At 55.1% G+C, this 69,697-nt stretch overlaps 2 protein-coding genes across 2 annotated transcripts; both read right to left on the bottom strand.

Moving 5' to 3' along the window:
- Positions 1–4,794: 4,794 nt before the first annotated feature.
- On the bottom strand, positions 4,795–45,651 carry NTN3 (netrin 3). Its single transcript, XM_088523029.1, has 7 exons — positions 45,210–45,651; positions 34,155–35,150; positions 24,922–25,110; positions 15,340–15,489; positions 14,303–14,356; positions 7,016–7,090; positions 4,795–6,196 (listed from the first exon to the last, which is right to left on the bottom strand). The coding sequence occupies exons 2-7, from the start codon at positions 35,119–35,121 to the stop codon at positions 5,868–5,870; spliced, it is 1,764 nt and encodes a 587-aa protein (XP_088379155.1). The 5' UTR covers positions 35,122–35,150; positions 45,210–45,651; the 3' UTR covers positions 4,795–5,867.
- A 21,973-nt stretch (positions 45,652–67,624) lies between these two features.
- On the bottom strand, positions 67,625–68,290 carry LOC104578725 (noggin-2-like). Its single transcript, XM_010226289.2, has one exon. The coding sequence runs from the start codon at positions 68,265–68,267 to the stop codon at positions 67,638–67,640; it is 630 nt and encodes a 209-aa protein (XP_010224591.2). The 5' UTR covers positions 68,268–68,290; the 3' UTR covers positions 67,625–67,637.
- Positions 68,291–69,697: the final 1,407 nt, after the last annotated feature.

Below are 69,697 nucleotides of genomic sequence, written 5' to 3' on the forward strand. Positions count from 1 at the left end.
AGAGCCAGGTCTTTGTCACAGAGCTGCACCCACTGCTGAGTACTTTTTCCTTTCCAGAGTATCCCCTGGGATTGCCAAAAGCAGAAGCCATTTCCCAGCACAGTGCACTCTTCAGTGGGGAAAGGGACCAAGAAGTGGTCTTGCCCCCACTTAGAGGTCCAACACCTCACCAAATGTGTGTTCCTAGAGCCCCACACCGAGACATGCTCCTTTAGCTGAGCAAAACCCTTTGCTTTACTGAAACGGCCATTTCTTAATCCAAGGGAAGGGTTTCCTTAGAGGATTCAGAACTATTTTTATGTATATAGACTTCAGGTTACCAAGAACAAAGTAATGGGAAATAATCTCTAAATCCCTCTGTCTGTCCATCCATCCGCCTGTATACTAAGGTTGGGGTTCAGCTGTCCAAACTCTAGAGCTCTCTTGTGACTGGAGCTGGCTGGAAAACATGGAAAAAGAGCAGATTTTCTGAAGCATTCCCACGCTTGCGACTTTCCTTGGCCAAACTTCGTGTTTCCATGAAAAATGTCTATCAGCATTTTGAAATGAGAAAAATTTCAATCAGCTGCAAAATTCAGTCCCAAAGCAGGGGGAAGTTTGCAAATTTGGCCTCTCTTCCAAAGTTTTATTTTCAATGGGTGATATTTTTCCCCGGCTAACTAAGGAATACCACAGGAAGTCTGAAAAAAAAAAAAATCTCACAGAAGGTGCTTAGTTGTTTGGGCATTTCCCACAAGGGAAAATGAGTCCCCAGAGGGACTTGTTCTAAACATATATATGATTTCTGAAAACTGCTGCTGTTGCTGTGTTAGCTAAATCTTTAATTTAGAGTATACTGGAGTATTTACAGCACACTTGCAGTAATATTTCTTTTCCCTTTTTCTTAATATTTTCCTTATCTCTTAAAATGATTTTTCCTTTTCTTTGCTTTAGAAGCTATGTGTCTTTATTCTAGCATGGCATGTTTGCCCTGCGGTACCTCTGGCCCTCGCAATGCCATGGTGTTTGAAGTCCTCCAGCTGCTGGGCCTGGGCCCAGCAAGGGCCCTGGGGTCCCAGCAAGGACCTCAGGATGTCCCATGCTGCTACCAAAGCCCCTCTGACTGCAGTGTCACGCGCTGACCCTGGCAGCACTCCACGGTGGCATGAAATCCCCACCACCAAACAAGAAGGTATCTGAAAGACCTGTGCCCATGCAGTGCGGGAGGGTTAGTAAGTCAAGAGGGTGTTTTTTTCCTAGTTATTTCCCCAGAGCTGCTCTGGTGTCCCTTGGGTGGCCAGGGTCACCACGGCACCTTCTGGGAGTCGGTTCACTTGCATCTGCAGAGGCAGGAAGGCTTGACTTCTGCTTGACTTGACTGCTCGTTGTCCTTTTTTTCCTCCCTGAAACTGTCTTTAAAAGAACTTAAACCTACTGGAAATTTGGCTTGATTGCTCTTTGTTTTAATTGTGCCTTTGTTTATATGTTTGTATTATGAATAGCAATAAAATAATAACATAAACCATTAATAATTATATAAAAACAATACCTAAATAAAATAAACAGGAAGTAATATCATTACTATTCCTGCTTTTTTCAATTATAACTCTTGCAATAAGAGTTGTGATGGGAAGAAAGAACAGTGTGTGGAGCTTTCCAAAGACTTAAGCTGAAAGTAGCATTTTTTTCCCCAGCTGTTTAACCTCTGTGGATATAATGCCCTACAGGTTTTGAGTAATTCCAGATGCTCGAGGTGCCTGCGAAGCAGAGGTAGATGGGGGCTGGGGAGGGCCCCCTGGTTGCCTGGTGAATCCAATGAGAACAAATAAGCCTACTGTGGGCAGTAGTGGGTGGCCCAGCCCTGGAGAGTTGGGGGACCTTTCTGAAGTCCATAGTGTCTGCTGCCCCAAGACTGGCCAGGCAGCTGAAGGGGCCATGCCCACGTCACGCTTTGAGGTGATGCTGCCATGTCCGCCCAGACATTTGGACAATCACAGAGGAAAATCTATGGGGTATGGAGCACCTGGCCACCAAGGCCTGTGCCACTGCCGTAAGTTTTTCACCGGAGATCTTCCTAGTTCATCAGGCAGCGCTTCGAGCTGGCCCTACAGCATCCCTGAGGCTCCTGAACCCCTTGGCCTGCTTCAGCCAAGAAATAAAGGTGTGATAAAGTTCCTACAAGACTTGTGAAAACCTTGTGAGCCAGCAAAGCCCCAACTCGCAGACCTGGGGTCACAACCCAGGTCCTTGTGACGGAGGGGTCACAAAGCTCTTGACTTCTCAGACCATGAGCAAACTTCATGTGCACGCAAAGAAAACACAGAATGAGGCAGACAGTACTTATGAGATTTGTGTTATTAAAAATAATAATAATAAAATATTAAAACCCCCAAACATACGTATCTTATATATGTTACATTATGGTCCATAACATTTGCTGGCTTTTCTTTTTACATATTCAACAAGGATTTCACAGAGGCTTCCTATAGCCCCCACTTTTCAGGGCCCTGGTGCCTCTGCATGACGCCCTTGGGAGGGTATTTACACATAACAGGTCTCAGAAGCTGGGCCTGGGGTAGCCCAGAGTGCAGGCAGGGCACATCATGCACTAGTGCACTAGTGTCCTGGACCTGCCCCGTCTGATCGCACGCTCAGTCATAAAGTAAACAGAAAGAGAAGACCAAAAGCATGTGGTGGGATGTGGGGGGTTAAATATGCATCTTCAGGTGGCTCTCTATCCAAATCCCCTGGAAAGCATTGCTTCTCCCCCAGTACACACTGAGCCTGCACGGGCAACTGGATTAAGGTATAACTTCTCAGGCTGGACTGCCTGGTTTTGTCCCTCCTGGATCTGGGGTGGTTTCAGTTGCATCCGGTACCAGTTACCACTGCAACTCAACACTGATGCAAGAGAATTACAGCTGTGCCGATCTGCTCAGGCTCAGGGGCCAGGGCAAGGTGGGATGAGATGTTTCTGTCCTCAGAAACACCACTTTTCTCCAGAGCTCAAATGGCAAACGGGTGCATTGTCCCGGGGGAAAGAGCATCCCGCAGCCTCTCTGCACACCCACGCGATGTTCACACCACTGCTCCTCGCCCCCAGGGCGCCGCTCAGCAGCAGCCCAGCCCTGGTGGATTAATGACTCGGTAGGGAATTTCTAGCCAGCTGCATCCGGGAAAGGCTTGTGCCCTTTCATGGAAACCTAAGCAGCTTCCTGGGAACTCATCTGGTGGGAAGAGCTCATTAGTCAGTCAATCAGGGCAAAATAAGAGGGAAAAATAAGATGAATTCTTGCTTTGGCTTTTGAAGTGACACTTTGCTTTGGCCAGGATTTCTAAGACTTTTTTTAACCAAAGAGGAGAAGCTCCTCTTCTCACTGGCATCTCACTGGGTCCTTGCTTGTCCTCTCTGTGTGTCTCTGATGTCAGTGCTGATATACACACACAGGGCAAGCAGGACAAGCACTTCTGCTAGAAGACACCAGCTGGGAGACATCTCTTTTAATCCCCGCTTCCAGCTCAAGGCAGCCAAGCTGGAATCAAAAGGGAAGGATAAATCTCAGTTAGCCTAGATGAATTTTAAAGGTCCCTTCCAACCTCAGCTGTCTGTGATTCTGCGGAATCAAGCACAGTAACCACCACCACCTAAGTCCTCAAAGTGTTTTAGGTACCGAGGTTCCAGTCAAAGAGGAATCAGGTGCCAGAGGGACCTGAGAGCATCTTGCTCCAGCCAGCAGTGCAGAGCGGAGCTCAGGGAGCAGGCACTTTCTGTCTCTCCCAAAGGCTGTATGTCCTTGCAGACAGCACGTGTCTTCTTCAGCCCTGCCTCGGAGTGCCTGGTTCTGCAGAGGAATAGTGCCACTTCTCTTCTTCCTTGTGCTTCAGTCTATGAGAAGAGTTGGCAAAACATTAGCATCCAGCAGGGCAATGCTGAGCAGGCTCCTAACACTGGGACCCTAATGGGAGTCCCCTCTATGCGATGGAGCAGGCCCATCACAACCCAGTCAAGACGTGTCACTCCTCTGAGGTGAACTGAAACAGGGAAGAAGGCTCTCTGTCAGGAGCATGACATTGGATCAGCTCATCCAAACCATTTCCATCACACCTCAGCCTCAGTCCCAGGCACCTTTTGCCACTTTGCTTCTGGCCTCCCCTCAGCTCTTTCCAGGCCCTGTGGAAGCACTCCAGCATTCACAGGGCCTGCAAGGTGGCACTCCTGGCCTCAAGTATCTCCAATAAGCTGCTTCCAGCACCTCAAGCAACTCTACCAGTACAACTAATTCTTGGGCTGGGACCTCTGCGTGTTCCACAGACATTCCCCTGTGCCCAGGTTCGCACTGGCCAAACTCCCCTGTCCTGAATGACCGCAGTACTCTGGCAGTCTTTTCATTGCAGACCACAGCACCACCCACCCCTACCAGTCTGGACACGGAAGCACCAGGCCACCCATGGGATGGAGAGGCTGTCATTGGCTCAAAAGGCAAAGCTATCATCCTAATGAAATGGAAGATTGTAAGGTAGGCTACGATAGCTCACCAAGCCATCTGATGTTCCTAAGGCAAGTTCTGTAGGGGAAGGACTATCTTTTATCATATAAAGTCTTATTTCTACTTGTATTTATTATGCTAAGACAGTTACTACCTCAACACGGGAAGATACTTCTGCTGTCTGTTTGAACTGCAGGCTAAAACATTATGAGAAGAAATAAAAGAGGATGCCCATGCAGGCTGGTCAATAAAAATTACTCTCTCTTCCTGCCAACTCTGCCTTGTGTCCTACCTCCTAAGGCAACCTTGGCCATAGCAATACTTTCCAGGAAGGCATGGAATCAGGCCAGCTCTGAGTGATGCACATCAAGTCAGACAGTCACTGGGTATCAACTCAACAGAAATCATTGGAATTCTGCTAGTCATTACCAGCTGAGGATACAGGCCCACACACATGCAAGATAATACAAGATTGCTTAGGTCAGCCTCTCCACTCTACCCCAGGTCCTGGATACCGGTGGGGCCAACTATAGCCTTTATGGAGATGGAGATGGAAAAAGGGGGTCTCCAGGTCTTTCCTGTTGAGTCATGTGGGTCACACAGTAGGACAGGTAAAGGCAAGGGGGTTGTGCAGTATGTCCCTTTCTTACTGGAGAACACATCTCTGCTTGGCAGTGGTCACCAGCCCATTGCCAGGGCCTGACTCCTCACCATGATTCTTCAGCAGCACAGTGGTTCTACCCCAGACTAGGGCATGGCGTCCAGGTAAAGCTGAGGTCACCAGTGAATCAAGTTTTGCAAATGTTCATTTGGTTCTTCCTAGTGGAGCTCCTGGGGCTCATCTCCCTCCAGTACTGGATGGCTTCCATTGAGCTGGTCCACATGCACATTGGGATGAAGAGAAGAATCTGACCTCGTATTTCTATTTGGCAAGAAAAAGGGCCATAGCGAACTAATGACAGCCCACTTTCAGCGAGTATGGAAGAAGCAGGCCCTGGATGCTGGAAAAGGAGAGCTGTGAATTCAGACATTAACACTGGGCAGAAAAAAAGACTCTGTTGAAGAGCACAAAAAGACTAGAAAATGAGAGCTATGAACGGCATATCTGGAGCAGGAAACCAACCCTCTTTGAGCTCCTTTAGGCAACAGGCACCAAGAGGGTCTCTCTCCACTTTGCTCCTCATTAAAGGTTTGTCATTACTGCGTTATTTTTAATACACATTAAGATAAAAAAGACCCACACGCACACTCACACGTGTAGACACACACAAAAGGAAAATAATTGCCAAAATATACACTATAGACAGAAGAGTCTGTTCATACTATGTATATATACAGAGTCTCTGGGAGCAGTCTAGGCAGCGCGCACAGGCAGGGCTGAGGGCTTAGATATGAAACTCCTCATGGTTTCATGCACTTCCCTTTCTTCTCCCGCCGTTGCAGTTTCCGAAGGCGACGAGTCCAAGCATCCCTCCACTGAATGACCAGGCTATTCTTATCGGCCATCAGTCCTGGCCGATCAGTGGAGTTTTCACTGATGCCCATGACCAAGTACTTCTTGCTGATCTGGATCTTGGGACACTTGCAGGACAGGTCTTTCATGTGAATCCACAGGAAGTTGTCACCACGCTTGACCCGCTCATCACGGCACTTGTAGACAGACAGGATATTGATGGTGAACTTGGCCCAGTTGGCCACTGTCTCCATTTCTAAGATGTTCACTTGAACCACTAAGGGAAAAGAAAGAGAGATACAATGACTGAGGGTGCAGTTGATGGGGAGACACTCTGCCTTGCTCCTTTGAGGAAATTCTGGTGGCAGACAGGTTGCCTTGGCCAGGCTTGCCACAGCAATACTTCCCAGGAGAGCATGGAGTCAGGCCAACTTTGCCATATGGGACTGGACTGGCAGCCCTGGGAGTGCCTTTCTCTCCTGGCGGTGGATGGTTGGCACAGTAAGGACAGTGATGGCCTAGCTGTCCTCAGGACCTCCTTCTGCAAGCAGCCTGCAAGCAGAGGTGGGCTTGGTGATTGAGGGAGCCCGCCTCTGAATCTTCTTTTGGTAAGCTCCATGTGACTGGGAAATTTGGTACCCCTGCAGGGAGGAAAAGGCATCTCTCTGGGGATGGAGGCCTATCTCCCTGCCGGCACATGCAGAGTAGACCTCTAGAGCAAGGTGACTTAGCCTCCCATTCAGCCCCCCTGAAGAGAAGGACTCTCATTCCTAACATGTGGCATTGATCTGGGGCAGAAGCATAGTCCTGGAGGTGCTGCAACCCAGAGGCCACGGGGAGTGGGGCTGAGGCCACTGTGAGCATGGAAGGTCATCAGAGAAGTCAAAAGGCCAGGCCTGTGTCTGACACACAGAGTGGGGGTTCCTCATGTGCTCTTCTGGCGATGGGAGCATGCCCATGGCCATGCTCCATGGTATGAGCCCATGGAGACCTTCATCAGGACCTTCAGCCATGGTCAAACTGAAGCTGGCCCTTGGCCCCAGAGCTCCCTCCTCAGCAAAGCTGAGCTTGATGTAGTAAGGAAGAAGGCTCTTACCATAGTCCTTCTTGCAGTACTTTTTCATATTAATCTTGTAGTTGCCTTTGGCTGGCTTGCAGTACGAGTCACAGTCTGTAGAGAAGGAAGAAAGGGTTGAGTCCTGAATGATTTGAAGTGAGCAATGTCAGTTTAATACTGTCCCAGGCAGAAGGGGAAGGGGAGAAAGGAACAGGAGGAGGTAGATACGGTGGAGGAGAGATCAGGAAAACCCAGCTTCTGCAGAAGATGGCATATGCACCAAATCCAAATGCCCTCCAGGAGGTTTCTTAGTCAAAACCTTAACTGTTAGGAATTGACACAGTTACTTTGTGCTAAGGTGAGCCCTGGCAGCTCACACGAGTTGTGGGTTGGCCATGCTGTGAACACTCCGGCTGCACTACTAATAGGAAAGCCTCAGTAGCTGGGAAGAGAAACTAAGTGGCAGCACTTCTGGGCCTATCATACAGGCTGCATCTACTCCTGTACTGAGCAAGTCTTAATGGTCTCCTAGGGAGTCTGCTGGATAAATCATAATAAGAATGTCTGAGAGAGCCTGAGGGTCCTCCTTTTGGGGCTCAGAGGAAATGGATGGAGGGAAAAGCAGATATCCCACTTGCTCCATCCGCAGGATAACAGAGGGTCACCTGCAAGGCCTGAGGGGTCTCGTCTCACTCTGGACAGATTGGGCAGTGGAGACCACGAAGATCACACAAGAGCATGGCAAAGGAGAATCAAGAGGAAAGATGCAGTCCTGTAAACATGGAAGGTGAAGGAAAGAGAGCACTCAGCATCAACCCTACTAACCTCAACTGTCTGGGCCAGAGACCCAAAGTAAGGCCTGAATCCAGTCCAACGGCAAGGAGTTAGGTATAAACACATTTCAGGTCACTCCAAATAAGGGATATAGTCATTCTTAGACTCATACTCTTCAGAAGCCGTTCAGGGTCTCAGGGTCCAGAGGAGCAAGGAACTTCTCCCTTGGGACTAGCCCTCCAAAGACCTCCTAGGGTGCCAAAAGGTCATCAAAGCTGGACAAGACAACTCTGGACCCTGGAGAGCAGACAGGCTAGCAAAGAAGCTCTCCTGCAATGCAGGTTGCTGTCAACCGCCTGCGCATCACTCTGCTCACCCTGGCAGGAACGGTCCGCATGCCACCCTCTGCGGGCATGCAGCGTCTCTGCCCAGCTTCCCTCAGGCTCCTGGCCTCCACCCACCCCCGGGGAAAAGCTCATGTCCTCAAGGGTGGTGTTTTTTTTTTTTTTTCCTGTGCATTTCTAAAGGCCCCAGATTTGCATCTCAAGCGGAGTGAGGGCAGGCCGGGAATGCCTCTTTCCTTCTCCCCAAAGGCTTTGATCCCAACAATTGCCTGGAGCAGCCCAGTTCTCTGCCTTTCTTTGCCCCTGCCATCCTCTTTTGAAATCTCAATTTGTCTCCTTCCAAGTGGCATGTTTTTTTCTAAGCACATCTTTCTTCCTTTCTTCCCATCGCTCAGGTTCTCTGTCCAGCTTGGCAGAGCTGAATCCACTTCCCCCGGGACAGAGCGAGCAGTCAGTGAAGTTGTCTTTGTTTGCAGGTTGCCACAGCGATCGTTGGGGACGGAGGCAGGGAGGGAGCGAAGGTTTGGGGGAAGAGATGGGAATAGCAGCTGCCCTGTGTGAAGAGGAGGAAGAAAAAAGAAGGAAGAAAGGATCCCAGAAACGCAAGCTTGTCCTGGGCTCTCCTGCTTTCTCCTTTCCTGCCTGACTCCCTTTCATGGGGGACTTTGGGACGCCTGTTCCGAATTTGTCGTTAATAGAAACGGCTCAGCACAGGGCTGATTCCTGGACCCAGGGGCTGAGCCTTGCTCAGGCTCCCTGCACCCACCTCGCTGCCCCTCTGCGGGGGCCCACGTTGGTGGCACGTGCCCAGGGGCTGGTGGTAGCCCTGGTGCACGGCAGGACGCAGGGGCCGGCTCTGGCCTCCTGTCCTGCTGGTGGGGCCTGTGGCACTGGACCCCTCATCTCGGCTCACAGGACACATCCAGGGCGCCTGAGGGAGAAACCCAGGAGCGAGCAGTCTGGAGGCATGGGCAGAATTTGCTTCTGGGACATGTTCTGGGCTGGCAGAACTTGTGTCAGCAGATCCCTCACAGCCCTGGGGGCAACTCTCCTGATTGCCCCCAGCCAAGTCCACCAAAATGTGCTATTTTCTACACAAGTCCACCAGAGACAGAAGTGGAATCACCCTTTTCTTCCTCAAGGATAGTGGGAAGAGGTTGTCCACCCACCCATGTCACCCTTCAGGCCACCCCAGGTGCTCCCGGGCATCTCCCTTGCTACAAGATGCTGCCCCGGATGAAGGTCAGGATGACATGAGGGTGCCTGTGCCAGGAGGCACGGGGGGCCCAGGCCCACAAGGGCTGCACGCAGGGCTGCTGGCAACTCCCCGAGGAGCAGGGACAGGGACAGGGCAGAGATGGCAGCAGCAGGAGACACCTTTGTGGAGGAGGGAGCTAAAGGTGAAGAGCACTGCCCGGGACGGAGCCCCGGAGAGCTGCCCGCGGCGCGGAGCCTTGCTGCCTAGGAATGATTTGTAAGTGCCACAAGCTGTAAAGCGATCTGCAAGGGTCAGAAAACACCTTTCCAGGACTGGAGTGATTTCTCTTGACGAAACTGGAGGAGTGTCAGAGCAAAAATAGGAGGGAAAAAAGGAAACAAAAAAAAAGAACCAGAAATGAATACCAGCAGGATTCTTGCAGCTCGAAAGCCTGCCCAGCGTTTCAGCAGCCCGTGAGCCCTGCTCCATCCCAGCCTCCGCACGCATGATCGGATGCTGACGCACAAGCTGGGGGACACAGGGAAGGGCTGGGGACGGGCACAAGAGGCAGCTGCAGGGGCAGGGATGGGAGGGGAGCAGCACTGGGCACAGGGACAGCGTGGGGATGGCCTGGGGCAGCCCAGGTGCCACCAGCACCCGGTGACGATGCCAGGCTGGGGCTGTGGGCACGAGGAGATGCCACTGCTGCCGATGTCCCTTCGCTGCCAGCCCTCTTTGTGCGCGTTCATTAGCAGAAGAAAGGGAACGAAGAAGAAAGAAAAACAATAACCGCCCTGGGCTCCTGCTTGCGATTAACATAATAAAACTACGATGCCCAAAGAGGCAGAAATGGTGCATGGAATTAACAATTTGGGATTAGCTGGGGGCCTTTCAACCTCCACTTCATGCCCGGGAACAATCCTCAAATATAAAATCCACTGCTGCCTCAATTTATGTAAGAAACAGGAAAAAAGAGAGAGCCTGAGTGATGCAAGGCATGTTTCCCTGCCCGCACGTGGTGCTACATGCGCTGCAGGGTTGGGAAGGAGGCCCGGGGAAGCACCGGGGGCTCCCAGCCCTCATCCCGGCTGCATGGGTAGGTGCCAGCCTGTGCCCTGGCCACCGTCCCACCTTGTCCCTGCCCGCGTCTGTCTCCCACCTGCCCAGCTCCTGCTGGACTCGCCCCCGTCCCCACACGTGCCAGCAGGGCGTCCCCTGGGACACCGCTGCACACGCTGCCATTCCAGCCCCAAGTCGCCCCTGTCCCCGCTCCAGCACATGCCCCCGCGTCGCCCCGAACTGAGGGCACGTGACGAGCGGCCCCGTGCGCAAGGGCCGGCCCTGAGCGGCGGCGAGGGCGGCGCGCCAGAGGCAGTGGCTTTGCACATCTGGTTTACTTCTCCTTGCCTTGAGAAGGAAAAAAAAAGAAAGAATATTTTGTTTTAAGAGAGATGTAACTTAATTAGGTGTTATGGCTGCAAATCTTTTACTGCTGACTTTGAATTCCTCTAAAGCCCTGCTTTGCACTCTGCTGGTTTTGTTAATTCTGCTAACGGGGAGTGTGAGGTTTTTTTTTTCTTTCACTAAGTGGAAATATTTTAAAATAATAATAATAATATCATAAAAAATAGAGCTGGGACATTTTGTTACGGAGCTGGTTTGTTGCTTGGGCAGAAAGATCAAAGCTGGAGCTTGAGGGTCACCAAGGGCTGGAGAGGCAGGAGAAGGCCAGGCGGTGAGCAAAGTGGCTGGAGCGAGGGAGAGGATGGTAAATGCCATGGAAAAGCTGTGACTCACCCAGGAGAAGGTCCCAGGGCGTGAGGGAGATGGGCAGGGAGCAGAGGAGCAGCTGCACACCTGAAACCAGAGGGCCGCAGGCAATGACACCCTGTCCCTGGACTACTGGCTGACGAAGGATGGAGGTGGGTGCAGAAGAGGAGGACAAGATGCCCTGAGTCTTGCTTGGGATGGCAAAGGTGCAGGATGGGGAGCAGCCAAAGGCCTCCCAGGAGCAGCATCCCGGATGATGCGAGGATGCCTGCCCGCCCTGGGTCCCCGCTCATGACACGTGTGGGGTGGCCGCCCCGCGGGAGCAGGACCCCGGCCGTGTCCCGGGCTCTCCTGTTCAGGCTCCCAGCAAAGGCAAACCACTCGGCATGCAGCATGTTTGAGCTAGAAGCCAGAAATCTTAGAACAACAAACCCACAGATAAAACTACAGGCAGCTTGAGAGAGACCTTCTCTGCTAAAACAAAGTAAACACCCAGGTCTCCATTGAGTGCCATTTATTTTTAGACAGCTGAAAATATCAGACATTATTCTAAGAATGTTCCTATTTATAAAGCACTGAAGGGGAGTCACCTTGATTACCTCCACTCCATGTGCTGCCCTGTGTTTGCAATAAAACCTTCCAAATCCCCTTTTCTCCCCCTTTGCTCAAAGCCCCTTCTTTGGTGTTCCCAGCTCCCAGTTAGGAGCTTCAGGGCCAAAAAGCAAAAAAGTTCCTGTTTCAAAATGAACTGGAGAATAGTCTTGCATTAATTTCCCATAAGCCTTCTTGTCCAAACCAGAGCCAAAGGAAAGACAAACACCTGCATTCAGCTCCCTCTCGCTCTGCTTGCCAAGAGCCCTGATGGAAAGGGGACCCCCAAGGACCCCTGGGTGCCAGGGAGCAGGAAGGGGCTCCCATCTAGCCCTGTCATCCCTCCCTGCTTCCAGCTGGCGTTGAGAACTCCGAACGGAGAGCACCACAGGGACGAGGGGCTCTGGCTGGGGTCTCCCATCCCATGTAGATGGGCTGCAACGTGGAGCCTCTTCTCCCTCGTGAAGGATCACATGGAGGAGCCATGGAAGTCCCCAAGCAAGGCAGGGCTGGGACAGAGGTGGTGTCACCCTGCAAGCTGCCCTGTCCTGCTCAGCCTCCCCACCAGAATTACCAGCACAGATAACTCAGGTCTTATCATAGCCCACCGCACTGTACAAAACGCCTGACGCACAGAGCTCTGGCACTATTCCACACCCAGAGCATGAAACCAAACCTCTGCTAGATCCATTTGGAGCTGTCTGACACAGGATAAAATTCATATAGTGATGATACCTTGCTTCTCGCTAGAGCCAGGATGGATGGAGGGGCCAGAAGCTCTGCTGAGCCAGCCAGAGCTGGGCGAGTGCGAGGAGCTGTGCCAGGTTGCACGGGAGGCTCTGAGAAAGCTCCCTCCTCTCCCTCGCTATCCGCACACAAGCCAGCCTGGGAAGGGTAAACAGTTGTTGGCATTTCACACCATTTCCATGCTGGAGGTCCTTTTGGGACCACAGGTACCAGGATACGAGTCAAGCACAGCGTAGGATTTCTTGTCTTTCATGTGGGATGGGTGAAAGGACCAACGTCTTGAGGACAGTGGGGGAAACCGTGGCCCGAGAGGAAAACTGACCTCTTCTCCTTGCCTGTCCTGGCCAAGCCAGGAAGGATCCCTACACATGGACACACAAGTGGAGTGCTAGGAACAGCCACACTGTGGTGCTAATGGGGTTGAAATGGGACTCCAGAAGGAGCAGTAAGAGGGAGAGAAGTCCTGCCAGGCTCTCCTCCTTGTGCACAGAAATGCTCGATTGTGCCCTTGAGGAGGGCCCCATCCACTCCGACCGCTGATGATAATCACGTAAGAAACAGACATGACAAGAAGATGGATTAGATGGCAGAATTAGATAGTTTGGGAGAAGGAGGGAGGGCCTATTAAAGGAAGGAGGTTGGGGATGAGACATGCAAAGAGGCTGTTGCACCGTCTGCCACGGCAGCTGCTGGGGCCCGTCCTGCAGAGCCATCCAGGGCACTGCGGGCTGGCTGCTGCCGCAGCCGTGCTCTGCTCCGGGCTCCATGGCTGGTGGCACACCACTGTGTGGTGCTATCGGCATGCTTTGTGTCAGAGATTGATGGCATCTGCGGGAGCCTCCGTGCAGCACCAGCAGCAGGAGCCAGACTGGAAGAGGGGGTCGAATCCACCAGTCCAGGCATCTGCATTGCACTAAGCATCCTGGTACCCAGCCTTTCCCCAGGCTACAGCTTCTGCAGAGCTCGAGCCAATGCAGGACACTGCATGGAAAACAGACTCTTGTCTCTCCGGTCAGAGCATAAAAAGGGCTTGTTCCTGAGGAGGTCTAATGGCTTAGACTCTTACATCAGAGGTATCTCCCTTATGCGTGCAAGGTCAAAAAGTTGGGCATGGAGCTGCCCCTCTGCAGCTGTGACTGCCTCGTGTGTGCCAGCCTCAGTGTGAAGGGATGGCAGCAGCAGATTCCATGAGGGCTGCACTGGACCCAATGCCAGAGCAGAGTGTTAGTACTGGGATGTCCTGCCATTTTGTTTCTCACTTTCCAGAAATAAATAGGATTTCAAATCTCATTAATATTTTTTGCTAAAGGCAACCTCATGGCTAATCATAGAATCATAGAATCATGGAATCCTTAAGGTTGGAAGGGACCTCTAGAGGTCATCTAGTCCAACCCCCCTGCACACGCAGGGTCACCTAGAGCACATGGCACAGGACTGTGTCCAAGCAGGTTTGGAAGATCTCCAGGGAAGGAGACTCCACAACATCTCTGAGGAGCCTGTTCCAGCACTCTGTCACCCTCACTGTTAAAAAATTTTTCCTTAAGTTCCTGTGGAACTTTGGATGCTTCAGTTTGTGGCCGTTTCCTCTAGTTCTATCAGTGGCCACCACTGAAAAGAGGCCAGCACCATCCTCCTCACTGCCTCCCTTGAGGTACTTATAGACACTGCTCAGGTCTCCTCTCTGCCTTCTCTTCTCCAGGCTGAACAGGCCCAGCTCTGTCAGTCTTTCCTCATAGGGCAGATGTTCCAGGCCCTTGATCATCCTTGTAGCCCTGTGCTGGACTCTTTGGAGAGGTAGCTCAGCACTTGGTCTCTGGGTATCTCAATGAGGGGAGAGGAGAGGAGAGGTGAAGAGAGGAGATGCCTGGAGCCATGGCCTGGCCCCAGGTGCAGAAGTCTTACCTGCAGGTGCTTCTGTGCTGGTGATGAGGGAGGTTGGGTTGATGGCAGGGATCTCTGGAAGAGAAAAGGAGAGATGTCTTAAGGAAGAAGGGTCAAACCCCAGGGTACCTCTTCTTTCTCCTCCCAGCCCACCACTGGGGTAACACTTCTTATCTGGGCAGAGGAGCCAAGCTGAGAGCTCCTGAAAGGGGACTTGCCCCCATGTGAGGTCTTCATGCCCCTGCCGCCTTCTTAAGTAACTCCAGGATCTCCCTGGAGGCCAGGGAAGGTTCTGAGGACAACACACACATTAAAGCCCTCCACAAACAAGGTGCAGAGAGGATTTCATAGGTCACGTCCCAGAGAGTAAGCTAAGAAAGACAGCAGACTGAACAAGCTTGATCTAGACATCACAGGCTCTTCAATGCACCTGGAAATTTCCATTCTGAGCTTAATAAATTGGAATATGTTGAGTCACTGCAGTCCTCAAGAATCATAAGTCACTTCTGCAGCCAGAGCTGAAAAACACTCCATGGTTCGTAACACTGTGATAAGCGTGGGAAAGACAATGCTTCCTCCTGTCAATGAAACCTTGGGGAAATTCTGTCCTAACTCCAAGCCAGACCATGCAAAACCTGCCCTTACTCCAAATCTGACTGACCATGTGCCAAACACAGCTATGGGAGGGAAAGGTACCTTGTTGTAACTGAAGATAGGATTCATCAGCAGTTATTTTAGCTGACTAAAAGTGAGCACTAATTCAAGGATGACATTTAGACCCTCCCTAGCTAACGCAGTGAAATAGTCCCCTCCTGAAAGCAGTTTAGTCATCCTGCCTCATCCACCTCTTGGAAGATCGCTGCCACTGATGGAGAAGCCCTTGGCTTGACTACTTCAGAGCACTTCCACTTGGCACAAGCTCTCCATGAGCTCAGTGGTGGAGAGGAGAGCTATCCCTTGGCTCCAGCGCACGGGGATGAGGGCACCAAGGTGCTATGTGAGGGCACATCAGACCTGGAACACGACGGGTGCAGCACTGGGAGCGCAGCGGTACTCACTGATGCAGGGGGCCACCGGCGAGCGGCTCTGCTGGTAGCCCTTGGCACAGCGGTTGCAGGTGAGGCCTGTCACGCCATCTTTGCACGGACACTGACCCGTGGTCTGGTTGCAGGTTTTACCAGCTGCTCCAACTGGGTGGCAGTCGCAGGCTGAACAGGAGAGAGAGGGAAGAAAAGTTCCAGTTACACACCTGGCACAAACTGTCCACACCACCGTGCTCAGCCTGATGTTTAGTTAGCGACGGGCCAAAATTTCAACAAACTCCAACCTCCTCCTTCTGCCCTTGGTCATAGGCCGCAGTGCAGGTAGGCCGAGGAAGCGGGAAGGAGGGCAAAGGCAGCAGGGCAAGCCCAACCTGGCAGGAGGAGGATTAGGGCTCATTAAGGTAGATAATTGCTGCAAGGTGACAGGAGGGAAAGAGAGAGAGACAAATAAAAATGTTACTTTCCAACAACAGATTTTGGGGAAAATCATATGTTTTAAATGTGTTTAATACAGAACTTCATCAAGACCTGCTTGGGACGGAGAGAAAAAATAAAAGAGGAAATCAGCGCATTCCACTCTACTAGGTTTTCCTGGTGAGGAAGTGAACGGAGCCAGCCGCCCTGGCACAGCGGGAGTGGAGGTGACAGGGATGGTGACGGCTCGATGGGGTGGGGAGGTCATCCGTACCAATGTCCCCATGCCCTGCAGAGGCAGCAGTTTCAGCCTGAGCGCCTGCACTAGCCTGCAGGTTTTCTGGCTATTTTTATCCTTCATGCTGCCCATTTGTCTCCTGTGAACACGGAGGAGGAAGCCCTGGCATGGGGTGGAGGCCTTAAAGAAGGGACCGACGTCACCACCTGGCAGAGAAGGCATCACTGTAACTTGAGGGAGGTCCATCCTAGGGCAAGGAGTCAACAACCACACAGGCTGCAGGCAGCAGAGTATTGGGAGGGAGATGAAACTTCAGGCCCTGTTGTGGCCAGGCCCAGCAATGAGACCCACAGGTCATGTGGACATGTGAAAACTCTCATGCAGAGGGAAGAGTATGGCCATGGATGGGATCAAAGGCACTACAAGGACAGAATCCTTCTCTACACATACCCGGGAATGCTTTACACTCAGCCCAAAGCCACCTCGACCAGAGGGCAATGCCCAACCACATAGCAGTGGTGAAAGGCATTTTCTCTACTTGCTCCCCCACCCCTCAGCTACTGCAGAGCTGAACCAGTACTGAGATTTTTTGCAAATTTTAAGCTCATTTTAGTTTCAGGAGGTCTGAAGTGAGTTGTCTCAATGCTTTCCAAGCCACAACGCCCGGACTCATCCTCTCTCTGTATGACCCAGTGGCAGAAGGATGCTGTCCTCATGCGTTTCCACCACAGCCTCTCAAAGGGACAGGTGCTATCTATCTGAGTCGGGGGAAAGTTGCCCTTGGGAAATATGCTACAACAGCACAGGTTCTTGGCTTGGATGACAGAACTGCCAAGGGTTGTCTAAGAAGAGAAGAAGACAGTGCTCATCAACAGAGGACCTTCCCATCCACCTTTCTGGGGCTCGGTGTGGCTCTGAGCTGGAGAAGGTTATCTGGGCCTCCATCAGTGTAAGAGTTGAATGTGATTCCAAAGCAAAACAAAAACAGCTCCCCCTTGCCCACCCCCGCAACCCCCTGATGTTATCATTTCCCTAATTTTCACCAGATGGGACCTCGTCAGAGCACCACAGCGCTGCTCCCCAGGCCTTCTCCTACATGGTGAGAAACAAGAGCAAGCAGCCTCTAATGGGGACCAGATGCTTCACTCCTTATCAGATCTTGGCTGGGATTCGAAACGGACGTGTTTCTGACAAGGATATTTTGGGGGCTCAGCTGTGATAACAAATGGCAGTGAGTGAGGGAGTCTTGGCATGATGTGGGGCCTTCAGAAACACAGGGCCTTTCTTCAGCCACAACACACTTTCTTGCCAGGATGGCTGGGGCCACGTAACACCTCACTTAGCAACCTAAGGCTTTTGCTAGCTCTCCTGGAAACACTCTGTAGTCAGGTCAACAGGGACCCCTCAGAGGCTTCTGGGATCACGGTGAGATCCAATCCCTGGACTTGATTTGCGGTTAAACGGGTCTCCAATACTGAGACATGACCAGCTGTACCGCAGACACCCTTCCTGCACCAATGGCTCTTGGGTAGTTATGAAGCCGGTGTTGCTGGTGCAGGTACGAGAGCCTCTTGAGCTGGGGTTTTAGAAGCACTCCTGCCCACGCAGCTATCTTGGGATAGCTGGGAAAACTCAGCGTATGCTACCCTGTCCCCTGAGACCCTCCTGGTGGGATTGACTCCTCCCTTATGGCTTGCTCAAGTCCACAACTTTGGCTTGTGGAGCTCAGACCTGCAAGCTGCCATACGCCAAACCCTCACACAGCTCCACATGACCCAGGCCATCGCCAAAGCCAACATAGCCCTGGGAAAATCTGCTGTGGGGAGAGGAAGATACTGGGAGGGATGGCAACCTCTCATAGCAGTGATGTGAGCAGGTTACATCAGGAGCCCATCCAAGGTGCCTGCTTGGAACAAAGCCGACAGCAACAGTCCAGTCCTTGGCCAGCCTTGGGATGCCTTCCCAAGAATAGCAGTACCACTCTATCCTGCTCCAGAACAGAGTAAGGGACTTATCACTCTCTTGAGCCACTCAGATTCCAACAGCTACTTCCAACACATCCTGAAGATCCCCATGTGGCTGCTCTACAGACTCTTCTCAAGGGTTTTCTGAATCCTGTGGCACTCAGAAAAAGCAAGTGCCCTTGGAGAATAGGCAGGTATGTCTGCTCCTGGAAAAGGTCTATTGCTTTGTCTCTTTTCATTTAGTAAAGGCTTGGATATCCAGCAGCAGGGCTGGGCATGATGTACCGTCCTTGCTTGCTAGCACCATGTTGGAGAAAGCAGCCTCATGCTCACCAGCATCACAGCCTTGGTGCTCCCCCTTTAAGGGCTCTTACTCCAATGCTTTCCTTGGATAGACTATGTATCTGTGCTTGGAGAATCCTGGGCCGACAGCGCGATCACGCTGTGGAGCCTGCCTGTGGGTCTGTTCCACCGACTCGTGAGCTTGCCTTCCTCGTGCCACGCGATGCAGTTTTCCAGCCTGCAAAGCCTCGCTTGCCATCAAGCGACTGGGTAGAAACCCTGCCAAGTGCTTTATCACCAGAGAAACCTATTACTGCAGCAGCTGCTCAGGTGGAGCTTGGACGTCACCGCAGACTTCAGTCTTCCACCGTGCTTTATGCACACGTAGTAAAAGACAGTCCCTGCCCTAAAAAATTTACGGCTAAAGGCATGGTTCCAGCAGAGATTTATACAAGTGCTTAGCTTCACACATTGTGGATAATCTCTTGGGCCTCAGCGGTGTATTCCTGGTGTTATGTTTAAGCATGTCCATAAATCTCTGTACAATCACGACTCAATTCATTTAAGTGGCTCCCTCTTTGTATTGTGGAAGATGGCTTTAAATGACTCCTGATCCTTCTTCTTGATTAGCAATTAAACCAGCTTTGCTCATCTTACATCCACGATAAGATAGGAGTTGCCACATCAGATCTCACCCATTGAGAAATTATCAGATTTCTTCTGGTCTCTTTGAGAGCGGCCTCCGGCTTTTACCAGCTCTTTAGGATACCTCACCCCACTACAATTTAACTGCCTTGTAATTGCACAAAGATTGATCAATCTTTACAGTACCCAAGGACAAGAACCAGTCCCAACGGCACCCAGTGCCACTAATGGGACGGATTTCACCACGGGGACAGCCCCTTGCAGCAGGTCTGGCAGCACGACTGCTGCGAGCCCAGGCCGCCGCGCGGCTCCGCTGCCACACACGGAGCCGCGCTCCCTGCCGCCTCGGAGCCGGCCCTTGGTGCTTCAATGCTGGATTAAGTCACTAGCTTCGAGCTTAACTCATCGGGTTTTACTTGCCAGAAAGCATGTCTTGCACCTAATATTGAGGGTATTTTTGCTTCTTAAGGCTTAGCTGCTACCGCTTTGCCCGTTTTCATTGGAGAAAGCTCACGTTTTACAGCTTTGTTTAAATTACAGGGATTAATGCGCAGCCATTCTTTGTTTGACTTTGCAATTACCACCACTGAACTAATCCTGTAGGTGGTTCAGTGTTTTCCATCCCGCTCCACGTAGCGCAGTCCTGGTGCCGTGTGCCGGCGGGCAGAGCGCTGGGAGCTCCCCTGCTCTCCTCGAGCCCTCTCTGCTCACTGCCTGGTGGCCGAGGACTCTGTTCAGGTGCCACGGGGACATGTGCCCATGTGGAATATTTATGCAGCTATCTTCTAGGCACTGAGTCCTAGTAAAGACCACGTTTGGAAAGTTATTTAATAACACAGTTTGTTTAAATGAACTGCAATAGTTACCGGCCTCTGGACTAGTGTGTCATGTCTTGAATATGAAAACAGCTTCATTCCTAAAGCCTGTAATGTTTCCTTCGCTCAGCTTCTGCCCAGCGTGAGTGCTGTGATGCACATGAAGACCTCCCTTCAAAGCCTGCACTGCCAGCAATGGCCTCGCTGCACCTCCCAGGTCACAGCGGCCTGCTCCGCGCATGCTTTTGGCATTTGCTGTCAAGACCTGATTTTTCTTCTCTCCTCTTTTTTTTTTTTGTTTTCTTGCAGGAATGCAGATATTCTGTTCTTTAGCCACATCACGCATCATTGCAGAAAACCAAACGATCACATCCCTGTGTATTTGCTGGGCAGCATCTCAGCACCCACCGTCCTTCACCTGCTACAATGCAACTTTTGCCATCAGGATATTTCCAAAGAGTATCAAATACCCCACCGTGGCCTGACTCTGCACCTCAGCAACCTAAGCAGAACCTAAGCAGAGCCTCTTCGCTGCACTGGGCATCCAGACTCCTAGGAAGAGACAGGTTTTGAACCAATTGGCTCCCATTCTACATGGATCCACCACTGTATATATACTAGAAACAGGGACAAATGCTCTGTTGTATGAAGGGAAGGACGGTCAAAGGAACAGATGCATTGAAGGATCTGATTCCTTTGAATCCCTGAGATGGAGCCAGGCACTGGCTTCTAGGCCCAAAGGTACTGCCTTTATTGCAAGATCCTCCTCAACATATGCCCCATAGCAGGAGACGGGCTTTGTGCACATGTTCATCTGGCTGGGCTGAGCCTTTGAGCATTTCAAAACCCCTTGCAAATGCTGCCAGCCCTCAGGAACCAGCAACCACAGACCAGGTTGGCAGAAAACTGCCTCTGGCTTGGCGTGCAGACTAGCAGGTGGGGAGGTTCTTCTGCAAGGGGGAGGATCTGCTGAAGTACCCAAGTCCTTCTCTTTGCCTGAGCCTGTGGAATTGCTCCTTGGCATTTCTCCTGGCAGAGCGGATGCCAGGGTATTTGCTCTCTCTTCACAGAACAACGTGCTCTTCATCGCTGTCAGGACACGGTGCATTCGCAGGCTCCTTCTGCTCCCTCCCCTCCCCGTTGCACCCGCTGCTTCTGCCAAGGTTGAGCAAGGGGACGAAAGCCTGGGGCATCTGGCAGCAAAGTGGCACCAGCACCTCGGGGTGCTTTGCATCCCAGCTCCCTCCATGATCTGCCCAAAGAAGTGGAAGGATGTGCTCAAGATGTCTCTGAACACCAGGGTCTGTGGTTTACCTGTAAATGACTGCAGAACTGTCCCTAAACGGAGATCCTTTCTATTGCCCTACAACTCGGCAGTTACCATGTTCTGAGGATATCAGAGCTGGACTTGCCCCAGCAGAGTCCAGGCTGCTGCACGGCCGAGGCAGGCAAAGCCATGGTGCGCGCTGTCGGAGGACCGTATTTTCTCCACATACTTTTTTCCAGCCTTAGCCTTGAAAATAAAGATACCTGAACCACAGCCAGCATAGGAAATACGCCGAACCCCTCCCACAGCTTAGCAGCATGTGGAAACAAATCCGGCGGGTACTCTGCGTCCTCGCACACACACGCTCTGCACGGATCGTCGTGGCCAAGGGTTCCTCGCGGCTCCCGCGGGCTGGGGGCTGCTCTCAGGTGGACACGGCTGCAGTCGATCCCAAGGGAAGGGCACAGGCTGCCGTCCCCGCTGCTCCTGGTTGCCAGAGAGCTGTGCAGAGGCCGAGGGAGGCAAAGTGCTCCCACAGAGCTGCACACAGCTCTGAGACCCAAACCTAGCATCTTGGCCATTTGCTGCCTTGCTCTGGTGACCCCGGGGCACCAGTGGGTGGCAAAAGCCCTTCAGGCTTCTGGTTGACTTGGGATTTTAATGCATATTTTTTGTTGCAAAGATAAAAGGAGCCAGGAACCCAAAGGGATGTAGAAACCTCCCATATGGGCACAGGGGAGCCAGCGCTACCCATGGAGGATGCTCAGCCAGAGATGCAGGTTCAGGTAGGGGCACAAGAAGCCCAGCACCCTGTGACAACCCGGGGGCTGAGCTGTGAACTCTTGCCAGCCGAGGAGTATCCTGCACTGCAGTCCCTGCAAGCCAAGGAAGTCCCCCGACCAGCTCTGCCCCTTTCCCTCCGCAGTGCCGGGAGCTTCGTGGAATAAAGCACCGTCAGCAGCATCCACATGTGTCGGATGGGAGGGAGGGAAGAGGTGCAGGGGGGAGATTTGACTGCGGCTCCAGTTCCGGCACATCCCCTGCCTGCCCCTCCAGAGGAAATGACTCAGGGCTTTTTTTGGAGAAACTGCAAGCCGGCAACTTTGCCGCCTGCGCTGGTGCTGTTGTGCTGGGCTGCGAGGTGGAGGGGGATCCTCTTCAGCTGGACACGTGTGGTGAGGGGCATGGATAGAGCCGCGCTGAGCACAGTTCCTACTGACCAGGCCCAATGGGCAGAAAATCATCAAGATAAAGACGCTTTGGCACAAGCTCTCCCAGTTCGCTTGTGCTGCAGCAGGAGCTGGGGGCTGCTGGCCCTGCTTCCCACGCCAGACTCCAAGCCGTGGTCATGCATCCGTGCCCGTTGCCGACAGGAGGGTGGATCCTGGCACACACGGCTCCCGAATCACTGCCAGCCCCCCTCGGCCTGGGCCGTCCCATCCCCTCCTTCAGCCGCAGATGCTCCAAAGAGGCACCGCAGGGAGGTGCTTTGTGCCGTCTCCACAGAACAAAAAGCAGGGCTTTCTCCTCTCTTCACGTCTCCTCAGCTGGATGCCCTCTCAAAGGGGTCCCTCCCCAACACGGTTCAGCTTTGCTTTGTGCGAAACAGCTGCATCCCTGCTAAAACGGCCTGCTCGCAGCTGGGGAGGGCACAGCCATGGCAGGGATCATGCAGCACCCTGCCAAGGAGCAGGACACAGCACAGGCTGTCACAGTGCAAGCCCATCTGCCATCTTCCCTCCGAATACCTGCTGTATCCCACATCCTCCTCTTCCTCTCCTGTGGTCAGCCCAAGGATGATGGTGCCAAATGTAGGTTCAGGATCTGACTGTCATCCACGAGGGCCTGGACACAGCCATAGGGGCTGCCATAGCCATGGGTGCTGGACAGTGGTGCTTGCTGGCTGCTTGCGTTCCTAAAAGTGATGAGCTTGTTGCTGATGAGCTGGCGGGAGGCAGGTCTCAGCTCTCCCTACCAGCACCCGCTCAGCCCTGCGCCTGCTGCTGCGTTGCACCTCATGGGGCACTTGCTAAAACTGTGAAGGGTCCCTCACCCTTCGCTTCATCTTCTCAGACATCCCCAGGAGAACAAGGACAGGCGGCTCATGCTGAAGACAAGGAAGGGATGTTGCCTATTCACAGGCCAGGACACAGCCTGGACCCAAATGAGATGTCCTTAGAAATGACACTCTGGAGAGGGGAGACCTGCAAGCCAAATACGTCCACTCCAGACTTGTGGCCACAAAGTTAACTGTCCTAACCCAGCTTCAGCAGTCACTGCAGGCCCTGCATAAGCCCTCCTTTCCCTGGCACTGCCATCCTGGCATCTCAGGGGCACCCCAAAGCAAAGCGAGCGGTTGTGCCCTCCTGGGCTGCCCCAGCTGCTCCTGTGCACAGATCAAGGTGGAGATGTTTCCCACCTCCCAGCAGCCAGGCTTCGAGGGCCCGAGTTGGCCTTCCCTGACTGCTGTCCTCTCTGGTGGAGGGCAGAGATGGAGAGCATTGCAACTGCTTGGTTCAGCTCTCTGCTCCACTGTGTGTGGAAAAGGAGGCTGCAAGTACCGAACAAGCAGCCTGGCTTTTGGAAGCACCTTTCTCAAAGGAGGAGAGGTAGCAAATCTGACCCCATAGGAGGCAAATCAAATCCACTTCAGGAACTGGTAGCTGGGAGGACAGTGGCATGAGCATTCGTCTCGAGTGACCACTCACAAAGGAGCTGGGTGCAGGTAGGGCATGCGCTACCTGCTCATTTGCTTGGAAAGGGTTCAGTCATTTGAAGCAAAGCAAGGAAGGGTCAGCGTGATGCCAAGAACCTCCTGAGCACTGGCCGAGAAGGTGCCTTGCAGCTGCCACTTCCCCGCAGCTGCTGAGGCTCAGCCACGGGGCTTAGCTGGATGCTCCTCTCATCGGCTTCCGCTGCCATCATCACGACACCGTGCTCCTTGCCAGGGAGGAAGCTGCACTCCCTTCCGGGAGATACTTGCAATCTAAGCTGGAAAAAGGGAATCAGGGGTGAATTCCTGGCTTCAGAGAAGCCTCCCTTTGGCTTTAGCAGGGCCAGTATTTCAGCTTGGATAGTGCTAGTCCTTGGAGATGATCAAGGTGATGCGCTAGCTAAACTATTCTGGTGAAACTGTTGTTTTGAGGCACCGCAGAGGGCAAGAAGGCAGGCCAGGCAGGCTATGCTAAGGGCTAAAAGCACAGGGAGGTTCAACCCCATGATGTTTGGCACGGCCATCGGCCTCGCGGGGTCAGGCTGAGCTCGCTGCCTGGGGACCCGGTGTGGCTCTTCACTGACACACAGGACAAGCCACCCCCTGCCTGTGCATCAGCATCCCTGCAAAACCAGCCAGGTCAAAGAGTCGGGCTAGAGCTGAAACCCTTGCCCTGAGGTCCTGTATGGCAGCACAGCAGGGAGGTGGAAATCGCTGTAAGCTGCACTTGAAAAGGAAGCCATCACAAAGCACGTTGTAGAGCAGACCAAACACTTCTGAGAGGGCCTGCGGCCAAAACCCGGAAGGCTGATTTCCAGCAAGTTTAGTGATGCCCTTTTCCAACACCTGCCCAGCCCAGCACTCTCCAACTCCTGGCTCCCAGGAACCAAAGCCATGGTCACAGGGGAAATCCTCTCTGTCTTTGCGAGGCAACAAGAGGGCCCTGGCAGTGTCTCCCTTTGCACAAGGCACTCCCAGGAACCTGCCCTTAGGTTTGCTGCCCTGGGGTTGTTCTCACCGTTGCTCAGAGCTTGGGAAGCCTGCAGAGGTGCTGAGCTCAAAAGAGACCTCCCCACTGCCGTGCTTGGGGAAGCAGAGAAAGGCTGAACTGGGGTTTAAGGTGACCCACAGTGGCTGCGAGGAGCAGCTATACTCTGAGCAGAGTGGGAAATTAGGTGGGGGGAACTCAAGAAAAGAGGAGAAAGACCAAGAGAGACTGTGTCACTTGTGCTGCCCGCATGGAGACCCCGCAGCCTTACCTTTGCAGGCCTTGCGATCGGTGATGGCCTTGCTCAGGTCACGGTAGAAGCCCTCCTTGCAGTAATGGCAGTGGCGCCCCGCGGTGTTGTGCCGGCAGTTGAGGCAGACTCCTCCACTCTTCCTGCCCGAGAGCTTGTAGAGCTCCATGTTGAAGCGGCAGCGCCGGGCGTGCAGGTTGCAGTTGCAGGCTGCGAGGGAAGGGGAGAAGGTGAAGCTGGGGTCCAGGCAGGGGAGCAGCTGAACTGCCCTTGGCTTGTGTGTGGAGAGTCCATCTTCACATGGGGCCCATTCCTCCCTCCATCTTCCACTGAACGCTTATGGGCAGGAGCACCAGGTGATGTGAATCACAGAGTCACAGAGGTCTGAGATTGGAAGGGACCTCTGGAGATCATCTAGTCCAACCCCCTGCTCCAGCAGGGACACCCAGAGCAGGGGCACAGGGCGGCATCCAGGTGGGTTTGAAGATCTCCAGAGAAGGAGCCTCCACAGCCTCTCTGGGCAGCCTGTGCCAGGGCTCTGTCACCCTCACAGGAAAGAAGTTCTTCCTCACATGGAGATGGAACTGCCTGGGTTTAAATTTCTACCTGTGACCCCTTGTCCTGTCACTGCCACCACTGAGAAGAGTTTGGCCCCCATCCTCGCTACACTCCCCTCAGGCACTTCTACATGTTGACCAGATCCTCTCTCAGTCTGCTCTTCTCCAGGCTAAACAGGCCCAGCTCGCTCAGTCTTTCCTCATAAGATAGATGTTCCCGCCCCTTAATCATCTTTGCAGCTGTAATGACCCCAAGGCTGGCAGGACCCTTAGCATGCACCCCGAAGATGGGCTTCAGGCTGGACTGTGGGTGGCAGATGGCTCCTTCCACAGTGAGTGAGGAGAAAATCTGCTTTAAGGAAGCGCAGAGGAGATGGTGGTAAGGGCCAAGCCAGCAGGCCAAAATGCTGGAGCTAAAGCAGGGCAGAGAAGTTGCCGGGGCCCTGGCGATGCAGTGGGGCAAGGGGCTGCCTGCTGCCCCGCAGGGTCTCCCGCTCAGCCGCAGGATTCCCGGTGGGAAGGCAGCGGAGGCAGGGAGGGCACCGCGCAGCTGGCTCCAATGTGCCGTCCAGATGTGCAATATCCGCAGCCCCCCACAGGGCCGGGTGCAGGGGAGGTCAGCGCCGCCAAGAAAGGGCATGTGTGGGCAGCGGGGCCGGGGGGTGCGCGGCCGCCGCCGTAAATCAGAAACAAGTGCAGAAGGGGGGCACCGAGGGGAAGCGCCCGCAGCGCCCACCGGGCACCTGCGCCGTGCGAAGGGTTCTCCCCAAACCCTGCAGCAGCACGGCCAAGCGGGGTCCTGGTTTGTGTTCTGTGGGGTTTGGGCTTGCTGGGGTTTGGTTGCTAGAGCCCGGAGGGCCGCAAACCCTTTGCTGCCCTCGTGCTTTGCCATTCGCTCCATTCCCAGCAGCCAGTTCCATGCCGGCGCGCGGCTGGCCCCAGCTCAGACCACCCGCACGTGTTTGCTGAAGTCGCTAACCCGACTGTGTGTGCACGCGCACGTGCGGAGCCCCGGGTAGAGAGGAGATGCACGCACAGGCATAGGTGCACACGTGCACACACACGTGCACGCGTACGGATGCTCACGCACAAACCCGTGCACACATGTCCATGCACACGCATTGCCATGCACACACGGGCGCTTGCACAGGCACGCGCTCGTGCACACACATGCACACACACGTGCAAACACTCATGTGCACACCTCTTTTAACTAGCCACAGGACCCAGCAGGATACTCTCCCCCCCCGCCTGCAATTCCACGTGTGCGAGATAAAAAGGAAAAGCGCTGCCAGTTCCTGTTTTAACACTCTCGCAAAAAGATAATGGGAACAAGATTTCCTTTGGCTAAACGTGGCGCCCTCCCCCAGCCCTGGCCGCAACCCCCCCTTTCCCTGCCCTCCCAGCTCCAGTAAATTGAGGCTGGGTGAGAGTTTTTCCAGGCATACTGTGAAATTCATTAACGTGTCAGGCCCGGGTTTAACTGCTGGGCCTGCTGGTGCTTCGTGCGAGCTCGGCCCCGCCAGCGGGAAGGGGGGAGCCTCGACCCGCCGCACATCAAAGGGCTCCCGATCACCTTGCGCCCCGGCACCTGGTTTGCTTGGGCTTTGCAGCCTCTCTTTTGAGGCCGGAGACCTTCTTTTCCCGCTCAGGAGGCTGCTTTATCCCCCCCCCAAAAGAGCCTTTCCAGAGGTCTGAAGGCGTTAGCAAGCCTGGGCTAGCAGCCTCGGTACCGCTACCACCACGTGCTTGGACCTCAGCTGCACCAAGGCTTCTCCGAGTTACGGGATTAGAGCCAACATCCCACACTCCACCCCAGAGCACCATCCTGGGCATTGCAGTAGGTGCCCCTTGCGGGCTGCACCTTTAAAGCTCACTTTTTTTCCCCCATTGCCTATGCAAGGAGAAACTTTTGGGGCAAATTCTTGCCACGCAGCTAGGAACCAGGATAGGGATCCTGGAGAAAATGCAGCAAAGACCAGACTGCTCGTGAAGGCCGCTGCGTTTGTGAGTTTTGCTGAGGCCAGACGAAAGGTGGCTTCGTGTTCCTGAGCAGAGGAGGTTACGCTTGACTGCGGCAGGGGGCAATATGGGGATGCGGCAGGCGCTAATGTTTCCTTCCCTCAGCTGCCCTGGGAAGGGGAAATCCCACTCTCATCCTCTTGGGAAACAGAGGGCATAGGACCTGAGAGGGAGTGTGAGGAGCAGGGGAGGAGAAAGGTCATGTAAATGATTTGCCAGGCCCATTGGAGGTCCCTCTGCCTCCCATTTAATTGGTGAGTGAATAACTGGCCTGGCTTTTTTTGCACCGGAGACACAGAGGGAGAAGCGGCGTCACAGGTCCCTGCCCCAGGAAACGGGCTCCCTGCCTGCATCCCTGAGGCCAGCCTTGCCCGGAGGCACTCCTCACCACCTTGCTGGCATGTCCACAGGAGACCACCTTTTCCCAGCTCTGGGAGCCTGGGAACCTGCTGGAAAACCAAAGATGTTGGAAAAAGCAAGATGATGGAGCTTGGCTCCTTTAGCAGCAGCCCAGGTCCAGCTGCCCTGGTTCTGGTTGCAGGTAGCACCATTTCCCTGCTGCACGGATGGCGCTGAGCTGCTGCCGGCTCTGCGCACTTGGAGGAGCTGTGAGGAGAAGGGTATTTGGTCCCTTGGTCACTGCAGAGACTGGGCAAGGCCCTGGCGGCAGGAACTCAACCCAGCCTGGGAGATCTGGCTGGGTTTGCCCTCACTGCCCCTCACCGGGGTGGTGGCCCCGTCTCCACCTCTGGAGCAGGGTTACACGAATACGTGTGACTCTGCCCTCCTTTCCCCTGCAGTGGTCACCCAGTGCTAATCCGAGCAGACGTGCCCCCTCTCCTACCAGGCTAAATGCCTGCACTGTTCCTCAGAGCTTGCTTGGTTGCAAGCTCTGTCTGTCTGTCTCCTGATAATCACTAATTAAAGGCTTGAATGTCCCCTGCTGTTTGGGGTATTAATAAGAATTTAATTGCACAGTTTGGTGCTAATTACGTGGTAGCTTGCTTCCGCCCTTGTACAGTATGCCCAATTAAACAATCATATGATCAATTAGACAATCACAAGATCTAATATTTGGCAATAATAGACTCATTAAACGTCGACGCCTTGCAACGGAGCAACCTTCTTTCCCCTTTCCCGATGGTTTTTGAGCCCCTCACGGAGTGCAGCCACCCCTTGCCCCACAGCCGCACACTGCTGCACAGCCCCTCTCCCGGCTGGGTGACCAGACCCTGCAGCTCCCAATTCAGCCCCAAGGCGCATGCAGGTGCCCTGCAAGACGGAAACCTTGGCCTGGCTGCTGCAGGTGAGAGCTACACCCCTGCTTTGGCACCAGGAGCAATGGATGGGGGTGCTACGTCTGCCTTAAGGGAAGGGAGTCCAGACCAGGACCCCCTTCCCCTCTCACGTCCCCATCCATGACGTTGGTCAGGGAGCCGCCCTGCCCGGGAGCTCTGTGGCTGCAGCCCGGAGGGGCCGGGGGCCACGGTTACGTTTCGTGTCCCATGCGACGTCCCTGGGCACCTTCCTTGGGCAGAGGCCACAGGGCCGGCAGGGTGTGCACGACTGCAGGGAGGCGGCACGGCCACGCTTGGCATGGCAGAGGGCTCGCAGAGAGCAGCGCGTGGTCCGAGCACTCGCGGGAAAGATGCTGGACAGAGACACAACGGGACTCCTACCTCTGATAGCAGGAAGCAGGAGAAAAGAAAAAGAAAATTGAATGCCTGCCTGGGAAAGGCAAGAGCTGACAGGCAGGAACATGAGGCACGAGGCTGAGCTTCCCGGTCCCTGTCCCCAGGAAAGGGCTCTGGTCCATCAGACAGAGTGCTAATCCCCTCCGCAGCGGCTGCACTCCCTTGTTGCTGCTCATGGGGAGCCATCTCAGAGCCTCTGAAAAGGGCATGAATAAGAGGCTGACCCAGGACAACCAGGAGAAAACGAGGGGGCTAATTAACTTGCTGAAGCCGTAAGGGTGCGTTGGCCCAGGCCCAGCTATGGACTGAGCTCCTCGATCTTTGGCACCTCCTGGCACTGCTCCTGTCCTGGGAGAGCAATGAGGGGAACCAGCCCAACCTCCAGCACGAACGGACCTCCCCTCCTGCTCCGAGCTCCCTGGGCCCGGCGCACCCGGCACAGCAAGGACCCAGAGGTGCCAGGGAAGGCTGCGCACAGAGCTGGGTGGCATTCGGATGCCTTGAAGGTGATGCCTGGTTAGCTCTGCTCCTAGCTCTCTGCAAGGCATCAATCTACCCCCACCTGCTGACATCCACTGCCCCTGCGGGTGACATCTGCTTGATGTTGCTGGGAACAAATAGGCTTCCAGTGACTGGGATGTGGCACTAGTGTCAAGGACTGGGCAGCTGTGGCCCCGCAGACCTGCCAGCCGCTCTGTTACTCGGCCCGCAGTGGAGGGAGCTGTGGCCAGTGGGGAGGGTCTGCATAGGAGAGCCCGACCACTTCCCCACGGAGCCCCTGGATCAAAGCAAGCCCCGTGTATTATCCCCTTGCTCTGTGGAGCGGATTCTGCACGCCAGAGCACGGCTTCCCTTTTGTGCGGCGCTCAGAAAGGCTCTCCAGCCGCGGCGGCACAATGGGAACAAGAGCTCCCGAATTACCAGCGAGTGGATCAATTACTTCCAGTGGTTGCACTGCACTAATCCGTTCCCCTCCATCCCCGGGTGTTTTCCAGGACAGCCCACCGACTCGGTGACCGGGAATCCAACCCCAGCAGCGGGAATCCAACGCAAGCAGCTCCCCGTGCGAAGGCTGCTGCATGGGAAGCACTGCCCTATTGCCTCCCCCAGGCAAGGGTGGCAGCCCCCGGCTCAGCACATCCAGGTGCAGCAGGGAAAGGGAGGATCCATGCAGATAAAGCCGAAGCATCACACAGGGCTCTCTGGATTTGGGCCGTTCTGCTCCCATTGGCTCCTCTGCGGGGATTATCCTGCTTGGAGCCATCTAGGTTGAATGACTTGGGGCTCTATGGTGGTGGAGGGGATGGTGGGAAGAAAGCCTCTGTCGTCTGTCTCCTTCTCTTTCCCCCATTTTAAACTGTTTTAATACAAATAGTCCTATCTGGATTTGACAAATGAAGAAAAACTACCTAAAACAACGTACCTGAAGCAGGCAGCCTTTTCCTTCCCTTGTCTCCAGCCCAGTCTGGCTTGGTTTCCCCAGGCCAGCAAGCTCCAGCTCCAGCTCTCCACTGTGCCCTGAACACCTTCTTTTTTTGGGTAGGGACCATCCCCGGGTCTCCTGTCCCAGGTGGAGGATCACAAACGGACCTTTTCAGTCAGCTCAGCGCCATGAGCTGCTCCCTGCACAAGGCTACTGAGCTTTTTAGCCTTAATAGACGAGGAATAGCCACCTGAACCCCAAATGGTGGGCCTATTTCCACAGACCTCATCAAGAAAAGTCGTGGCTGTGAAATGCCCTGGTAGCTCCTGGCAAGGCACTGGGAAGAGAGGCACCCTGGAGGGTACAAGAGGGGCTCCTGTTTTTGGCAGGTCGCACGCACTGCCAGGCAAGCAGGCCTTTCGGGGCCCCAGAAGAGCCCTGTGGCCACAGTGGCACACCAGTCAGACCACCTGGTGATGGACATACTGATGCATGGCTGTCTTCAGCTTGCAGCATGTTCCCCTGACAAATCAAAGCTTGATACCTGGCTGCAACGTCCCCAAACCCTTCCTGCACTCCAAAGTCACGCTTGCCCCCATAATAACGTGGCATGGTGATCCATGAACACCGTGGCCACTTTATGATAGCCAATTGATGGTCATACTCTACCCCGGTGCTCAAATTTTATCTTTTTATTGTTTTCACCTCTATATTTCCAAGAACAGCCAAGAAGCAGAAATTCTGGTGGAAAAAAAAAAAAAAAAAAAAAAAAAAGCAAAACCAAAGGGGTTCTGGTGGGCCCTCCTCTCTGGAATGCATGGCCAGACCTGGAGTCCTCTCTCCTCCTCTAACACTGTGGGCCAGCTGAGCCCCTGGGATACATCCAGGAAAACCTGGGCTGGGTGTTTTCAGGACATCCAGAGCACTTAGAGACTTGGTGGAAGGGAGGCATTAGTCAAGGACCAAGCCCTTTGCAGGAGTCATGCAAGGGAAGGACGTGACCGCTGTAGCACCGAGGAAATGGTGGATGATAAGTTGACCATGAGGCAGCAGTGTGCCCTCGTGGCCAAGAAGGCCAATGGAATCCTGGGCTGCATTAAGAAGAGCATCTCCAGCAGGTCGAGGGAGGTGATCCTGCCCCTCTACTCAGCCCTGGTGAGGCCACATCTGCAGTATTGTGTCCAGTTCTGGGCTCCACAGTACAAGAGGGATGTGGAACTACTGGAAAGAGTCCAGCGCAGGGCCACAAGGATGATCAGGGGCCTGGAACTTCTGCCCTATGAGGAGAGGCTGAGGGAGCTGGGCCTGCTCAGCCTGGAGAAGAGAAGGCTGAGAGGGGACCTGATCAGTGTATATAAATACCTCAAGGGAGGGAGTGCAGAGGACGGTGATGGTCTCTTTTCAGTGGTGACCACTGATAGGACTAGAGGAAATGGCCGGAAACTGAAACACCAAAAATTCCATAGGAACTTAAGGAAAAATTTCTTAACAGTGAGGGTGACAGAGCACTGGAACAGGCTGCCCAGAGAGGTTGTGGAGTCTTCTTCTCTGGAGATCTTCCAAACCCGCTTGGATGCAGTCCTGTGCCATGTGCTCTAGGTGTCCCTGCGTATGCAGGGGGGTTGGACTAGATGATCTCTAGAGGTCCCTTCCAACCCTAAGCATTCTATGATTCTATGATTCTATGAAAGAGGCAATGGTCCCAGAGTGGGATGGAGTGGGGGATGGCAGAGGCAGGAAAGCCCCTGTGGGCTGTGCCGAGTGGAGCGCAGGGTAGTCCCAGCCGGGCAGCCCTCTCCTTTTAATTGGCGCTAATTGCTGCGCCTGCAGGGCGGGCGCGCGGAGCCGCCATTGTGGAGCGGCGGCGAGGGGAGGGCGGCTGCGGCTAATCCTACTTTCAGCCACTAAGACCGTGGGAGGTGTGGGATGCAGGAGCTCTTTCAGGGCCCCTCGCAGAGGGCACAAAGCCCCGAGGGGAAAGGGAGAGAGAAGGGGAGCGACTGCACAGGGAGAGCCGCTTTCACACGCAGCTCGGCCTCGGCCTTTGTGCGCTGAGGCGGCCTGAGGGGGCCGTGGTGCCCCCGCCTCCTCCCCGCATCGCTCTTCTGTCACGTTTGTCTTTTCAGGCCCATCTGCCATGGGGGCGACCTCGCCGGGTTGAGTGTACTCAACGCCGGGTTGATTGGACGGCCTGCATGGCCACGCGCCTGGCCGGCCCGCGTGGGGCGCTCATGCCACTGGGTGCAGGCTGCATGGAGGGCTTCTCCCGGAGCGCGATCCCCCTCCTCAACAGTCAGGCCGGAGTCACAGCACAGTGGCCTGCGCAGGCCCACGACACGGGTCACACATCCACGCTGCCCCTCCAGCGCCCTCACACCATGGGCTTTTCATCTGACGGTCCCAAACTGTCCTCGTCTCATCTCCCATGGGCACGCGCCACCGGAGCAGCAGCAGCCTTTAGTGCAGATTTGTTTCTTATCCCAAGTTTGGCTCAAAAAACCCCATATCTTTCCAAGACAAGGGGGGAAAGCAAACAGGCTGATGCATTCCCATGGGGCACACTGTGTTTTAGAACATCAGTGTAAGCCCTTTCGAAATAGCTGCCTTTCCTAGAAGAAACCTGCTGCAACATATATATTTAAGCCGACAGCTGGGATCTCAAGAAGACATCGATCAGAAATATTAACAAGTCCCCCTGACCTCTGGCACATCTACAGAGCCTTCGGGGCTTGATTAATGGCACAGTTTCTGCATCTCCATCCTCCTGCCATCCTCTGGGACCTGGGCTTTGGTCCAGGAGGAGGCGAGGGGTTGCTTTCCCATCTCCCAGGAGTTCAGGAGTCCCTGGCATTCCCCCACCTATCATGGATTAGGATAAAAGGCAAAAGCTCCAACAAAAAATCGCATAGAAAAGACCATTTCAAAGTGCGGTGACTGAACAACGTTGTTTGGATACTTTTGAAACGTTTCATTTAGATTACAACGTGTTTAATTCACAGAAACTTTCATTTTTAAGAACAGATTAAGTTAAAATGGACACGCAAAGCACCGTGCCAGACCAAGTTTGAATGATAAAATGTCGAAGTAGGCTATTTCAAATATTTCCTTAATCTTTTGGCTTTTCCTTAAGCCACACTGCCTTATCCCTGACCTAGACAACATCATGCTGGGGAACCTCCGTGATTCTTCCCTTGCTCCTGGGGCAGCTGGTTTGCTGCTCCAGGGAAACTCCTCTTTGCAAGTGCAGCTGATGCCTCCCTTGCCTTTGTGGACATGCTGAAAAAATGGCAGTAGTTTTTTGAGGGTTTTGGTGCTTCGGCTCATCACTGAACCACTGCAGCTACAGAGGAGGTGTCCCAAAGAAGAGACAGTGCAGACACCCGAGCCTTCCTGAGCCCACCAGGAATTCCACCAGCACTTTGAAAAACATCTCAAGAGAAGCACAATTCATGAGCTTGCTGCAACCCCAACACTCCTTCCCTCTGCAAACCATCCCTGGGCTTACAGCTGGCAGGGAGAAAGCAAGAGCAGGAGCACAGAGAGGGAGGAATCACTTACCGAGGCACTCGTTGGCCTCCCTGGCATTGGCCCGCTGCCAGGGGCGGTCATAGTGGAAGGGCTTGCAGCGGTCACACTCGGGGCCCTCCGTGTTGTGCTTGCAGTCACACACCAGCTTCTGCTCCTTGTCCTTCACGCAGCGCGAGGCATGCCCATTGCACTTGCAGCGCCCGCCAACCTGCAGCTCTCCCACTGCGTAGTAGTAGGGCGACGAGCCAGTGCCTCCATCCTCCTCCTCGTTGTCACGGCTCCCCAGGTCACGGAAGAGATGGGGACGGCTGAAAATGATGCGGATGTCAGTGGCCGTCACCCAGTCCTGCAGCACGGGGCTGTTGTCAAAGTCTTGGGCAGAGGGCCGCCCATCGAGGGTGCTGAAGGCGATGAGGCCCCCCGTGAGGGGGTAGAGGTCAGTGAGGCCGTCGGTGCAGAGGGCCTCTTGCTCGTTCTGCTTGGTGACGGTGGCTTTGTTGGGCTTGCCGTAGATCTTGCGGCATTGGGAGGAGTAGTACTGGTAAGGCACCCATGTCTTGCCGTAATCCATGGACTTGAAGATGGCAGTGGACTCGGGACGCGGTGAGCAGAACTGGAGACTCACGTAGACCACCTCGAACTTCTTGCCGAGCGAGAGGGTGAGGGTGACGTTCTGCGGCGAGTGGTGCAGGGTCTCGGAGCGCCAGCACGTCATGTTGGAGGCAGTGTTGAGGTCGGTGAGGTAGGCCGGCGGATGGGCTTTGCGGGGGTCTGAGGCATTGCAGTGCCGCGTTGGAGGCTTCCCGCACGTGCTGGAGGCCTGTACCTCCTTCCCAAAGGCAGCGTTGACAAACTCAGGGATGCAGCGGCGTGCAGCTCCGTTCTCATCGTAGCAAGGGTCTGGGGGTGTCTGCTGGGCCACAAAGGGGTTCACTGTCTGGGAAAGGCCCAGCATGCAGGCAGTGAGGAGCAGGCGCAGGAGCTGCAGGACCTCCATCCTCCTGAGGCAAGGAAACCGGGGCCTCCCTGGAGGAAAAGCAAAGAGCAGTGAGTACTCACAGCAGCTCGGCTGGATGGCACTTCCCATGCTCGCTCCACCTTGGAGGCTAGAACAACGCCTGGATGTGGAGGCTGGCAGAGTACATGGGAGACCCAGATATGCGGGTCTTGATTTCTGCATGTGTTCCCACCCTGTTTCCACTGAAACAGCATCCTGGGAAAGGAGAATGTAGTCACTTTGAGACATCCTAATTACAGGAATCCCTCACGTACACCTCTGTACCTGGGAGGTGATGAAATGAGAGAGAAGGAGGCCAAAACCAGGCACCCTGGCTCAGACCTTCTCCAATGGCATGACAGGGACTTCTGAGACCCCTTGAGAGCTGTTTGCAGGGGGAATGAATACCCCACACACTGCCTGCAGCCACCAGGCTTTTATGTGTAGCCCCGTACACTGAAGATAACGTCCCCAAGCTGAAGCAGTTCAAGACGCAGCAGAGAAGGAGGAAAAATAACCTGTGGCACTATGGTGACTAGCTGAGATCTCCACCTGGCTTTCTGTGACTGCAGAGCATCAGGTGTCTTTCTAGCCCCCAAACTGAGGCCAGTGTGTTCCCATTTCAAGCCCTGAAGTTGCTCAGCAAGATACACCCTGCAGGTCAGCCCCACGGGGAGCTGGGACAGAGAATCCAGGCTTAGGAACAAAACCTTTGAAAAAGAGAGTCAGTGCCCTGTTCTTCTGCACTGTTTGAGCGCCTGGAGAGGGGCTGAGAGGAGTAGCACAGCTTCCTGCCCCATAAGGCAGGAGGACCTAAGAGGCAGAAGAGATCTTGAAGTCATGACAGCCACAGAAAGCCCAGAATTGTTGAGTTGCACTCTGAAACACTTTCTGTCAGCACCAAGAGAAAGAACAGCAGTGAAAACACATTGTAGGGACACTGTGACAGGCAGCAGATCTCCAGGATGGGAGATCCTGGGGTCAGCACCACCTTTCCGGCTGTTCCAGCCTCTCAGAGCAACCATCCATCTGGCCACAAGCATACCGCCCTCCCTGAGGGGACTACGAGCCTGGGCCATGTTTCCTCCGAGTCCCACTGCCACGTGTATCCTTCCTCACTTGCCCGAAGAGGTTATTCCAGCCTTGTCCCCAAGAAACTGAGGTCTGTCCCATGTGATAACAGAAGAAGAATCAAGAGAGAGAAATCCCAGGGCTCAGGCAGGCTCCTCTCCCTGCGGCGGCAGCACAGGTCTAGGTAATGCTGCGTTGCACCCACAGCACACAGCGTGTCATCCCTTCCTGAGCTGCTGCCGTGCTCTTGGTTCAACCATGTGTGAGGGACCTGAGGTCACTTCACCTCCTTCTGGCTCTGACCAAATCAGGACTGTCCCAGGAATCAATGAGACATCAGATGGTCATACCCCATCCTCAGCCTCCAGAGCGGCTCTGTGCCAATGAGCCAGCTTGTCTTGAGTGCTGCAAGACGCCGGGAGAGGAGCAGACCTTCCCCAAGAAGCCAGGCTGGGCAGCTAGCATGAGAGCCAGCCCAGGGCTCGCTTACATGAAGGGGCCATGCCAGCTGCTGCCCAACCTCACACAGGGCTTGCCTGCAAAGCCAAGGCTTTCTGGCCTCTTCTCAAGAGGGCCAGCCCCTTGCTGCAGCAAGGGAAGGAGGAAGAGGTCCTCCCCCACTCCCCACCATCCCTTCTCCCACCAGTAAATCATTGCAGGATGACTTGGGTTTTGCGCTTTGCTCTCAGGAATGAAGCCTTGGCCAACGCTACAGGCACGACTCAATGTGGCAAATCCTCTGCTACTAATTTATAGCCCCCTGCCCCCAACACTGCTCCTGGCTATCCGGCCGTCTGCTCCTTCTGAAGGAGGCAGGCGGGGAACAGTCAGTTTGAAATGATCTGGGATTTTTTCCTTTTTGAGAAAAAAAAAAAAAAAAGGAGCCGTCGCTTTGGAAGAAAGCTTGCTCTTTCCTGCCTGCCAAACCACTAATGGGGCGGGAAGCTCCTCCCTTTCCAGCCAAGCACAGCCCTGCTGCCAGCTCCTCTGGAAAACAGAGCTGATGACTCCGGGCGAGCCAAGGCAGAGGAAGGAAGGGGATCTCATCCCTCCCCCAGAGATATCCCCCAGAAGGATTCCCGATCCCACCACGTCTCTACCATTTACTTGCTCCTCCATCCATCGCTGATGAGAAAGGAGGTATTTGCTGCTGAAACTCAGAGGCTCCCTTGGTGGCCTTCTCCCTAGTAGGTGTATCCTGTCCTATCTAGCAGTGCTGAAGGGCTTTTTGGGGAGACCCTTTGGGCCCTCAGAGCACCAGGAACCCAGTACTCCAGAGCAGTGTAGTGGGTAGACAAGTGTTGCAGGAGCAGAGCTGGAAACAGGCCAGTTTTAAACCACTTGCCCAAGACCACGCGCAAAGGCTGGAGGGAGAAGACAGGTTCCTGCAGGTCAGGTGGTGTCTTCACCCTCTGAGAAAGAGCGTGGGGACATGCCAGTCACTGCAGCGGAGAGAAAGAGCCACTCTGCCAGGCTTGGAGCGACACTGCCGGGCCGGGGACTGCCCACCCTGGCCGGCAGCGCGGGCTGGAGGACGCGTGTCTCACGCAGCAAGCGCTTCTCCTCAGCAGATGTGAGCAAAACCTTTCTGATAAGGAAAACCAGACCAATGCTCCCTTGGAGGTTCAAATGGCACGGTTCTTGAGGTTTTGTGTGGCAAGAGCAGCACTCTGCTTTGCAGCCCTGCTGAGATCCAAATGGGATCACACATCTGGTGAAGAACTGTCCATGCTGCTGGGAAAGGGTCAGGGCAGGCCCACGGCACAGTGCTCCTGCTCGCTCTGGGCTTACAGCTGGGTGCCTCTTGTGTGCCGTTGTTTGCGGGGGGACCATGCAGGCAGCTGCAGAAACGTGCTGGAGCGGCGGTGCTCCCTTCATGGCCAGCAGCTTCTGGGCTGAGCCCACGCTGACCATGCAGACACTCCTTCTTTCTTCTGTCCCAGCAGGTGCTTGACATGGTCCTTGGCAAATCAGCACCGTTCTTCCAACCTCCCTTCCAACACCGAGCTACAAGGAGCTCCCCCCCTGGCCGGCAGCTGCCTCCCGGGTGGGGAGAGGAGCGCGAGGGGGAGGTGGAGACGTGGCCAGGGGCCTGGCAGAGCACCCAGGCCGCCGGCGCTGGGGACAGCGGATGCTGCCAACTTCAGTGTGTCCAGTGTGCTGGGAACTGTCCAGCAAGAGAGCACAGAGCAGTGCTGAATCCTAATGGGACAGACCATGCAGACCCGGCGGCATGGATGGGCCGCAGAGCCCCGACGGGACAGACGGCACAGCCTGGCAGATTGGATCACACAGCCCCACGGGATAGACTGCGCAAACATGACCGGACAGGCTGCACAGCTCCTGATGTCCCAGTGCCCTTAAACCTGCTCTCCCAACAGAAGAGACCTAGTTTTAAGGCCAATTATGTCATGTCAGAGTTAATAAACCTGTCTTCTTGCAGGTCTGTGTCCTTTGCCACACATATCCCCTTCGCTCTGTCCCATTGCAGCTGCTACACAGCCAAACTCCATGAGGACAGAGGCAAGGGCAGAGAGCCCCAGGTCCCCTAGAGCACCCGAGGCTCCAGCTCTCAGCTCTCCTCCTCGCTGGGAAAGCAGCCGGCACAGCAGCCTGCAACAGGCTCCAGACCCCTGGGCAGCGTCCTCGGAGACCTGACACACATCCCTGGATGCTCAGCGCAGCCCCGCAATGCCTCCGGCTCTCCCACTGGCCCCGTTGTGCACAGCCACGCAGGAGGGGCACCTTGTGTCCCAAGGCGCAGTGTGAGACACTTGGAAATGAAGGAAAGTGCTAAAAATGCAAAAAACCCACACTTGTATCACCATCAGCTGGCCTTTGTCGGCAGAAATTGCGGGAATAAATCTGGGCTCTGCTGCTGGACCAGCACCAGCCAGAGCTGGACACAGCTTCGCTGCCTCCACGCAGGTCCCTTCTTCACCAGCCCAAGCCACGACCTGACCTCTGTACACCAAACAGCAGCGCGGGGAGAGCCCAGGGCCCTCCTCCGCGCGGCGGCTCTGGCGCGGCACAGCGAGGGCTTCCTCGCGGGCTGCCCTGCGCGAGCCCAGCCACGGCGAGGCCCGCGCACGGGCTCCCCGCGCCGCCCGCCGCACCTCCAGGGCCGCCGCGCCGAGCGCCGCGGAGGCATCGCGTGAATGGAAACCATTATCACGGGCCAGACCACACACAGGCACGCACGCTCCGCGCTCTGCTCGCCCCATTATCCCGCTGAAAGGGAGCCGGGGCCAGCGCGCTCGGCGGGCCTCACCTCTGCGTCGGCAAGGAGGGCAGCTGCAATCTGCTCCCTTTTATGCATATTCAGCGTGACCCCCGCGCTCCCGGCAAGCTGCCAGAGAGGCCGCCAGCGGGGATTCCTCTCCTGGCTCCCACCTGCCCCCCTTCCATCTCTCAGCCTCGCTGTCCCCGGCTCGGAACGATGAAGGAAGGGGCCGAATGTGGCTGCATGCAAGGCCAAAACCAGCACAGGACATACGCGGTGCAAGGAGGAATATGGGCTCCCGGCACATGTAAGGCTGCTGCCAGGGGCATCTCCGAGGGCCAAATGTGCCCCAGTGTCTTCTTGGCCCCTCTGTGGGGTCAGGACCACCAGGTTGCCTCTGGCGGCCACCAGCGTCCAGCTGTCCTTGGTGCCAGAGCAGCTGTGAAGGGCTGGTGGGGGAGCCTGAGGCTAACGGAGGAAGCCCCGGCCGCCTCGGCCATGCTCCACCCCAGAACCCGCTGCATTTTTGAGGCGGGCGATTTCCTCGCTTCTCCGTTTGGGGAATGCTAATAGGCCATGTGGTTTGGAAGGAAATCGCCGCACTTTAGCCTGCCGAAGTGCTTTTTACTTTAAAAATTAGCTCCTAGACGCAGCAGCTCTGTGCTGCTTCTCCCGCTCGGAGCAAGGCTGGAGGGAGTGCGGCTTGCGGTGCTTGCTCGGCCCCGCGCGTTGAGGAGAGCTGTGCTGGGGCTGTTTCCAGCCTGGCCTCCTGCAGGACTCTCCCTCCCCACTGGGGGATATCACCACCTTGGAGAGCAGTGCTGGGGTCTGGGTGCATATTGCAAAACGGGTGTTCATCTGCATCCCTGATCCTTCCTATTCCAGTGCTGAGGCAGCCTGGAAAGCGCCCACTCCAAATGCACCCAGGTGGGTGCAGCTGGTGAGCCAAGGAAAAGCAGAAGCATCCCCAAATAGCGACCCTGGGACCCAGGAGAGAGCTGGAGCTGCGGAGCACGGCTCGGGGCGGCAGCCGGGCTGCAGGCAGGGACCGTCCTGCCGCATGCAGTGCTTGCTCATCCGCGCAGGCCGCGCCGGGGCCTGAGTCACGCACTGCGACACGTGCCTGGAGCAGAGGGCAGTGGGCGCTGAGCCCGAGCAGCTGCCGCTGCGGCCGGCCTGACGGGCAGCGGGGACGGCACCCAGCGGCGGCGGGGACAAGGGTCTCCCCCCCACCACAGGGCCTCCCCGCGGGCCCTTCCGCACGATGCCGGCCGGAGGAAGGGTGAAGGAGAGGATTTTCCCTGCTCGGGGCTGGGACAGAGCTCGTGCTCCCTCTTGGAGAGGAAAGCGCTTGGCCTTATTTGGCATTGGTTTGGACAAGATATGTGGCATCTTCCTCCACAGGCCACTTCACCCTGCGCACCCGCACGCGTGAGGTCCCGCAGGGGTGCGCGGGAAGCAGCACATGACCTGATGGGGAACACGGGGCGCTTCCCCGAAATCACCCCAACAGGGGCTGAAGGACCCAGAGGATGTGAGGCTAAGCAGGGAGCTGAGCATGAGGTCCAAAGGATGCAGACCTTGGAGGACAGGTTGCACAGGAACTGTGCAAGCCCCAGGAAAGCCCCACAGCCCAGCAAGAGCTTTATCCAAGCGGGAAAGCACTGGGAGGGCTGGAAAGGGCCCGGAAGAAGAGAAATGATGGACGTGCAAGACATTTGGAGATGGGATGTGCCTCCTGGGTGCCTGGGCCCTGTTCGGCCACGGTGCCATGGCCATGGGAGGCATGCAGGACCCCTCTCATGCTGGGCCCATTTAAAGGAAGGCAAAGGCACTGCTTGACACCTGTACCCCCAAAACCAGGACCCCCTTCAGGTGAGGCAGGCAGGACCCCAGGGTCCCCCTTGGCTCCTGCCCGTGGTTGCTGGTCCCTCACGCCAAGCCCAGTGCCAGCTGGGAAATGTTTTGGTCCCCATCCGACAAGCGGAATGCGTCAAGCCCAAACTCGGCTCCGGACATGGATAAATCATTCCATGTGTCGCCAGGACAAAATATTTAAAAGGAAAGGAAAGGAAAAACCCCACACAGCCGAGGCACAGAGAGCAGCCCTGGCTTGCGCGGCGCGGGGCACGGCACAACAGCAGGGCAGGGGGGCAGCAGAGCTAATCGCATTTCCAGACCGCCCTAATGGAGCGGCCGGTGCCCACCAGGGACGCAGCTAATGGCTCCCGCAGCGCAGCGGGATCCATCTCCATAGCCCTAGTTCTTTCCAATTTTCACTTAACTATCGGGAGCCTGTAAATATACAGATAATTCCATCCATTTTCGCCTCGTGAGGCCGGTTACGCAGCGCGGGGCTCCTCGGGCTTGCAGCCTGCGCTGTGCAAAGCGCGCGCGCATCGTGTGGGCGCTGCCGAGGCGGGCCGCATTTCCGAAGCAGGCACTCACGCTGATGGATATCGCAATGCACCCTGACAGGCCAGAGGCAGCATTACACAAGCCATATGATACCGCGGCGGTGCCAGGAGACACATACAAATTGCAGTGCATTGGGGAAAGGATGGGCCAGGTTCTGACCTCAGCCCCTTTGGCACCCGGCAGACGCTGCTCCATTCAGATCAGGCCAAGCAAGACGTAAGCGACTCCATTCAAATTTACACTGGCATACCTGTGGTCAGAATCTGGCTTGGCTTGAATTAATTTCCGTCTGATGTTGCAAAAAGGAAGAGACAGAGCCCAGATTTCCTAGGTTATCGAAAACAAGGGAAAGAAATCCACCACAAAGCAAGGAGTCCAAGGACTCCTCAAACACGTGCAAAGAGCTGTCAAAGAACGTCTCCTCAAGTGCATTGTTAGTTACCTCTTTTGGTGTTTCCTAAGTCACAGTGTTCACCTGAAGGACAGAGCAGAGCTATGCAGAACACAGTAGCACCCGTGATTTTACCATCGGAACCTCCCCAGTCCACCTGGCTCACCAGGAGCCCGGGATGAAGCCAGCCCCTCTCTCCCGGGGAGATTTATGCCTGCTCTTATCTGCACACAGCAGGGCTGAATCCTCCGTGTATGACACACTGTTGCCTTCCCAATGGCCTGTGTTGCAGTCCCGCTCCTAATGCTCCCAAGGCAACTGCATCTAAAGGAGCCACACGGAGCCACCACTCTCGAAGGAGCATCCAGCATGGTCGCCCGAATGCAGCCCCGTCTATTAATGTCTACTGCTGCTTGTTGCTTTACACGACTTTAATCCCACCCTAGCCATCCTAAAGCCCCTTGCACATTCCTGCTGCATTGTTCAGCCTCGCCACGTGCTCCCAGGAATATCACTTGGTATGCGGAGCGCTTTATTCCTGCTGATCCCAGCTGAGGCCTGGCACTCTTGTGGCTCCTTCGCAGAGGCCTCAGCACTTCTGCCCCCTTCCACTCCATGCAGGAATAAAGTGGTCTGGTTTCCATAACGTCCCTTGTTGCCTTTTCATAACATGCTGGGCACAGATGTTGAAAATCGTCTGGATGAATATTTAAAATGGTATTCAGAGATGACAACATTTGGCCAGCTTTGAAAGATCCCTCACACAGGGTAAAGGATGGCTCATGACAACAGGGCCGGAAACACACACCACTTTGACATCTCATTTTTTCTCCTTGGCTATTGGTGAGATATTTCATGCCCCTGGTGTCATGCTGCCTGTTATGGCTTGAGTACCTGCCAAGTCTCCGGTATTTGGAAGAGGCTGTCACGTACATTTTTAACATCACGGGCAAAGTGGGATATGGAAAATCTGTTGCGTTTCCATACGGAGCGCAAGTGTCCTGTGCCGGCTCAGGGAGGGGCTCATGGGGGTGCAGAATAATCGTTTCCTTATGGAGCAAGGTCTGACTAACGGGGTAGGGGGCAGGAGGAAGCGGTGCCGGACGCTGCCTCGGCAGGGCAGGCGGCTTCCCCGGCGGAGGAAGACAGCGACAGGGGAACGCACGTGCCCTGGGACCTGCACAGGAGCCACCTCGCGCGAGGCCTGCAAGCTCTGCCTGCAGCCGCCGCCCTCTCCAGGGCCTGAACACCTCACCTCGTGGCACCCGTCTCCACCTGGGGCTCTGGGAAGAACACAACGCCCTCCTGCTAAGGCTGCCAAGATGGTTTCCATTCCTGCAGGGCGGCGGGCCTCAGGTCACAGTGCACTCAACCACATTGCCAGGCCTGGCCCTGAGGCGCCTCTTTCTCCTCCAGACCTAAAACTCATCTCGGCTCCTGTCGAACTGGCATTAAACCTGCTGTCTTCTCAACACAGAGACCCCACTCGCCCTCCTCCTCTTTCAGCTGTGCGCATGGAGGCATCTCCAGCAGACTAACGGGAGCTCCGGTAACCTACCACACACTCAGCTCTTTGGCTGCAGGACCTCCTGTCCCCTCACTAGCTCGCTCCACCGAGTGGTCTGAAAAGCCCAGCAGCTCCCTCTGTTTTATAAATAGAATATTGCAGAAAAAAACGCTTCCCTCCATCCATCAAAATGCCTTGGAGTCAGTGCTCAAGGCACAGCTCCAGCCTCCTCCTCACTGCACAGCCACAGGGAGCTCTGGCCGCTCCTCCTCTCAGGGAGAGCAACAGCCACCTGGCAGGGGTAGAGCAATCTGTGGTCATTTCCAGAGCTGGCACATCCAGGACAACAGCTCTGCTGCCAGGCAGAGGTGAGGATGCTCAGCCCATGCCCCCTGCTCGGACGCGCTTGCGGCACAAGCTCACCCAGGCTGCGCGCGGGCGCTGAGCGCTGCGGTGCCCGCGTGCACGGCCACCCTGCCCGAGAAGCCCTTCCTGCCCACGCAGCCCTTCTCACCAGCCCTGCTTGCCCCCGCGGTGAGAAGCAAACCATGCAAGATGCTGAGCACCGTACGCCCTCCACGCCAACTGTTTCTTAACCCAATGAAGGTGCTTCCATCCAGCCGCTCTCCAGCAGGATGGCAAGTTCAGGGAAGAGACAGCGACTGAAGAAAGCACTGAGACAGCAAAGCAATCCAGCTCCCTACGAAGGAGCCAGAAGGGTGGTCTTTGCAGCGAGATCAAAAACACAGGAGGCACCAACAGACTCAAAGTGGAGGCTTTGCAGCGGCAAAGGCAAATCCACCCCACCAAGGTGCTTTGTTGCTTTGCACTTGCAAAGAGCTTCCAAGCCTATAGAAAGCCCGGGCACTTCTCAGCCTGCAGCAGGAGCTGCAGGACATGGAAGAGCACGTGCGTGTCCCGTGCCTGGTCAGCCAGAGCTGGCACTGCAGGCAGCAGCCTGGCACAGCTCCTGCCCCGGCTTCCCTCACCGACACCCACGGCAGGAGCCTGGGACACGCCGGGCGAGGCCACCGCGGGGCTCAGAGCTTTTGGAGGCTCACGTCCTGCTGACAGCTCTGCAGCAACTCTACGGGGGCTCATACAGCACTGAGCACCCCACATACAGCCCCTGGCCCGGGAGCGCAGGGTTGAGGTGGGGGCACTAAGTGGAGCCGGGCCGTGCTGGTGCAGCCAGCGTGGGACAAAGCGCGGAGCATCCGCAGCGCTCGTCTCCTCGGTGTGGTGCTCACGCAGTCCGGGCCAGGTCCGCATGCGGGTGACAACGGCACCCCCGTCCCCGCCATGGGGAGCTCCCGCTTTGGCAACGGCGGCGCACGGAGTGAAGGGATGAAACGGGAAATAAAGCGAGGGTGATGAAGGCGCGGAGGAAGGAGAAATAAAAGGCAAGCTGGGCGCGGGGGGAGCTGCGGGCAGCAGAGCAGGGGCTCGGCGGAGGGCAGCGCCGAGGGGGCTCTTACCGAGCGGCGCAGGTCGCGGCGGCTGCGGGGCAGGTCCGGGGCCGCGGGCGGCGAGCGCAGCGCGGCGGCTCCCGCCTCCCTTCGCTGGTCGGAGAAGAAGAAGAAGAAGAAAAAAAAAAGTAATAATAACAATTTGCACTCCCCCCCTCCAAAAATAATAATAATAAAAAAGTACAGGCGAAAGGAAAATAAGGGTGAGTGTTGCCAAGCGGGAGCGCGTGCCCGCAGCGCTGCCGCCCGCTCCCCGCCGCACTGCCCCGGGCTGCGGCTCCAGCAGCGGCAGGAGGCGAGGCGGCGGGGAAGGCAGGCGAGGGGAGGGAAAACCCAAGAAAAAAATAAAAAATATATATATAAAAAGGGCAAGAAGTAGAGAAACTGAGCCCCGTCCGCTGCCTGGAAGCGGAGTAAAAACGCTCCAATAAATCCCGGGGTTGAAAAGAAGGGAAAAGTCACCTCCCCGAGGAAATCAGAAGCAGATTTCGAGCCATTTAATCACATGCAGGGAGGTGTGTGTGCGTGTGTGCGCCGCCCGCCGCGGCGCTGCCAGCGCTGCCTCCGCCTCCCGCGGCCGCCCCGCCGGGAGCCGCGCGGGCCGGGCCGGGCCGGGCCGGGCCGGGAAGGGGCCGCCCCGCCGGGAGCCGCGCGGGCCGGGCCGGGCCGGGAAGGGTCCGCCCCGCCGGGAACCGAATCGAGCCGGGCCGGGAAGGGGCCGCCCCGCCGGGCCGCAGCGGGAGATGCCCTCCCCGTTGGGGCACGGGGCATCTCCCCATAATGGGGCCTCCTGGGGCAAGGTGGCCCCCACCTGCCGCTGCCCAGCTTCACCTGCACTGCGGTGCGGCGCGGTGGGACGAGCGTGCTCGTCTCCTCCTGGGAGGCCATGGACTCCTAGCGCTTGCGGGTGGCTCATGCAGGGGCCGGTGGGCACCTTCCACCCACAGTGAGCCCCCATCTTTGGGGCCAGTGCCAGCAAGGAGTGTGCCTGTCACCCCATGGGTGACACCGGGAGGGAGGTTCATGCTGATGGCAGCAAGACATCCCAATGGGCTGGGCGGCGTGACAGCACCAGCAACACCAGGAACCCGGGAACTGCTGGCTCAGGAAGGCAAATATGATGCAAAGGAAGGCAATGTATGATCCTCTGGCTGGTTCCCAAAGCAGAAGAAATCAGGGCTTTCCCGGGCAGGTGAACAGTCTCCTGGTGTGGAGCCTCTGCTCTCTCCTGCAATGCAAGGGCTGCAGCAGGGCTAGGCCTGAGCTCTTGGATCAGGAGGGAAGCAAAACGAGGGCATTTCCACGTCGCCCACAGTCCAGAGTCCCCCTGTCACAGCAGCCTCCACATCTCATCCTGACATCCTGACATGTCTTTTTAGCCATCTCCACATCCTCTGTGAACCGATTCCATGACTCCTGTGCAGGAAAAAACATAAAACTAATGTAACCAGCAATCGTGTGAGACCAGAAAAGTCTTAAAGTTCTACTTGGGAAATGTCCCTCCCCCAGATGCCCTTGTAAAGAATGCAAGGACTGGCAAGGCCACCTCAGGTGAGCAGAAAGGCAAGGTGCCAGCATGGTGCAGGGTTTGCCTGCTGTTTGCAGGCCTGTTTGCATGTTGACCCTGTTGCAAAGCTCCCATGCAGCATCCTGTGCACTTCTCCCTGAAATACCTGGTTAGCCAGGCAGAGCAACCGAATCCCATTTTTCAAGTTCAAAAAAGGTATCCAAAAGAAATGGAAACTCAGTGCATGTCCCCCAGCCCTGGTGGGCTGGCAGATGCTTAAAAGCTTCATAAAGAAAGAGACTCCAGCTGGCCCCAAGTCCCCAGGGAAATGCTGTTTGTTTGCGCACTCTCAGCCTTGTTGAAGCAAATACATTTCCCCCATGCCAGCAGCAGGGACACAGCCATGATTAAACAAGGGCAATCCCACTATGAGGTGGGGCAGAGGAGATCTAGGAAAAAGGGCCACCTCAAGGCACTTGGAGCTGCTGCAGGGATATCGCATTGTCCCCCTTGGGACACAGGGGCGCTTGGACAGCCAGGAAGGTGCAGGTTGCAAAGTCCTGAAAGTCCAAATCCGGACACCAGAGGAGAAGGTGTGGGGCCAGGACAAGCCTTGCACACACGCCAGATGTGAGGCTGAGCAGGTTGAGGAGAAGGTTGAGGCCATCGGGGCTGGGCTGAGATGAGGTTGGGATGACCAAGGCGGTGGGTGGGCAGGTGGGGATATTCCCCTTAAGTGACACAAAGAGGAGTGTTCCCAAGGACTGACCTGAAGGCAGATTTCCCCACTAGAAAGCATGAGGACTATTAGGAAAATAAGCAGGGATCCTGAGGTAGCAAGGCCCAGCTGCCCAGGGCAGTGCCTTGCTGGGCGGCTGCATCACCTCTCAGAAGCACAGAGTGGTCCCTGTGCTGCTGTGTCCACAGTCAAAGGAAAGTGCAGGGTCCCCTTGTCCTGGGACCAAAAGTGATGGAGGAGAGGGTGGCCACCATATAGAGAAAGTCCTTGAAACAGTGTCCACAGGCCTCACATCAGAGAAAGGGCAAATGAGTTGGGCAGAAGCTATTACCTGGTTCCTCATTTCCACTCCTTCTAGCATGCTCCCACGTCTTGGAGGTGGACAGAGAGCCCAAGAGAAAACGTGTAAATCTGGACTCGGACAACCACACGCAGCTGCTGAGGAGGCCAGGGACACTCACTGCAGTAGGAGCCGAATCGCTGAGACCTGCAGCGCCAGCGTTTTGCTGGTGCCTTGGCGTGCAAACACTGCCAACGCGGCATCCAGCAAGCCAAGAGCACCCACCTCGCTGCATGTCCCGCAGGCAGGAGGGCTGGAGGAACGGAGGGGTCAGCGCGCTGCGTGGTTTCTGCCACCCCTGTGCTTGCTGCATGCAAGGTTGGTGGCCTCGTGGCCACCAGTTCCTGCTCCTCTGGTTGGCCTTGTGACATCCAGCAGGAAGGTGTCTGACACCAGACGAGTGTCCCTCGCAAAGGATATCTGTAAGGACACAACTCTTTTCCAGCTCCATCATGGGCGCAGATATGCATGGGCTGTTGGGGCAAAGCTGTGGCTGGGGCTGGTGGGGGCAGGGATCTCACCTGGTGACCTGCAGGGATCTGCCCTTTGCACCGGGCGGTGCAAGGAGATGGAGGCAGACCCCACACTTCCAGATGCTCACAGCAGGTCCGGGCCTGCAAGGAGGCTTTCTTGGCTGTTGCTTTTGACACGGAAAGAGACACAAACCACTCCTGTGACAAACCCAGTCCTTGCCATGGGGCCTGAGATGGATCAGAAGAGATGGGCACTGCATACAGCAAGTGGTGGGCTTTGAAGGCTATGTCATCAGCAGCATGGTGGGGAAACGGGAGGAGATTTCCCTATGTTGGGGTGGCAGGGAGGGAAGATTTGCCCAAATTTGTGTAGCAGTCCCTGAAGAGAAAAATCTCAGGAAATAGCAGGGCCTTCAAAGTAAGCCACGTTCCTCAGCTCCAGAGAAGAAGGAAGGAGCACAGCAGACGGGGAGCTGGGGGAAGCAGAAGGGAGAGGTGGATGTGTTGATAGCAAGTGGGGGAGGCCCTGGGGGTGGCTGTGCTTACGCAGTGTCAACCCAACAGGGCTGGGAGAGCTGCAGGGAGGATGGAGAGTGGGAGCCGCTGTGGAGACAGAGCTCGCCGGCCTTGCGCGGCCTTCGCTTGCCCTCTGCTGGTCCCACCACCCCTCTGCTCCCTCGGTTTCTCTGAGTCTGCACAGAAATGAGACAAACACCCCTGGATGGAAGGGTGAAGGTGACTCCCTCTCCTCCACGTACCATCCACCTCCCATGAAAACTCAGATGCCAGGTGCTTTGCTTTCTGCATGTGTGGGTGCCCCCTTCAGGCCCTCCTCTTCCAAGGCAGGAAGGAAGATGTGGCTGATTGCAAGAAGTCCAAGCAGGAGAGAACTGAAACATGGGAAAATGGCAGGGGGAGGGCAGCAAAAAAATCAAATTCACTGTCCCGCCAACCTCCATCCGCACAGCAGGGTTCGAGTCAGGTGGCTCTCATTCAACCCCTGGTCCACAGTGACCAAGCCGGGCAAGGAAGGCACACACTGTCTATGCAGCTCACATCACCTGCATGCCTTCCTTGGGATGACACAAGCTCCCCTGCAGCCAGGGAATGACCAGGGGGGACCGAGCTCCGCACCAGAGGGGACAGTGAACAGAGGCACCCTGCGCTTCTAGACCTGGCCAGCGGTGGAGAGGTTGAATGCAGCAAGCCTATGGCAGAGTGGGTGCCCAAGGCTAGGCCACTGAGGACCTGCAGCAGGGCTTGCTATCAGCGTGCCAAAGGAGAAACTTCTCAGCAGACCCACTCATTGCCTTTAATTCTGGCATGCAGTAAATGTGCTAGGAGGTGAAGGATTGGGCTCCCAGGCAGGTTCTTTTCACTTGCTTGGGCAGACAGGGAAAGGACTCTATTTAGCACCTCTCCAGAGTCCTTCCTTAATTGGTTCACTAGAAAAGACATGGGCTTGTGGCCTACGAGGGTTGCCCTCGGGATGACAGGCACCCTCTCTGTGCAGAGTCAGTTTGAGCTGGGCATTCGCCTTGCCTTAGTTTAGATTTTAAATGCTGTGCTTGAGAGGAGTCTGCTTCAGCCTTTGGGGTGTCCTCAGGATGAGGCCATAATTCTTACATTTTCCTTCTTTCTGTGCTATTTACTCTTCAAATGGATGCTCTGAAATTCACCTGCCTCCCTCATTTCCTGAGGTGCCAGTATCCAGGCAGACACATCTCCCTTCCCATGCTGTGTTAAGAGCCCTTCCAGTCTCTTCTCAAACGCAGGTCATCCAGACTGTCCCTGGGAGCCGGAGATGGGCTGAAAGCCTGGCTCTGCACTGCGCGAGCAGAAACACAAAAAGGGGCACATCCAGAGGGATCCCGTTGTCCCGGCACGTTCTCAGCTCCAGCGCTCTTTTTTCATGGCCGCTCTCTTGGGATGAAAGAAGTTGCGTCTCCCTGCTCACACTAGCAGTGAACGCATACGCTGGGCAAGGCTGAATGGGATGAGAGCATCCTGCTTCACTGGAGGCCCCCAACCTAACAAAAAGCCATTATTAGGGGTCAGCAGTGAGTGAAAGGAATGGATCATGTGCCCCTTTCCCTTGCTCCTTAGCTTTCTGAGCTGCAAGCCATTAGTCTGTTCCCTTCCAGGCAACCTATGATTGATTTTTAACTATGTCGATTCCCATGTCATTGCCATGGCTGTAATGCACAGATTACTTGGGCACTTCATCGCCCCGCTTTGTAACCCCATTTCTTGTCACCCTCTGCTCTCTTCATGCACGTATTGCTCTGGTTGCAGCCACCGGTTCATCCTTCGCTGTGCACAGTCCTCCGCTATCGTCAGCGAGGGGTCACCATCCTTCACCATCACGGAGCACCGGGCTCCGTGAGCAGTGCAGCTGTGACTGGGGTGGCTCGGGAACGCCAGGCTTCCCGGCGCCTTCTCCAGCCCTGGAAGGTGTGTAGTCCTGCAGGAGGGCCTGCGCCAGCGCTGCCGGGAATCAATGAGCGGGGCACTGTCCTTGCTGGGCAGCCACAAGATGGTGCCATTTCTCCACGAGTAGCTGGTGATGGCACGGCTGGTCTCTGCCAGGGCCTCGCTGGGTCCTTCTGCCTCTGTGCAGTTTTCCAGCCCCAGAACAGCTCTGTCTTCACACATCTCTGGCAGAGCTGGCGACAGGCTCTCCCTCTGGGTACAGTTACATCATGGAAAGCTCCTCTCTGGGACTCCTGCAGTCTTGAATTTTAGGCACGGGCAATGCTGCAGAGGAAACAAGGCTGTGTATTCTCTCTTGCACTCCTCCATACGGACATGCGTGCAATAAAAGTGCAGACATGTCCATATGGACGCGTGCACGAGGGAGCCTTCGGCACTTCCCCATGTGGATGGGTCTCTCAGAGGTAGCATAGATGCCCACCAGCAGCATCCATCCCCTACGGTCCAGCAGCATCCAGCCCCTAGGGCCCCCGAGGGTCAGCGTTAGGAGCCATTGCCCTGAGGAAACACGGATGCGGGGCAAGGACTTCCTTTGGAAAACACCTCAGCTGTCCTATGAAGGGCGAGCCCAGTAACCTTTGCCCTTAGCAAAAGGAGAAAGGACTCTCAGCCTCAGTTTTGCAGGTGATATCCCCTTCTTATTTGCTCTCACTTCACAGCTCTGCTAGCCCAGGACTCACTGCATTAGCCTGGGAGGGCCCTGGAGGAACAGGGAAATGTCCCACGGCATTGGAGGAATCTGAGCTATGTTTGCTGGTGGATAATGCCTCTCTGTGTGTTGGAGAAAAAAAGCATTGGCCACAGAAAGGCACTGCTGATGTTGCAATCGGAGCATACATAGCACGCTCCCTAGTGCTGCAAGGGTATTCCCAGCTAGTGACCAGAAAAAGACGTCTAACTGCAAGGGTCTGCAAAAGCAACTGAACAACAGAGAGACTCCTTGCTGAAGCCAAGTTGCCTCTGCTGCTTGAGTTGCTGCATGGGTTAGGGACACACTGCGTCACAGACCTGTCTGGCAAGCGGAGGATGTCGTATGTGAGCTGGGAGCAGCCAGCTAGCACGGCTCTGGCATGGCTGGAGTTGAGGTTTGGCTTGTGTCGTGTTTGCTCCGAACCATTTCAGCATTTAGAGTTGGGTAGACTTTGGGCTGGAATTCCAGAAAGCCTCAGGAACTTGGGCCATGGCTCTGCAGCTCAGTAGGGCGCAGCGCCGTGGGCCCTCGTTTTGCTCCCGGCACGATGGTGGCACCATGCACCACAGCACAGAGGCGCCAGCCCAGGTCCTGGAAGCAGCAGGGCCTGCTCCTTCTCAAAGGCTGTCACAGGCAGGGCCTCACACTGGCCCTGCTAGCAGAGCTCGCTGGGTTGCAAGCAGCAGTGCACTGAGGGAATGTAAACAAATCCCTGCTTTTTTGAAACACCCGTGGGATTCAAGTGGCTGCTTCCCATGGCCTCTTTGGGAATGCTGGCACATAGGAAGGCCAGCAAGACTAATTTCCTCTTCCCTCCAGAGCCTGGACAGAGGCAGAATGAAGAGGAGCACCTGGCCAAACTGATGTGTTGAGAAGACCAGAAGCCCATGCCACTGCCACCATCAGCACACCCAGCACAGACAGCCACGTCCTGGCTCCCAGCAACAGTAGGTTGCAGCACGATGCTCTCCCAGAGTCAGAGTGAAGTTCTCCAGTTCTCAATCTGCGTGTAAAGGGCCTTCCGGTCATCTGCTACACACCAGTTTTCCAAGCATGGCTGATTTAGCGTTGCTAAAACACAAGATCTCTCATGGGGGCATCTCTGTGGGGACAGAGGCGTGGCCCTTGTCCTACAGCATGGCACTCTTGTGCCTGTACATGAGCAGAACGATGTTGGTGGGATAGGTGTTGCTCCTCAGTGATGGTGCCCTTTCAACCAGAATATTGCTTGATTTCCAACTGGAACATTGTTTGTTTATCCATCCCACCTTCTGAACTCTCACCAAAGGACAATGAAGGTGCTGGCACGGGACTGAGGGGTTCCTTAGCACGGCCATGTCAGAGCACACAGGTAGTGCGGTCATCCCTGTTATATCAGCTAAACGTCTTCCTTCGAATCTGCCCTGGAAATGAGTCTGGCCAGAAGGTGCTGGGAATGCCTCATCGGTAACAACAGGGAGAGAAGAGCTGGAAGGGATGGGAAGGGAGCTGGGGGTTCTGAAGTGGTCACGCTGGGGACAAAAGAGGAAGGAAGGAAGAGGATGACATGGGAGGGAAAGAAATCAAGAGAGAGAGAGGAAAGGTGAGAGTGAAAGGAGGAGAAAGAAGATCAGAGAGGAATGTGAAAGGGGAAGAGACACGAGTTGGGGGGTGGGAGAGGGGGGAGACACATACACAGAGACACAGCAAGTTTTGTAACAACTTAAATTCATTCCAGACAATGTCCAAGGAACCCTGGCAGCACGGGTTGAAACAAACCCTGCCTTTGATTTTATGAATTCATTATATGTTGTTTGGGACAGTGATTCACGCGTCTTGGCTGCTTCACATTTTCCCTTGTGTCACAAATGAAGAGGGGACCATGAGATGGATTCTTTGGGTGGAAAATATTCCCTCAATTGTTAGGTAGGTGCCTGTGCGCCACGCAGAGGTCCCAAGAGTGGTTTCCTGGGTTGCCTTGGGTCTCCACACAGCACACAGGGGCTTGGGGCTCTGCCTGGCACCTCACTTGCTCTTAAAGGGAAAACCCTAGGATGGCATGGACAGAAGGAGATGAGAACATTCCTGGTGACGGCCACCCAAGTTCTTCACGCTCCCTTCAGCTACAAACTGCAGGACAGGCCAGTGGCTGGCGAACGAGGAGACTTAGGACCCCTCTGGGGAGGAGCGGCAACCAGACGGTGCTGCGTGACCGCAGCGTCCTGGAGCCCATCTCCCCACAGCAGCGAGAGGGTGACCCCCGTGTCACAGCCCCCGATGCGCCGGCTCGAGGAGGGCGCTGCAGGTACACGGCGGCTCTGCACTGCGTGGGTGTCTATCACTTCTGTCTCATCCCAAGAGCATCATTGGACTTAAGGACTTTGTGCTGCCTGAAGGTGCAAAACAGTGGATGAGCTCCAGGGAAAACCATGAGGAGTGGGTGGGTGGCTTTTCTAGACCATTTTGGATAGATGTGTTCATGAACCTAATATAGGCCCTGGCCAGAAGAATAACAAATCCTGCCTGAGCCAGCACCGAGGTTTGCATTGGAGCTGATTGAAAAACACCAATGACTTGGTTGGGTATTGTTACTATTTTTATCACCTTGTGTCATTTCAGGTTTTCCAGTGAAAAGAGAGGGAAAAAAAAGGCACTGATTTTTAAAACACACTGTTGGTAGAGAAAATAGAGACCTTAGAAACGGAGTACCATAAGCTTTTTGCCTAGAATTTTCTGGTTTTGATTTATATTTTCTCTCACGAAACAGACAAAGCTCAGCAAAATTTTTCATTGTGATTGGAAAACCATTTTTCACTGTGGTCAGCTCTAGCCTGAATCCTAAGAAATGATGCTACTACTATCATGAGCAGCTATGTCCCATGCTACAGAGCTGGCTTCCCATGGTAGCGTATAACAGATCTGTGGATGTCTTATACTGACCAGCATGAAGGTGTCTCAAAAACCCACAGGCTCCGAATCACGACGTGGAAACTTTTGTACGTTATCTGAGTTGGCTCATAAGAATAGTTGAGATTAATCCAGACAATCTGAGACTCGTTTCCAAGCACGTGTCAGTGCCAAAGAAACTTCACTTTGGCTCAGAGGCAGAAATGCTGCGCTGACACCAACCCCAAGATGGACTGTGGCCAACAGGGCAAGAAATGATCAAGCAGGACCGATGAAACCTCATAGCCTGATGGGGAAGGCTTGTGGGAAAAGACATTTCTGTAAAAAAAAAAAAAAAAGGCAGAAAAAAATGGAAATGTGGACATTGCGTTGAAGATTTCTGCAGGAAAAAAAAAAAAAGCTGCCTTGGAGGGAGCACAGCAAAGCTGAGCAGAGGCTGGAGCAGGAGGGTCATTTTCCGGCCATGACAAAAGTCTCCTGTGTGTCTTTTCTGCTGCATGAGCAAAGGTGCCAATTTGGCTGCTTGGACGGGTACAGGGGAAAGCTGCAGCAGTGGGATGCCTGCTTTGAAGAGGAAGAGGATGATGCAGAAGCTTGACTAAAGTTGTGTGGCCCATGGAGGTGCAAAGCTTTTGGGAGGCTGGGAAGCTGTGCTGCTGGAGCTGGGAGGTGCCTGGACCTCTGCCCATCAGCAGGACAGCTGGAAGCCCCAGCCCGCACCGCTGGGACGCGCGGTGAGAGGAGCCATCTGCGAAGCGCCGTGCTGCGGGTGGCCCGGCAGCCCAGCTGCTCCTCCTTGGGCATTGCCGAGCCAGGGCCCGAGCAGGGCATCGCTTGGCCCCTGGAGAAACCAAGGGGAAACTGAGTCCCAGCTGATAGCCCACCCTGCGGCCGCAGAGACGCCCTGCTCCGAGCACGTCCCAGGGAGCAAGGCAACCCCGCGCTCCCTTCCTCCTCCCGCCGGGGTTCGAGCGCTGGCACTCCTGCGGGGACGCTCTTCTGAGGATAAAGTGGAGTCTTTATTCTGATGGAATTGCAGGCTAACATCTTTCCTCAGCACAAACTTCACTTCAGGAAAATGAGAGGTTTTTTGGTTTGAATGTTGTTGTTTTTAAAAAGAATTCTTAGGAAAAACACTCACTGAGACAGATCAGCTCATTTTCTAAGTTATCCCGGGGCGAAAGACAGAGGGTGTGGGCTGCGATGCACACCCACATCTGTACAATAAGGAAGGCAACAGTGCAATGCAAAAACAATTGCATGAAAAGCTTTCCAACAACAAAGTTTAAAAACCCACAGGGCCCAGGCTATTTCTTGTGGTCGGTGGGTACGAATTCCCAGATAATGCAGCCTGACAATGGAACAATGGAGGCCGAAAGACGCAGCTCATGATTAGGAGTTATATAACAGCCGCTGGCATTTATTAATAACACTTGTGTTGTGCTTTATTTTCTTAGTTAGCACTTTTCAGGTTCAGAGCACTTTACAACCCCTGGCTATTTCACATTTGATGCTAGGCCCAAAGTGACTAGAAGCAAATGTTGGACTTTAGCAGTAGGAATACCCTGTGCGTCTGCTTCTATTTTAGACCTTCAAGGGGAAAAGGGAGGCACCAAGTGATGGGCTTACACTGACTACTTGGGACCCTTTGGGTGACGCAAGTCCACCAAGAAGCATCATCCGAAGAACAGGGTCTTCCTGTGATGAATTACAGAAACTTAAATCCTCCTTTTCCTTGAGCATGAGCAAAACTGGGACTTCTGTTAGGATGCAGGAATACACTTGGGCATTTGCCCAAGTGGGAAACAGCTCTGAGGAGCAGTCCACAACCAGCCTGCAGCCAAGACTTCTGTCTCTCTGGCCATCTTGCTTCAGGAACAGGATGGAACCATAACCCCCTGGAGGGACAACCATCTCGATGTCTGCCTACCACAGCCCTGGGGCGTGAGAACCAAAGCAGTAGCCATAGTTCATCCTCAAGGGCCTGCTCAGTGCAGTCTGAGCTAGGCTGGACACTTTCTTTCCCCAGGACACGCAAGACCTTGACGTAGAGCAAGAGTCATTCTACCCAATAGCGCGGATAAGCGGTCCAGTCACAACAGGTTGTCTCCTTCTGGTCTGGATAGGCTATTTATTGCTCCTCTGACTGTTGCTAGTGGTATGCGCTGACCGCTCAGCCTGCTCATGAAAAACAAGAGAATTCCCGTCCAACTCCAGTGCCAAGCAGGCAATGATGGTTTTCATCCGAGAGGGCCTGGGAACCTCTTCTCAGCCCTGGGAGGCAGATGTCTCAAAGCTGCTCAGACCTTAGAGAGTTGTTGCCTATGGGACCGGGCTTTGAATTCAGACACCCAAACAACTCATCAGACAGTCCATTGAGTTGTGCACAAAATAATCCAGGCAAAATGGAGCTAGCACAGAGTTAAACCTGGCCACATACACACAGGCACAAATGAAGGGATCGTGCTGGCCTCACGGCTCTACTCCTAGCTAGGAGGCACTGGAAAACTACAGATTCCCACAGTACAACACTTTGCAATGAGGAGGTGACTGCTTCGGCAGCTCTGGCAAAGGCTGGGACCCTGTGCTTTCCTCCACTGGCAATTGCCACGCACATGATCCAGCGAGCACTCCCGAGGCCTGGAAACTCACACTTCAAATGTCAGATGGTGTGTGAGATGGAGACAGCAGGACACCAGTCGCTTGGTATCCTCTGCGGTGAAGCCAAGGAGATGAGCGCAGGCAAGTGCCCATCACTCATGTGGAGACCACAGAGAGGCACTCTGGGGACTGATCTTGGTCTTTGGCTACAGAAGATATTGCTGAGGATAGTTGGGGAAAACAAGGGTATCTCCTGGAATTTCTCTCTCATCATGTATCTGCCTCAACCTCACGTAAAGAGTTAGTTCTGCAGTCTCTTTACCATCCTGCACGGCTGTGGATGGCTGATTGCCAGGCTGGGTACGACCTGCAGGGACTGCACAGCTGCGTGGCCGCGCTACATGAAGAGCAGTGGGTTCTGCAAGAGCAGGTACTAAAGGGGGGGCAGTGCCCCTCAAGCCCCCACCTCGGTCCATCTGGTCCTCATGATCTCACTTGCTGACTGCCTGAGACAGTGGTAGGGATGAGATCCAGCTGGCTATGCCTGAATCCAGGTGCTGTGGGCTGAGGTGAGATTGGCTGGATGAGGCAAGCAGCCAGAGGAGATGCTGAGATTCATTTCAGGCCTTTCATATTAAGATGTATGGCTGCCTTTTGTTGTCGAGTTTGAAATCAGGACCGTCAAGGCTTCAAGAATGGGCTGGCATAAGAGGTTAGATTTTTGTTCGGTACCTATAACCTGAGAGTTAACTAATGAGAAATCTTCTAACAACACAACACTGCCAGGTAGAAAACTCCTCTCTGCAACACACCTTGAAATGCTGCACAGAAAACTCTTATTACAAAGAAAATTCTTTGGAAAAAAATCACAAACAAACAAAAAAAACCCCCACACATGGACCTGTGCATGTTGATGAGGGATAAAAATATTCTCCTCACATTTTTGGTGAAAGGATCACACCCACCACCCCATGTGGAAAGGCCTTTCAGTTCCCTTTTCACTTTGAGTCACTATGACCACATCATCACTAAAATTTGAAGATATAGAGTCTGGGTGTTTCTTTGAGTTAAAATTGGATCCAAAAGGCTTTGGTGCTGTCTGAAGGAAAGTTCTGAAATTCCCAGTCATGAGAATTTTGCTGCAGATTAATGTGGTGGGAAATTGCAGATATGCACAGAAATGAAATGGCTGCAAGGCAAGTTTGGTCTGACAAAGCTTCTGTCCCTGGCAAATCCAACTCCTGAGGCCATTCCTTTCAGATGTGGGTGTCACTCCGTCTTCCACACATTCATGCCTCCAGGCAAGGTCCACTTGGCAATATGGCAATGCCTTAAAGTCATCTTGATACCAAGGCAACCTCTTTAAGTCTTAGCTGTAATGAATAAATGGCCTGTCTTCTTGCATTGTTTGATCTGCTCTGCTTCCTTGTGCAGTTTTACCCTGCTGGCAGGTTGTTATTTTCGGACTCATGCATAGTCTCCTGCACCTCAGACAGAACTTTTCAGAAAGAACTGACTGCCTGTTTTCTGGACTTGCCCGTGGCTTCACAATTTCACAGACCAGCGCATTGCAAAGAGAGGCTTTTCCCTAGGAAGTGTACAGGGGCAGCAAGCAATGGAAGAGGCATGGTGGAGACGACTGGACTTGCAGACCTGCCAGGTTTTCTAGCAGGCGTTACTGCTGAATTTATCAGCGCGCCTGGGGCACATATCGAAGTCCCGTGCATTAGCAGACTTGCCCAGAGCATATGAACAAGTGCTTTTATTTTCATGTGTGTACACGGCCACAGAAACATCTCCTGTTCACATTGCATAGGGTTGGAAGTTTGCAGATGGCCCTTCTTAGGCAGCAGATGTGCCACATAATCTTTGCCAACTTTTCTTTTTGGATGAGAAATGGCATTAGAATATGAAATTTTGATGAAGAACAGAGGGAAAAAAAAAAACTCTCTGAATTTTCACAATTCCTTTCCTGACTCCTGGCTCACTGCAGAGTTGGTCAAAAAATTTCTAAATTCAGCAACGCTTCAAAATTTTTGACCAAAAAACACAAGGATTTTTTTAGGAAAAAAAAAGGTTTCTCAATTTTTCCCTTCTGGTTTGGTCATGAATCCCACTCACTGAGAGGAGATTCCAGTTGTTTTCTCTGACTAGAACCACACTTTAAAGAGCGCAGCCATTCCCTTAATTGGGGCTGATAAATCTTGCAGGCAGAGATGAAGATAAATCACATTCTGAGCCCAGAGTACAAATTCTCAGGGCTGAAACATTTGTGTGGTATTTGTTAAGCAATTTGAAGGCTTATTGAAGTAACTGAGCTGGACAACAGGGTTGGACCTGAACCAGGACAACAACTGTGTACAGACACTCAGAACGTAGGCAACTGAGATGGAAGGGCCGAAATGAATCATGCTTCATTAGAAATATTCATGGAGGATGTCTTCTTTCTTCTATGCAGGGTATCTTTGGTTGTGCTTATTTCACCATTCCCTTCGGGAGAATGGAGGGCTGCTTAGTCAGGCCCCTTGGGAAGTCTTTATATTCAAGACATGTCAAAGTTCCCTATGACAAAGAAATTCACTTCAGCCCAGAGGAAAGTAGTAGAGAGCTCTGGACTTCACGAGTCTCTTTCTTGGTCAGTGTCTGCCACTGCTGCAGGAGAGTCCAAAGAAAAAGGACGCAATGGCTCCAGCAAAGCTGATGAGACCTATTGGGACTTCCAGGATCTCTGGTGACCGGTGAAAAGTTGGGTTTTGCAGCTGAACCCTATCCCAAGAGATGTTGTGTATCCAATATGCATTGGCCAACCTGGGCTCCAAGCTTTTGTTCAAGAGGACCCAGTTGCTCCGTTGTGCAGGACAGCTGCCCTTGAGGACGATGAGTTCTTCTCCCAAACATCGCTGTAGCTCTCGTGTCTCCCAGACCTCTAAGGCAAAGGCTTTGGCGGGTCTTCATTCCTGGTGATTGCCTTTGTGAGAAGGTTGTCCTGTGACACAGGTCCACAAGGAGAGTGGTCTATACGGCAGAGCTCCACAGACACAGGGATGAGGCCGTGGGAGCTGATGAGACGAACTGTGACCTGGAATGAAGTGTGACAGTCCTGCCATGGGGCAGGCTGAAAGACACACACGATCCCTGGCAGAAGACAAGCCTTGCCCTCCTCTTGGACGTCATAGCTCGGAGGCACTTCCACGGGGACACCTCTGGAGGAACCTTCCTAAATTCTCTGTGCACCTGGGTGGGAAACAAGACCTCAAGAGCAGGCTGGGGCCAAGAGCTGCCCTTGCCAGGACCACCTGCTGCGCTGCAACAGGCCAGGCTGCTGCTGGGCCACCCGCCTTCCCCAGAGGGATGTGGGTGAAGGAGCACACGGCAGCGCCGGGCACCACGGCCCGGAGCTACAGCGGCCCCCGGGAGCAGCCTGGCGGGTCAGAGCGGGGCTTTCCCGGGATGCGGCCCTGAGGAGCCTCCGCCGAGCAGGAAGCGGCTGCCCGGGGGGACGAGGCGGCCGGAGGGAGCCCGCGGGCGGCGGGGCGCGAAGGGCCCATGCGGGGGCGCAGGGCCGCGGCGCCGCCGCCAGGTGCCGCCCTCTCCCCGAGCCATGGCGGCCGCGCGGCCCTGCCCGCGCCCGGGCGCCCTCGCGGAGGCGCGTCCTGCCCGCGGCCTCCAGGCCCCGGCCCCTCTCGCGCCGCTGCGGCGGGAGGGAGCAGCGAGGCGCGAGGCGAAGCCTCCCCAGCACGAGCGGATCCGCTGCGGCCGCGGCGTGGCCAGGGCAGGGACGAGCCGCCAGCCCCGCGCCCGGTGCCGTGCGGCGCTTGGCGCTGTGTGTCCGGAGGCCGTGAGAAACGTGGGCCGAGGAAGCACCTCCCGCCATAGCACAGCCCGAGGGGCTGCTGCTGGGCATCGCCACACTACACAGAAACACGCCTTGACAACACGTTGCTTTATTATTAGCTATAAACGTCTGGCTTGGTGGCTGCCCGTTCACCTGCGTGCTGCCATCCAAGAGGCATCCGAGGGCGCTGGTAGCTGCAATTCCTGGCGAGAAGGAAGGAGGCAAAAGTCATCGCTTTCCTAAAACATGATCATCGAGTTGAGCAAAGTTCAATCTTGGGCTTCATGTCAGCTCCAGGATGAAATGGACCCTGTGTTGCAAGAAAGCAGATGGACAGAGCCAGGGGTGATCCAGTCCTCTGCTGGTACCCGCTCTTGGAGAAAAAACAGTGTCTTTTGGCAATAAATGGGAAGGAAGCAGACCAGGCAATGCCTGAGGACACAAATAGTCTCGGAGAGGATCTGATGGCTCTTGTACGACCTTCCCAGAAGCATGTGGACTTGAACACCTATAAATAATTCGCCAGCGTGAGCCAAGTTCCGTGGCAAGGAGCTCTCTTCCTCCAAAGCTGTTGTTCTTTACTCCCTGTCACAGACCTAGCTCCTCAAAGGCTCTCGTGCGCTTACACCCAAGAAATGTAGTCTTTACTTCACCTCTAAATACTGCTTGCTGCATGGCAGTGCTTTCGAACATCTCCCCTCCAGGGTGTTTGCATGGCTGCCATGCTGCGGGTGGAGAAGCATGGCATGACACTTCCCTGTGCACCTGGTGCATTGGAACTGCTGCTGGTGGCAGGTGCAAATCACCTGCCCTAGGAGCTCCAGGGATCTCAGTGGAGCACTGGCCAGTAGCTGCAACAGAAATGCCTCCAAAGGCCTGGACATTTTTTTTTCCTTTAAATTCAACAAGCTTTGGAATATGCTGTAAGGTTTCCTCCGGGAGGGAATGGTCCACCTGCTTACTAATGGGGAAGGCCAGTGAGCTCAGCCGGTCACCTTGCTTTCTGATCTTACGGCTTGAGGAGGTAACTGGTTTACAAGGGACATGTCTGCATGTCTCTGTGGCAAGGCAGAGCATGCAGCTGATCTGGCCAGGCACTCTGTGAGCAACCATGACCTATATTTGGCAATTACCTAAAGTAATTGCACTTCATCCCCAGCCTCCAGATCCGAGGAGAAACATTTTCCATCATATGTTGTGTCTGCTTCTGAAAGTGTGGGCTTCCGTCTAGGCAGCTCTCCACATCCGCGTAACACTAAATGTGGAAAACAAGAGTCTCATATCACACCACAGTGTTAACCTTGGTGTCCAGTGGTGTTGCCATGCAGGCCATGGTCCCTCAGAGGTCTGTGGACTGCCCCATGCATCCTGGCAGGAGACTCAAGTTCTCTGAGCAGGGCATTGCACCTCCCCTGGAGGAACAGTGGGGCCTGCAAGGGCAGAAAGGTGGAACCCGGCTTCTCCAATTCACTGCATCTATGCTGGGGTGAGGCACATCCAACTCATCTGCTCCAGGGCTTGGGTATCTCCCTGGCAGATTCATCCATTCATCCATCACAAAAAAAAAAAAAAAAAAAAAAAAAAAAAAAAAAACACCTCTGTAGTCTGTTTTGCTGTTTTCAAACTGGTCTTGCTTTTGTGAATGGGTTCATTCACCAGCCACCCGAAGGAGCGATTCTTGCCAATGGTCTCCTTGCAGGTGCTTCCTCCCAGCTCATCCCAATTTTCTTCTTTGTTTCTGCTTTCCCAGTGGGGCTCCTGAGGGCCACGTGATATAGTCTGCTCCTTGATGGGACATTTGACATTTTTAAGCAGAATAAGAAGCAACCGAGGCCTCAGAGCAAGCATGCCTCCTGGATGGCGCTGTCGTTAGTGTGAGAGGGGAGGGAGATGCATGCATATTTCTTGCAAATGGACCTGCAGCCATTCACCTTTGGCATGGAAGAGGATAAAACCTTGAATCACCCGCTGCTTCTCCTTACAAGCACAGTAGTGGAGGGGCCAGGGCCTAGCTTTGCTGAGGGGCTACTGAGCATGTGGTTGGGTTTATGGAAGTACATGGGGCCATGGAGAATAACAAAGGAATGAGGAGAAACGCAGGCTGAGGTGGGCCTCACATGGAAGAAATGAGCTGCATGCTCCAGGGGGCATGGCTAGACCAGATCCCAGCGCTGCATGGGGTATGCCTGCATGGGATCAGCATGCTCCACCCATGGCCTGAAACAACACTGCGAACGGTGACGTTAGTTGTGTGCTTCTCATCATGGTATGAGAGGAGATGGAGGTGTCTGGAGGGGACATGTCTGGGTTACCCAGAGCTCTTGGCCAGCAGCACTAAGCAAAATGGACTCCCTGGGGACTTTCTGGAGGACAGAGCAGGAGGCAGAGTGAGACTGCCTTTCCCCTGACAGTTCCTGGATAGTGGCAAAGGCAAGTGACAACAAACCCTCATGCTGGGGAGAAAAAGGGAGACTGGCATGTTTTCGCACATTCAGAAAAGTCCCAGTCTAGTCTGAGTTTGAAATAAAAAAAAAATGAGGAAGCCAGTTATTCCCTGTAGACCATTCGTCTGTCTTTCTAGGAATGATGAGTGATAGGCTTAGATCATCGCCCGGGCCTGAGTCGGATATCTCAAGAGCTGACATTGGATGTCTGCGAGCGCTGGCACGGCGAATCTGGGTCATCCTGGCAGAGTGAGCATGCTGACAGAAACGGTGTTCCTTGAGAGAAGGATCCACCCAGACCTGAGCTAAATCGAAAAAGGCAGCAAAGGGAAATGGGGATGAAAAGAGTTAACGTCCTGTGTACAGCAAAACTATCCTCGAAACCAAATGAGGAGGTGAACACACTCATGGAGGAGAAGTACTTCTCTACCACCAAGTCAAAAGTCAGGAGGCACCCAGAACTCACGTTCCCTCACATGGCAAGCAAGTCCATGCCTTAAGATTGTCCAAAACAGGGGTCCTTGAAGAGGAGAGCAATTCCCCAGGTGACAGGAGGGCCATGGCACAGAGAAGCAAGTGGTGGAGACCTTCACAAACCTAGGAGAGGTTCTCTCCGCTCTGAGTAGGGCTTTTTGGGAGTAAAGGGACAAAAGATCCAGATGTGATCTGTCCAAGGCAGCCGCCTGGGCTCAGTGATGTGGTGCTGGAGCAGGTCAGCTCTAGCTACTGCTGCTGTTTGAGCCGGGGAGAGACGGAAATCCTGCTGCAAGTGCTTTGCTGCTGTCGCTGCTGCGGAAAAGTTTTTGAAATCGCAGTTCGTATTCATCAGCTTCTCTCCCTAAGCAGGACAGTTGACCCAAGGTGGAGAGGAGGTGCAAAGGGAAGTGTTGTGGTGGAGGCCGGAGGACAGGGGAGCAGCAGGGAGGGAAGGCAGATCTGAACGTGGAAACATGGCATGGAGCATAGAAGGGAGACCAGTGAAGTGGGCTTCTCACCCAAGCTTCATGAGGCAAAGATTGGCCCCCTCTAAAGTGATCATACACATTACCCTATAGGAGCCTATAGGACACCACCCCGCCGTGCTGCCCTATAGGCCTCTCTGACACTGCCACGGATGTATGGACAGAGGAAGGGACTCATGTCTTTAGAAGGTGGCACCCCCCACCTCTCGGGTCTGGTGGAGGCCTGTCCTGCACCCTCTCCTCCCACCCTTGTCCCTTAATCACAAGCAGACTGGCGAGACAATAGTGACAACCGCACCAGAGAGCCAGCCCTCGCTGCCCTTTGTCTCCCGGCCCTCTGGGGCGCTGCGGCGCGGGCCCGGCGTCACGCTCGCGGCCCGGCCGTCACACGTCCAACTCATCGCCTTCCCCGGCAGCCGGGCGGAGGGCACGTCAGCACGAGGTGCCTCTGCCCTGCAGGGGAGGCCAGGCAAGGAGGAGCAAGGCCCAGTGGCAGCGAGGCCGCCTCGGAGCTGCCCGGCGCCCTGGACAAGCAGGAGCTGCCGAGCGCCTTGGCCCTCGCCTCTCTCCCCTTCCACATCCAGACAACGCGACGTCTCAAGCCGTGTTTTCCCCAGAGATGGAGGCAGCCGTCCTCCTCCCCCCATCCCAGCACATGGCACGGAGGCTTTTAGGCTATTTTTCTCCAGAGTTCACACAAATCTCCCCTTCCCCGTGCCCACCCCCCTTCCCCGCGCCACTGAGCTCAGCCATTGAGCCCAGGGAGCGGGTTATTTCCCAGGTTAGCACAAAGCCGGGGTCTCTGCGTGCCCCTGCAGCCAGCAGAACAAAACGCTCAAAGACGTTAGAGGGCCATTTGTAACCAAATCCCAACACACCAGATACTGTTGGGATTATGTCAGAAATATTTTCCCAGAATGCCCTCCCCCCGCCATGCTCCCTCCTACAGATGTTCGGCCCCCACGCCACAGATGTTCCTCTTGCAAAATGAGCTTTCCCCTTCCTCTCCCAAATGCCCCTGATGTCTTGCACATGGCCTTCGCGAGGTTTGGTTTCCACCCTGCCCTCCATGTCCCCCCTTCCCCGCACCCTCCCTGGTGAACGTGTGGAACGGCTGCCCGGCTCCCTCTCGCAGGGCTGAGCTAGTGGCCTCCAAGCTCTTTGGGGGCATCAAGGGCAGGACATGGGGGCTTTTCTTACCTCATCCCCACGATGCTGTATTTCCCTGCCCATTAGGTAAAGCCCTCTGCGTGTTTTGGCCTCTCATTTTGAGCGCATGACCTGTAGTCTCTGCAGGTCTTACTTGCTCCAGGTGGGCTCGCTGGACCTCCGTAACCTTGGAAGGAGCCACTTTCCATCCGTTGTTCCTGGATGGACCCAAGCCAACCACTTCAGAGGCTCCTTGGGCCTTGCCGTGGTCTGCTTTGCCCCCAGTCTGCTCTCCTCTGGTCCCTGGAGGGTACTGGGGCCGGTGGAGCACCGGAGTGCTGCTCCTCGCTGGTGTGGGCCTCCACGGGCGAAGTAGTCTCTTCCTTGGGGATGCTGGGTGCGCTTGAGACGCTGGCAAGAACAGCCAGAGCTGCTACCCCGCACCGCCAGCGGCCCACGTGGAGTGAGGAGGAAGACGTTCTGACAGCTCTTCAGGGCCCTGCTCCAAGATCTCCGCTGGGATCAGCTCTGCACCGATGGGGCCCCAGCTCCCAAGTGCTGAGCTCCTCCCAGGCCTGCTGCTTCCAGACAGCTCCCCGGCCGAGGCGGCGCTGAGCTCCAGCAAAGGGCTCTATGCTCTCCCTTACCTTTTGCCGGAGGAGCTCCAGCCCGAGAGCAGGGGCCCAAGCAGGACTTTGATGGTGGAGGCGCTCGGTGCTTCCTCCTGCCCCCAGGATGCCCTGTGCACCACTCCTCCTCGGCAGCGTTGTGCATGGGACTCTCCTCCATCCTTCCCTTCTGTGCCAGCGACGGGAAGAACATTGCTCTGACACACGGGGCTATGTCAGATGCTGCGATGCCCAGGTGGTAACCACTGAATCCAGGAGCCACAGAGCACATGGGAACACTGGAAGGGCTGCACGAAGCAAGAATCTCTCAAAGGTTTCAGGTGCCACCTTCTGTCCACAACATTTTGGTTCTTTTTCGCCTCAGGAGATGTTTCTCTCCCGTCTTTTTCTCCCCCGCAGAAAGAAAACCCAGAGCAGCATCCCCAAGAGGTGCAACCTAGTGGAGTCTCTACAGGCTTCCAGGGGCTGTGGCTGATGGACACCCGCTTGGTCCAGCCAAAGCCCTCTCCTCATCACCTGCTCTTAGCAAGAACTCGGCTCCACTGGTCTCCCAGGGAGCCGGGGGCAGCACAGTGGTTTTCTTCAAAGATAGAGTTTATTGCTAAAAATGATTTTGATCAGTGATAGCTCATATTTACATTGATTTTTTAAAGTAATATTCAAGTAAACATTTCCAATAGTTTCTGGCATAATCTCTAGCTTTTTTTTTTTGGCTTTTTTTTCTTATCCTATACACAAATGTTAAAAATAAATAAACTGTACACAGAAAATTTCCTTTAACATCTCTACATGACTATATGTATTCCCACACCACAAAACGATTCCACTCTTTCATAGAATTGAACTTTTCTTAAAAATTTCCTCCTTAATAAATTGTTATACACGTAAAAAAAAAAAAAAAACGTGGCGAATTAATTCAAACATCAGTGACAATGTCTGAAGAAAACAAAAAAAAAGAAAAAAAACAGCATAGAGAAACACTCATCTTCGGGCATGCTGCCATTCTTTCTTTTCTTTTCCTATTTTTTTTTCTCATCTCCTTTTCCTCTTCTTAAAATCATCTTTACAGGAAATTTCTGCCCTTCCCTTCTGTGGGGAAGTGCACAGGTTCTGTGGGGACAGCTTTAAAATGTGGTCCTATGTCTTTAAAATAATAACAATAACAATAATAATTATAATAATAATAAAAAACAGCTGCAATTTCCCCCCTCCCCTCCCTTTCCTTTAAAATCTCTCTATTTACACGACTGGTATTTTTTATTATTTTTTATTTTTATTTTCCTTTTGTTAGAAGGCTATATACGTATAAAAATAGACATCTGATTGTAGTGCTTTACTGTGCCTTTGGCCTGCCCTGCAGTTCCTGGGTTCGCTTTTCCCCTTTCAAATAAAATAACATTAAAGTAAGTCCAAAAAAAAAGAAAAAGAAAAAGAAAAAAAAAGTTCCCTTGCGCTCCTTCCATCGGCGGAGGCGAAAATTAAAAATAATAAAATAAAATCCAAACGGAAAAAAAAAAGGAAAAAAAAAAAGAAAGACACCAGTGCAAGGGGCCGAGGGGAGGCGGGCGGGCAGCGCCTGGGCCGGTCGGCGCGGGGCGGGCGCGGAGCCGCCGGGGCCGGGGCCGGGGCCGGGGCCGGGGCCGGGGCCGGGGCCGGGGCCGGGGCCGGGGCCGGGGCCGGGGCCGGGGCTAGCAGGAGCACTTGCACTCGGAGATGAGCGGGTACTGCACGGGAATCCAGGTGCAGTACTTCTGGCTGGACCAGCCCTGGCAGTGCCAGCGCAGGAAGGTCTTGGTGACGGACTTGACGGGCTTGCAGAACATGCCCTCGGGGAAGGAGCAGGACTTCTCGGCGAAGCAGTTGCCCTCCTTGATGTAGCGCGGCCAGAAGCGGACGCCCAGGTCCTTCCAGGTGTAGAGCACGGGGCAGTAGGTGTACGCCCAGAGCCACTGCAGCACCTTGCGCCGCGCCTTCTTGCCCACCTTGAGGCGCGGCCCCAGCTCGAGCCGCCGCAGCTCCGCGGGCAGCGCCGCCCGCGCCCGCCCCGCCGCCGCCGCCTCGGCGCCCGAGGCGTTCGCCGCGCCCGGCACCGCCACGGCCATGAAGCCGGGGTCGAAATGGCTGCCCAGCTTCTTGCGTAAAGTCCGCTCGTCCAGGTCCTGCTCCTTGGGGTCGTACTCGGGATCCGGGTGCTCCACGATGTCTTTGACGGGCAGGTTGTCGCTGGGCGAGGGCCGGAGCCGCAGGAAGGGCTGGCCCCAGCCCGGCCGCAGCAGCCCCACGCAGCAGCAGAGCAGGAGGGCCCCGATCGCCGTCATGCTCCGGGCGGGCCCGGCCCGGCCCGGCCGGCACCCGCCGCCCTCGGCTCGGCGCTGGCTTCCCCGCGGCGCTGGCGCTGCGGGCTCGGCTCCTAGTGCTGCCCGGCGGCGCCTGCCAGCTCCCGGGGATTCATAAATAGGCAAGAGACAAAGTCCGGCGAGGCCCGTTACTTTAAATAGCTCGGCCGGGCTTGTGTGACAGACGCATCTGAGGCTCCCTCCGCTGCCGCGGCCCGGGCTCGCTCGCCGGGACTCCCCGCCGGGCCGGCTCCAGCCGGGGCCGAGAGCGCCGGGGGGTCTGTGCCTCCCCCGCGGGCGGCGGCTGGGCAGGGCACGGCGGCGGCCGAGCCTTCCTCCTCCTCCTCCTCCTCCTGCGCGCTCGCTCTCTCGCTCGCGCTCTCCCCCCCAAAATTCACAGCGGACTCGTCTCCATCGCCATGGTGACAGCTGGGCTGAGCCCCACGACAGCTTGTCTAGACGGTGTGACAGGGTTTGGCGTGAGACCGGAGCCCGAGAATAAAACCCTCCTTTATAGCCGGGCGAGCCGGGCGAGGGGGCGGGGAGGAGGGTCACGGCGGCGCGGCCCGCGCGGGCGGCCCCTGCGCCGCGCCGCCTGCGCGGGGCAGCGCCGGGGCGCGCGGCGGCTCAGGCCGCGGCCGGGCTCCTCTTCATGGCGCGAGCTCCCGCGGATGCGACGCGCTGGGGCGGCCCGCGGACCCCCGGGGCATCCTCCGCCGAGGTGGGCGGCCCTGGCGGCGGCGGCGGGGCGGCCGGGGCGGCGCGCCCGGCTCCGCGAAGCGGCTCCTTCTCGCCGCGAGCTCGGCAGCGCGGGGCTCGGCAGCGCCCGCTCCAGGAACCCGGCCGCGCTCAGCGCATCCAGCCGCGGCGCCGCTCCCTGCCCGGCCCGCTTCGGCTCGGCGCGTCTCGCTTAGGCCACGTTCGGTTCGGCTCGGATGGACTCGGCTCGGCTCGGCTCGGCTCGGTTCGATTCGGCTCAGCTCGGCCCGCTGCGCTGCGCACACTGCCGCGCGCCCCTCGCGCGCACAAGTTAAATAGGCGCCCGGCCCGCCCCGCGCTGTCACTTTCGCCGCGCGCTGAGTGACAAGCGCGGCCGCCGGCGGGTCCTAGCACCCCCCGCGCCCCTCAGCCCTCCCCGTTAACCCCTTCCCTGCCCGCCGGGGCGGGAGGTGGCGAGCGCGCCCCGAGGGGCAGTGCCCAGGGTACGAATGGGGACGCTTTACCCCTTGTCATTGCCCGCCGCGCTGCAGCCCGTAGCCTTCACCTGCGGCACCGCTGAGTGGGCTCTGGGGCCAGCATCCCAGCGGGGTTTCAGACTTCCAAAGAGTATTGCTCCTGCCTGAGAGGAAGCCCCTTTCCTCCCAGTTTTCCTCAAAAGAACATGGCGGGACAGCAAGCTGGGTGAAATCGGT

Source organism: Tinamus guttatus, unplaced genomic scaffold (genome assembly GCF_059628265.1).
Source record: "Tinamus guttatus ecotype Peru unplaced genomic scaffold, ASM5962826v1 Tinamus_guttatus_pri_ptg000172l, whole genome shotgun sequence".
In the NCBI taxonomy this organism is placed as follows: Eukaryota; Metazoa; Chordata; class Aves; order Tinamiformes; family Tinamidae; genus Tinamus; species Tinamus guttatus.

What these genes read in the sequence shown, in the direction of transcription:
- NTN3 (XM_088523029.1), bottom strand. Translation starts at nt 35,121, where the DNA reads ATGGAGGTCCTGCAGCTCCTGCGCCTGCTCCTCACTGCCTGCATGCTG. An exon ending in GGAGGCCAACGAGTGCCTCG is followed by an intron (nt 25,111 to 34,154) that starts GTAAGTGATTCC and finishes CTTCCCTCGCAG; the next exon opens with CCTGCAACTGCAACCTGCAC. An exon ending in CAGCACAGAAGCACCTGCAG is followed by an intron (nt 7,091 to 14,302) that starts GTAAGACTTCTG and finishes CCTTCTCTACAG; the next exon opens with ACTGTGACTCGTACTGCAAG.
- LOC104578725 (XM_010226289.2), bottom strand. Translation starts at nt 68,267, where the DNA reads ATGACGGCGATCGGGGCCCTCCTGCTCTGCTGCTGCGTGGGGCTGCTG.